At 50.1% G+C, this 66,650-nt stretch overlaps 1 protein-coding gene across 1 annotated transcript; it reads left to right on the forward strand.

Moving 5' to 3' along the window:
* Window positions 1–32,200: 32,200 nt before the first annotated feature.
* Window positions 32,201–58,195, forward strand: BDKRB2 (bradykinin receptor B2; the record flags this gene model as incomplete). Its single annotated transcript, XM_080934742.1, has 3 exons — window positions 32,201–32,305; window positions 54,126–54,229; window positions 57,088–58,195. Exons 2-3 carry the CDS (start codon window positions 54,159–54,161, stop codon window positions 58,193–58,195), a joined length of 1,179 nt encoding a protein of 392 aa, XP_080790868.1. The 5' UTR covers window positions 32,201–32,305; window positions 54,126–54,158.
* Window positions 58,196–66,650: the final 8,455 nt, after the last annotated feature.

Consider the following 66,650-nt stretch of genomic DNA (forward strand, 5'->3'; position numbering starts at 1 on the left):
TGAGTTGCTGGTAATTGTGAACTATCCATTTTGGGTGCTGGGAACTGAACACGGATTCTCTGCAAGAGCACCACGCTCTCTTAACCACTGAGCCTCCCCTGTAGCTTCCTCTGTAGTATTAGCTTTGAATGTCCTTACTGTGGGTACCGAGGGAGCCTTGTTGCTGTGACAAACACCATGGCCAAAGGCAACTTTCGGGGAATAGGGTTGATTTCTTCTCAACAGTTGCCGGTCTCAAACCAGCATCAAGGAAGTCAAGAGCTTGAAGCAGAAACCAAAAAAGAACATGGCTTATAGGCTTGCTTCCTCTGGCTTGCTCTGCTACCTTTCCTAAATAGCCCAGGTCCGTTCGCTCCCACAGTGGCCTGGGCCCCCCTGCCTCCATTAGAAACAAAAAGATGTCCCCATAGATGTGCCCACAAGCCACCTGGAAGGAGCAACTCTTCCCCTGAGAGTCCCCCTTCCAGGATGTGTCTAAGTCTGTTAATAAAAACAATCAGTACCGCAGACTCATACATGCACCCAGCACACACATGTGCATGGGTCACACGTGCGCACTCACAAAGGAGACTTGGGCCACACGTGTGCACTCACAAAGGAGACTTGACAGCAAAGACATGGATTCATAATGATCTAAGGGACGGAAATGGATGGCCAGGGACCTCTGCGTCTCTGAATGGGATGGACCCAAGAATGGTGTATATGAAAAAAAAAAAAAAAAAAAGCACAGATGCAAAGGAAGGCTAAGCTGGCCTTGGATTTCCTCACCGTGTAATGGAATGCTCAAGCAATCACAACTGATAAGCCTGGGAGCAGATTCTGATAGAGCACTCAGCCTTGGGGTGACTCCAGAAGTCAGGGGGCCCTCGCATGGTAGATAAGAGATCGTGCTATCACAATGGCTTTAAAGAATGATTAGCTTCATTTGGCTTTAATAGACATTTACAGAGTGCCTCTATAAGAGGGGTATTACGATCCGAATGTGGGGTGAACCCAAAGAAGACTGAGTGTTGAGGGCTTGGTGGTCAGCCTGTGGTACTGTCGGGTGGTGATTGGTCCAGGAGAGCGCTGCCTGCTGCCCGCTGCCCGCTGCCCACTGCCCGCTGCCCGCCGCCCGCCGCCTGCGTGAACGAGACACTCCATTAATGAATTTGCAGTTGAAGGGTTACTTGGAGGTCAGTGTGATGTTCTGCCTCAGCTTGGCCCAGAAGCAATGGAGCTGCCCAACCTTCACTGCCTGTCTTCTTTATATTTATTGTCAGTTTGACAGGATTCGGAATTACCTAGGAGGCAATCTCTGGGCCTGCCTACGAGTGATTACCTAGCCTGCATTATCTGAGGTAGGAAGAAGACCCTTACCAAACTCGGTGAGACCTGGCTGTGGGCTGATGTGCTAGACTGAAGTAAAAAGGAGAAAGGGAGCCGAGGACCCCACCCTCCGGCTCTTGCCTGTAGGCACAGAATGGCCAACTGTGCCATGACTTCCTGTCTGTAATGGACTGCGTGCTCTCCAACTGTGAGCCAAGTCAAACCTTTTCCTCCCTTAAATTGCTTTTGACACGTGTTTGTCAGAGTGATGGACACCTGTACACGTTTGGGACGTCAAACTCTGATGCGGGGGGGGGGGGCTTCCTTTTGTAATGCAAAAGAGGATACAGATAAAAATATAAACATAACCGCTCCAGTTCTAAACCAAATTAAGCAAGCACTCATGAGGTCCTGAACTCGGCAGCAGTACCGGCTTTTTGTGTGACTCTGCCCACTGGCAGGAACACAGCCAAACATTCCTCTCTAGAAATGGAGGAGACTGGCCGGGACTCGGCAGCCTGCTTGGTGTCATCATGTTTCTCCAGCACTGCTCCGTTTTGCTTGGAGAAAATGACCAGAAACCACAGGCTGACACCTCGGCCATGTGTACTGGCTGGGTGAAAACTTGGATGACAAGTGACCGTGAGAAGCTGGCCAAAACGGGCTCGGTCCAAATGTCAGCACCACTAACATTCTCAGGAACAATGGGCTTGGGGACAGCTGGGGAACTGGGGTAGCTGAGGACAGTCACTGTCCTGCATGACAACATCCCCCAGCCCTGTCCCGTGTCCTCCAGCAAGTTGTCCCCAAGGAGCCAACCTGTGGCAGGTCATAGATTTCCACACACAGGCTGAAGTCACATCGGAAGAGAGGACTGGAGACATCCTGACATGGGGCAGCCGAGACTAGAAAAGCAACAATTAAAACAAAAGCGAGATTAGCGATCGGAAGCCATCAACACCAACTCTCCGCTGCACAGACACCTTTCCTTCCTTTCAATATGAATAAGCACCGAAGAGACAAGACGAGAGGAAAAGGAAGTAAAGCCTGTGTCTGGTGAGGATCTGGAGTCCAGAATGTCTTTTCAAACACTTGGGTAACTGGATAACATAAAGACCATACAATAAAAACGTAGCAAGAGAATTTCCTCAGAGAAAGAATATAACGGGTTTTTCTGCATGGTTCGCTGGTTCTCTCTCCCTTTTGCTGTTTGTGTGTGACTTGGTTTTAGTACATACACCAGGCTGGCCTTGAATTCCCTGTCCTCTTGCCTCGGCCTCCCAAGTGTTGGGGTGATAGACAGGCCACTCTGCCCAGCTAATAATGTTTAGCATCATCTCTCATTGAGTTAACAGGAGTTAAAGCCACTGCGAGAACTGTTAGTAACACTTAAAGAGTTAAAAGCTGTAAAATTCAGACAATACCAAATGTGGGCAAGCACGAAGCATATATACATGTTCCCTCAGACCGTGACACAGCACATGCTTGTGTGTGCTAATTGACAAGGATTCTTAGAAAACTCAGCATAGATTTACCTGTAAATTAGGATCCACTGCTAGATATTTCTCCAAGAAAGCAAACACATATAAACCACACTAGCTCTGTATAAGAATCCTTACACTGTAGGAGTCTTTTACCTCCTTATGTTAGGTTCATTACTAGGCATTTTGTTTTCTGAGGCTATTAGAAAAAAATTGTGACGCTCGAGATAAAACAGATGTAACTGAAATTTTTATTTACCTTTTCCCTCATAAGTAGGCCCAAGATGTTAATTTCTTTATACATGTATCTTAGTGTGGGTCACACGGTAGAAAGGGGACCTCAAGAAGGGAAAGAGAACTTAATGGGGAGGGAAATAATAGAATATGTGTTTCATAGACACAGAGTACATCTACTATTAGGAAAAAAGTGTTCTAGGGGAAAGCAGGAAGAGTGATATCTTGAGAGAAATGGGGAAGAGATTTAACAAGAACAGAGTGTATATAAAACTACCAGACACAATATTTCATACGCTAGTTGAAAAAAATCCAAACACTTTATAAGATAGAGACTTGGCTCAGCAAGCAAAATTACTTGCCGTCAACTCTGAGGACCTGAGTTCGATCCTCGGAACCCACTGTAACTCCTAGTCCCTCAGCATGACTTCTTGCATTTGAGAAGGCAAGGCTGGCAAGATTGCTGCCTCATCCTGCACTAGACCCTCTTGGGAAGGGCAACACCATTGAGACCCCCCTTGAGTGAGCAGCAGGAAGGCACAAAGTCAGATATAACGAGGCCAGTTTCATGACCCACAGAATGTTGAACCTGGAGTAAGGGTTGTTTTTTGGCCACACCATGAACTTCGTGCAAGACAGACATTGTCATCTCTCAGGTGACTTTCTATCATCTCTGATAAATAATTTGTTCATTAGTGCAACCGGGGAAGGAGTGGGTGTGTAGTTGTCTGGCCATTGGCTTGAATTGTGTCCCTGTCCCTGTGAGGGGATATAGGTTCCAGGCCCAAGAAACATCTTTTGGATCCAACATCTCAGGGGGCCCTGAGATGGCTTCTCCCAGAAGCAGCCTTGCAGAGTTCTGATGCAGGCTCCCATTTGTTCTTTGCCCCTCTCCTGAGTATTAAAGTGTCTAACAAAGGGTCCCCCTGCAGATGAGAAAGCAGGCCTGGCTGCCAGCCTAATGCGCATTTACAGACATCCTCTGAGACCCATCTCCTGTCTGGGGACAATGGTAGTAAAAGCCTAATTACATTACCATCTGGAAGGCAGCTACAGACCCGAACCCTTGGCATGGCTAATCACTTTAGGGATTTCTGCTTACTGGATAGTTGCTGGCAGCAGCTCAGAACAAGGGGGTCAGAGAGCTTAGAGACATGTGGCAGGCTTGCTAGCCATAAAACCCACTCATTCCTACCCACCAAGTGTGAGGGCCCTGGAATCTGGAGATCAGGATAATCAGCCATCCACAGCACATGGTAATCCTACTCCCAAGGTAACACAAGTCACTCACAGTGCCTCTGAGCACAAGGGAGGACACCATAAGGAATCAGAAAGGAAGCAGGGAAATTCACTAGCTCTGCTCACTTGAATACCAGCAGCCTACAAACCGTCTTATCACTGCCCTAGTCATCTGGTCTCTCAGAGTGACAGTGGGCCTTAAACACTGCGTTATAGTTTTTATTAGTTGTGTGTGTATGTCTCTGTGTGTGTGTGTGTGTGTGTGTGTGTGTGTGTGCTACAGGGTATATGTGGAGGTCAGAGGACAGCTTACAGGAGTTGGTTCTCTCCTGCCTGCCACAATGTGACCTCATCAATAGACCGTTACCTGCTAAGTCATCTCGACAGCTTAAACATGCGTTTTCATCCAAAGTATTCTTGAGAACAATATTCAAAGGCCCAGGCCAAAGGATGAATGGTATCAGGATATTAATCCAGGAGCCTGAAAGAAGGATTCTAGGGGAGAGGGGCATAGGCTGCCTGGTAGTCTAGGAAGATAAATTTCATGTCCTTGGAGGTAAGCATGGTGTTTGACTCCAGAACTGAGCAACTCTCTGCCACCATGAGGTACAACCAAGAAGGTGGATGAGCTAAGACCAGAGTACTTCAAGAAGCTGTCATGATGCACAGGGCTGTGGCGCCAAGACAAACACATGTGATCAGTGGCCCAGAAAGAATAGAAACAGGGCAGGGTTAGAGCTCAGGACCCTGATTTTCTACAAAGGCAGAGGGCAGCCTCTTCGTGCTTCATTTGCATACATTTGCATACCGTGGTATATTTTTTGCATGCACAATGTCAAGACTGTTCTGGGGTTCCACTAGGAACCAGTACATCCTTCATTTTTGCCTCTTCACAAAAGTATGGGTATAGGAAGTGGCTGACAGTTACCAAGGAGGGAAGATCTTCAGTACTTGCCGGTGCCTGGAACTTTAGGTCTAGGTCCTGAGCTTCCAAAGTCTTCAAAGGAAGCTGAGACCTCAAACTTGCACGGGACATTTTCAGACTTCTCAAGCAGTTCATGAAGAAGGAGGGGGCCAGAGGGGCTGGCCTGGTAAGAGTGCTTGCTGTTCGAGGACCTGAGTTCCAATCCCCAGCACCCATATAAAAAGCTAGATGTGGCTGAACACACCCAGCACAGTGTGGGGGGAGATCGGACCACTACCAAAGCCTACTGGTCACCTGCCTAGCTCTAGGGTCAGTGGGAGACCCAGTCTCAAGAGACTAGGACTGCTGATGTCCTCCTCTGGTCTCCATGTGTACACAGCATGTGTCTACATGACACCTACAAGCACTCATGCACACCAAATAAGACTATTAGAAGATTTGGGTACTTTATTTTTTTATTTAATTAATTTTTATTTAATTCTTTAATTTTATAAACTTTGTATTTTAAAAAAACTTGCAAATAAAATAAGCATCGTACAGTTAAATTAACCGGACCCAACACCTGTGAATCTCAGTGACTTTTATGGTTAGAATGGCCTTTCTGTACCTGGGGAGCTTCACATTGGGGTTTACATTAGCATTATCGAATACATTTTTACGTGCTTCTCCACACCAAAAAATGATAACAAAGTTAGACCAAAGAAAGAGAGAAGGAAACAAAGGGAAAGAATGTTATACCCTTGTTGATAGCTCATGGCCAGCACCTTCATTCAGTTCCTTCTCACCTTCTGTTTGGCTTTTCTTGTTTGCTTACCTTCAGTGTATTGAACACACATGTACATGGATTTAAATGCACACACGCACTATTGGGTGGATTCCACGCATAAGGGAGAATACACGTTTTTTGTTTGTTTGTTTGTTTCTGGGACTGTATGACTTTGGTTAGTGCTACACAGTCGAAGTCCATTTTTGTAGACTTAGAAATGTGATTTTCCTCTAGAGCTGAATAGCGTGCCACTTAATACACATGCCGGATTGTTGGTGACCCTTCACCTGCCGTGGGACATCTAGGCAGATTCTAATTGCTATAGTGGATAAGGTAGCAATAAACATGACGGTGTAGATACCCGTTTCTATGGTAGGTGCCTTAGTTACCGTTCTGTTGCTGTGATGTGACACCATGAACAAGGCAAGGCTTCTAAAGGAAAACTTTCAATCAGCTGCTGGCTAACAGTTTCAGAGGGTTAGTTCATGATCGTCGTGGTGGGAAACAGACAGGCATGGCACTGGGGCACACCTCCCATGAGTTGCAGAAGGGAACACCCCAGGTAGAAACATGGGACGAGGCAGCCCCAGGACAGGAACTTTACCTTCCAGCCCCTCTGCGACAGGTTACTTGGTAGCCAAGTGGGCCCCATGTGCTGTATACACAGGGGACAGGCATGGGGGTGCCCCTGGGCCAGCTAGGGACCAGTTGTGTGGGGCTAGGGAGTCTTTGAACTTGGGGGAGCAGGCCTGGAGCAAGAGTTAGGTCAAGATGTGTCCAGACCCTAAAAATCTTGTCCTGAGATTGGCAGGAATAGAATTGCCTCCTTCCCTGCCCTTTGCCTGCATTTCTCAGACGAAGCCCACAGGAGGAGGCAATGGAGCCTCGTTGCCGTGTTGAACTTCCTCTCCCCTTATTAGATCATGTCCAAAAGCACCTGGAATTCATCATGCAAATGAGGCATCCCAGAACCCTGGCCCTTGACTAATGGTGTGATTCACTGATAGCCCCTGCTCAACCCCAAAGGTTTAAATACCTTTTGCCCCGCCCATCACCAATCAAATGACCTGTCTCACTGAAGCTGCTTCCCAAGAGTGTTTTCTGCTGTCTGGGGTCTCTTCATGACCTTCTGCCTTGTTTCCCCTCACGGGATCCACTGGTTTTGATCACTGGCCGACCTGAGAAGCGGCCAATCAGAGGAGCAGAGCCGGAACTGGACTCTCGCAAAGCTATGGGACCTGACCTATCACCTCACTCTCCTGGCCCAGGGCTGAAGCCCTGCTCACAAAGGTTGGTCACATCAGGGAGGCGCTTGTCCAGCGAGGCTAGCTGGAAACAACCCCTCGCTGTACCACGGGTGAGAGAAGCAGATAGCAGGAGACCGCAGTGGTCTTGGAATCCACAATGGTCAGGCTGGAGTCCATTTTAGATGCGTTGCTCTGTTTTGTGCTCCTTGCCGGAGCTGTCACGATGTTACATGCCCAGCTCTAGAGGCTCCCCACTTGAGACTGGATGTAAGCACTCTCCTCTTATGTCACTCTTTGTAAACTCCACTTTTAAACCATTGCATAACCCTCCACTGAGTGGATTGGTCACAGTTTACTTAAATCCTATTATTAGGAATTCGGGTTGTTTCCACATTATGATGTTATAGTGGTGACTCCTCGCACTGTCCCTAACGGGCTGTGTATGTGAGTGTACAGGCCCCACCTTCTTCTTGGAATGCCTGATATGGCCAAGCATCATGAGGCACAGATGTGGTCCATTTGACCCCAGTGCCCATCCATCTTTCTGATATTTAATTTTTTTTCTTCTTTTACAAAATGGATTTTATTCAAATAAAAAAAAAAAAAACGGATCAAAGACTTTCATTTAAAACCTAAAAAAATCCCCACACACACACATGCTGGAGTGCCTGCCAAAGGCAAGAAAAGGCACGTAAGAAAGACGGTGGAACAAACACCCCCTTGAGAATCACAGGAAGTCAGCGGCACAAGGAAACACTGGGTTGTCACTTCCCCTCCACACTGGCAGGGATCGAGGACGTGAGGCAGGCACAGCCTCTGTCCAGGAAAGGAGGGGTGCAGAATTCAAACAGCCCAAAGAAGGCTGGGACTACTTAGGTACAGAGGGGCTTCAGAGCAGGGAACCCGCTTTGCACTCTGGCCCTCTGATAATGGAAAGTGTTCACTCTGTGAGACATTTTTCTTTTGTTCTGCTGGGTCTCGGGGGACAGGCAGTGGGCGTGTGAATGTGGGCAGAAATGGCAGCCTGCTTTGGGAAGGAGCAAGGGACAGTGGAAGAGGCAAGTCAGGCAAGGCCACATAGAACTGTCAAGATCTGGACTCCAGGCCAAGAGATGCTCAGAGTGGGCACGGGGTCCCCTGGGCAAGCAGTCAAGATCACACGCCGCATCGATGTGATGGTCTCTCCCAGGCCTTCACATCCTTATGCTAGGATTCTGCCTAAGCTCCACCCCACAGTCACCTGGCACTATAAAAGGGGCTTCTGGCCCCCTCCTCACTCTCTTGCTCCTTTGCTCTTGCTTCTCTTCTCCTCTACTCCTCTTTTCTCTCCCCCCCTCCCGCCCCTACTACCCTCTTAACTTGCCTTCCCATGCCCTGAATAAATTCTATATTGTGTGGCTGGTCCCTCAGGGGAAAGGGATTCTCAACATGGGCCCGCCAAAGGCATCCCCCTTCCCCCCACACCTCACAGCACCTCCGTAGAACATATCCCTCCTCTCTTTATCTTTTTCATAACATTGGTGCCAAAACCCGGGAAATTTCTTTATCCTTTTATAAACACATCGCCCAGTGTGTGTACGGAATTTCAACTGGAATCATAGGAATGGTCCAGCTCCGTGCTGGGTGAAAGAGGGCAAGATAAGCCATAACTGGAATCCTGTGAGAGACAGTGGATTCGGGCTCTCATCCGTGAGTGCTCGCCCCACCCTTCATCTTGAGAAGATGCTTTCAGTTTTCCCAGGATGACAAAGTGGAGAGAGGGGCCTCCAGCTGTTCTTGCCCAGTCCACCACAGCCAGAGAACTCCTTTCAGACCTACACTATGAAGGCCCCTCTCTCATGCCACCGGCCTACAGAGAGACCTCCTGTGAGCCACACTTGCTCTGTCCCTAGGTTGCCAGACCTACTGTGGCTTGTTCAGCTAGCTTTTCTCTGCTTCCCCATGGAGACTGGAAACTTCGGGTCTAGGAGCCGAGTGTGTTCAACCCAGAACCTTGCAGGAGTCACAGTTAAGTCCATAGCAGAGATGGAAGAGACCAGAACAGATGTTTCTAGACTCTGCTTCTGAGGAAGTAGCCTGTTTTTGGGTTACCCATTGTCTACTGAAGGTGGGGAGACCTCCCTTCCCCCATCTGAAGGTGTAGAGCTAATGGATGAAGTTCAGATGGCTTCAGGGTCCTCCAGGAGCACACCCCTGTACTGTAGCACCCTTTACGACCCACCCCAGGCTTCCAGTTTCCAGCAGGCCATCCATGAGCAGTGGGGAGGCGTAAATAAAAGCTTAGTCACCCCGTGGAGTGGCCTAGACGTCACCTTCCTCCTTAATAACCACTATAAACACATTCCCGGTCAGCTCTGGTTGTTTACTCGTTGGAGTTTATGTCGCTGCACAGAACCAAATGTCAAAGACAAGCTCCAAACATCTGACTCCCCATATTTAGTCAGATATGGTATCTGAGCGTTCTTCACCCACCATTAACACACTTGAAGAATGTTAAGAGGCTGAGGGGGAAGCAACACCCCCCTTCAGCCCACCCTCAGAAGCCTCCATACCCCCACCCTGTACGCATCCTTTCCCCTGGCTACACACACACACACACACACACACACACACACACACACACACACACACAGACAGACTCACCATCACTCACTAGAGAAAATACTGCTCATGAGAGCGCAGGACTGGGCCATGGCAGCATTGCTTTCAAGGTTCGATGCCTGCTGGTCCCTCCGCACCTGCATGGTAAGGCTCCCCTTCCCAGGTTTCCCACAACCAAACACACCAGTTGATCACGGGGAACCCAGAGTGGGTGTCCAAGGCCTTATGACAATGGACTTGTTGGCCTCTGCTCTTCCCAGTGTACCAGGTGTTAGGTCCCATTTCACAGATTGGACACAGAGGCCGAGAAAGGCAAGAGATTTCCCCAGAGCCTCAGTCTCCTACTAGCTTTCCTGGCGATGGGTAGCAGGCTTGTTTCTTGCCATCTGCTCTCCTCCCAGTCCTCCCAGTCCTCCCAATCCTCCCAGTCAGCTAATGCTCCAGCCTCCTGGGTCTGAAGGTTCTCTAACACCTTAGAATGGACCTCAACAGCCTGTGGCAGAAATCTAACTAAGGTATGAGGCGGCACAATGCCTGGAAGTAGGAAAACATGGCTCTGGCTCTCAGATCAATGGGAATAAGAGTTTTTTTTTTGTTTTTTTTTTTTTTTTTTTTTTTTACTCTGAAGCCAAATTTGACTGAGCATAGTTAGGGAACCCAGTTTACCACAAATTCCATGCTGCAACATGGGAGAGGTCCCACAGCATTTTATAATCACAGAACAAAGAAGGTCATAAATCAAGGCATTTAAGAATCACATTGAGGGAGACATCAAAGAGGAGGGTTACAGCTGCGGGCAAGGGCTGGTCCGTCTCAGCTTCAGAAGTCAGCTTTATCCCATGGCAACCCAGGCTGGGGCTTTGCCTCTGTCTCCAATGGGCTCGCCCATGATTTTCTCCCTAGACATGATGTACTCGCTGAAAGGAACTGGAGAAACCCAAGTGTCTTTGTCTTTGTGTATATGTTTGTCTTTTTCTCTCGTCTCGCTATGATAGAACACTATGACCAAGGCAACTTATGGAGGACAGAGTTGATTTGGGCTTATGATGATAGGGCATTGGGTTTCATAATGGCAGAGATAAGACATAGAGTTTGAGTTATCAGAAGCCACATGCTAGGAGTGAGTGCCTATTCCTGTAACCAGCACGGTAGAGTGAGGTTAAGAGAGTGCTGTGGGCTCACTGGCCAGCCAATCTACCCAAAACTGCTCGTCTGAGTTCTGTGCGGTATCTTTTCTTTAAACAAACACATAAATAAATAAGATAAACAGCTGAGGGAGGGCAGCCCAAGATTGACATCTAGCCTTCACACATGCCCGCACAGGTAAGCTTTATCTGGACGCTCATGCACACACATGCACACCACACACACACTACTTGCGTTTGGCTGAAAAGCAAGGAGGGGTAGGAAAGGTGAGTCTACAAACAGCCCAAGTCATCTGTGAGTGTCTGAATTTATGTTCCCAACGTAGCCAAATATATGCTATGTGACAGCTCTCTTTTTCATAACCAATAACATAAAAACATGAATTCATTCGTCTTTATTTATAATATGGCTCCCCACCCACCTGATCCCAGCATTTGAAATTATCCCCGAGACTGGTCATACTCAACAGAGGACAAGACGGGGGGCAGGTTACTGCGCACCCCTTCTGTGTTACAGTTGTCTTCATGTGAAGAGGTGTACACATGGGAAACTAAGGCCTTCCCACTTGATGCAAGCATGCATGACAGTGTACAGCAGGTAGCACATGTGTGTACATGTTTTTGTATGTCTCACACCCACGTGTAGAAAATCAGGGAGGGGCTGTCCTATCCAGAAAGGCAGTCCATCCTGAATAGGCTCTGAGAAGTGACCATAGTTGAGCACCATGACAGGGTTACATTGCTGACATGCTATGGTCCTTATATCATCAGTCTGAGCCACTATTTGTCTGAAAGACTGTGGTGTTCCCAGAAGTCACAGCTGGGGAAGCCCCTGGACCTGAGGCACAGATGTGCAGGTGGAGTCTTGGGAGTGCTGGCTGTAAGACACAACACAAACTTCCCAGTTGCCATCTGGGGGGGGGGGGGGAATGGAGTTGTAAAAGTGAGTCCTGGATTGAACCTGGGTCAGGCTTTGCATCAGATCTTGGTCCCCAAGCTACTGGTGTGCCCTGGGCTTCTATGCCCTCAGCCTACACCTCTCAGAGCTCCACATCCTCACAGCGGGTCCCACTGGAGTGCCCTTGTGACAGCAGGAACCCCCTCCCCAAACCCCAGGACACATCACTGAGGCCCTTCGTGGTCCTAGCCTGCTGGGCATGTGTTTGCTCCGTCTGTTGTTGGATTTGTTTCTGGGTTTGTAGATTCAGTCAGCACTCAGTGCTCCTTTCTCTCTGTGCCACCCAGGGCCATGCTGGCTGACAGGCTGTTGGTCAGAGCCCCTGGAGTAAATAAATGAAGGGACGGATTCAGTCATTCAAAGAACACACTGAACATGGAAAAGAGAGGAAAGGAATCAGTATTATTGATAAGGATGCTGTCTTCACTTGCCCTGGGGGACCACATTTGAAGCCATATTCTCTCTCTCTCTCTCTGTCTCTCTCTCTCTCTCTCTGTGTGTGTGTGTGTGTGTGTGTGTGTGTGTGTGTGTGTGTGTCTGCATGTATGCATGTGCATCATGTGCATGCAGGAGCCCGGGGGTCAGAAGTATAGGATGCCCTCACCAGAGTTACAGATGGCTTGGAGCCACCATGTTGGTGCTGAGAACTGAACTCAAGTCCTCTGCAGGAACAACAAATGATCTTAACTGCTGAGCTGCCTCTCTCCAGCCCCCTCTGAGTCTGCTTGGCATGCTGTTACAGAAACAGCGCCATTCGAGAAAATGAAAGACCTCATTTTATAAAATAATGGTAGGCAGGTTTCTCTTTAGGAGATATTAAGTGTGAGGGTCTGGGAACGGCCCCATTGACAAAATGCATTGCAGTCATGAAGATATGGGTTTGATCCTACATTTAAAAAAAAAAAAAATGCGGCATGGTTCACATCTGTAACCCAGCCTCTGAGAGACTGGCAGATTCCTGGGGCTTGCTGGCCAGCCAACCTAGAATATTCGGTGAGTTTCAGACCAGTGAGAGACTCTGGGGGAAAAAAGAGAGAGAGAGATCAATGTATACAGTGACTAAAATACTCTAAAAAATGACATTCTGGGGCTAGAGCTGGAGAGATGGCCCATCAGTAACAGGGTAGGTTTACAATCAGACAAGAAAGATGATCTACTGGATTGTGGTACCCACACACATGCATGCATTTACACACATGCACATGTATGAATCCACACACAGGCATACACTAAAAAATATTTTAAAAGTAGAAAGAAAACATTAGTCATGCGTAATCCAAGTGGTCACCAGATATTTTGTGTGTTTTTGAGTGTTGTATGTATGCATGTACATTAACATGTGCAAAAGTGTGTGTGCACATGTGCATGAGTGCATGTGTGTTTGTGTGCACTCGTGCACCTATATGGGTGCATGTGCAGGGGCGCCCACACGTGCATGCTTATAAACATGTAACCAATGCAACTGGGAATGAACAGAACACTATTCTTTCTCCTGTTCTCAATTTACATTTTAACGTGAACACTTTGCTGTATGTTGCAATCTAGGCTCATATTCCACTCCACCTTCATTGTAGCCCCGTGATCTTAGACCATTCATTTCTCCTTGCTGTGGCTCCACACTCTTACTGGCAAAACAAAACAAAACAAAACCCTCCACAGTCTCCCAGGCCACTAGAATTCACCAATACCCATTTCTTTCTCTTCACTAATAACCCACGAAATCTATTTCCCAGCCTCCTTTGCAGCGAGACCACATGACCATATTCCAGCCAATCAGATAGATGTAGAAGGACGCGATACCCGCTTCCTCCGTCTCTACTTTCTAAAGTCCTTGGCGAAGAGTCCTTCTCTCTTCCGAGGCCCACATGAAGACCAAATGAACGGAGGCAATTGTAAAACAAGATAGAAAGCAGAAGAGGGGACAGACCTGGGGCTTCAGCCTGGAGCTTGAGGAAGGACATCCTTGTGATTCGAACAAGAGATAAACCTTTGCTGCCTAAGAGCAGGCTTTCCTTTTCCTGCAGCCTGGCTGAGTCTGACTGCTCTTGGCAAGCTTTACCTTTTAAATAAAATATGTGAAATCAATTGCCCATAAAAAGCACTTCAATATGAGCCTTTAAAAATTAAAGCACAATCAAGGAATGAACAAGCCGTTTGTTGAATTAGATAATAAACACTGTGGGATTTGGGGAAAGAGAGAAGTCACGAAGGACAGTGTTAGTAAAGGAGGTGCTCCGTGGAATCTGCCAGGATGGGTGTGGTTCTGGAGAGAAACCAGGAGATAATGATTCATTCAACCAACGCACTCAAGAGACAGGAAGCACAGTGGGGACCATCTATCATTCTGGAAATGGGACAGAGCCCACGCACTGATGGAGTAATGTACTTAGTTACCAGCACCGGTCGCTTTCCCATGTCACTGGGAATCTGGACTCCTCATTCAGTCTTCCCTGAACCCATCCCTGCATCTGCAAAACAGAGGGCCCCAGGTACCCTAGCGTCCTAGCATCCCAGATACCCTAGCACCCTGAGTACCCTAGCATCCCAGGTACCCTAGCATCCCAGGTACCCTAGTATCCCAGGTACCCTAGTATCCCAGGTACCCTAGCACCCCGGGTATACTAGCACTCCGGTAGGATGTCCTTCTCTATGTCTTATCCTCACTCCAGACACTCCATCCTTCCTGGGTCTACTGGTTTCTCCACTTCTCCGAGTGGCCCTGTACTCGGAGGCCACATTCTTCTCACCATAGCCATGAGGTCCCAGAAAACGCAGTTCTGATCATGTGACACATTCTACTGATGACATTCTGGTGGTTAGTGTCCTGGTTAACTTGACTCAGCTTTGGTGACCAGCTCTGTGGTGTGATATTACCCCAGATGTGTCTGTGAGCTTAGCTGGAATGAGAGTCACTTGGGAATCTGTAGACTCTGAATAGAGCACATCGCCCTCTGTAATGTGGGTGGGACTTGTCCGATCAGCTGATTGCCTCAATAGAACAAAGCACCAGGGTCCCTGGGCGAGAGAGAATGCGGTCACAGGAAGCTTTTGAACTTGAACCAGCTCTTCAGACTGGTGACCCACTTATTCTACAGATTTCAGACATGTCAGCCTTCACAATCATATAAGCCAATTCCTTTCAATAAGCATTCATATATATGAATACACACATAGTCTCTGTTTTTCTGTCTGTCTGTCTGTCTCTCTCTCTGTCTCTGTCTGTTCTCTCTCTCTCACACACACACACATACACACTTACATGCATGCATGCACACAGACAACCCTACACACACACACACACACACACACCACCCTCTGGACCTGTCAGAGCTGCCAGACCCCCTAGGACCAAGTCCAAATCCCTTTCCATGTTTTCTTGACATGATTTTTGCTGCTCCCTCACCTCGAAATCTATCCTGCCTGCTCCTCCAGTAAACCTTGCTCTAATGGCAGCAACCGAGCATCAGTTCCTCACAGTCTCTCGCCACACTTATCCCACAAGTGGCTAAACAGTCATTTGTGACTGTGAACATTTAAAGCCTGAACCTCCCAAAGCTGTTTGTCTCCTGTAAAAGAGCCAGAAACTGTGCCTGGAACTTACAGACTGAGCAGATGGTGCCTTTTGTCATTCCCGTGGGTACCTCTAATTGGGTCCAGAGGGAACCTTTCTCTCTTGGACCACACACTTTGATTGCGTGGCTAACACTAGGACCAATTTCTCCACATTGCTCAACTTTGAGTGATGATTTAAAACATGCTGTCGAAGACAGAAACCCCACCCGTGACCTTTTACCTTCATATCCGCTGCCGCCCCTCCCAGATTTTGCTTTTTCCCCACCCACCTCATTCCCAAAGCTGACAGGTCTCATCCCGGACTCCCTGTTTGCTTTCTATTGGCAGAGGTGAGTGAGATCACCAAACATTCCCTTTGTAGCCTCCGTGGCCCTGGTTCCTCCCTGGGAAGTGGGAGGCCGGGCAAAGGATGTAATCCTGACTGTGTGATGCCCACATCCACTTTCTTCTTCTGCATCTTGGCCTCGAAACAACGATGCGGACAGAGGAAGAGAGAGGCAGAAAAACTCAGACAGAGGAGCAGGAGGGAGGGAGAGAGAGACAGAGTGACAGAGGGATGGGGGAACTGAGGAAGAGAGGGGTGGAGAATATCAAAGCCTTTGCTTCTATCAGCTTACTAGGGTCTGAGTTCTATCACCGGGATGAAACTCATCTGGTCCAAGGATACCAGTGTTTTTCCAGCTCCTAGCCACATGGGAATTATCATGCCTGAGTCAGAGACAGAGTCCCCTCACACTGGCCTCTCTTCGAATGGAGAAACCAGGCTCAGGAGCAAGAACCTGCTATGGTCTAGTGACCCCTGTCCTCCTAGAGGGTTGTCCTCTAGGCAAAACCCCCCTACCCCCTACTCCCCTTATCCCCCTGCCCCCCTAGAATCATGGATAGGAGTGGCCTGATCCATTCCGTTTCTAAGATTAAGTTTGCTGGAGGGTCAAACCTGGCATCTTGAGCCTTCCAAGGGAGTCTGAACCACAGGTTAGCAGATGGGTCAGTAATGCCTCAGACAGGTGAGTGGACCCCTCCTCCTGTTTGGAAAGTGGGATATAGGATTTGGACTTAGTCTCAGAAAGAGGTCACCAGGAAACAAAAGCATGGGATGGTGACAAGAACCTGAAAGGGACTCAGCCCAGGTCCTCAGCCTCGCCTGCTCACAGCAGCCACGCTGACAGGACAGGCTCTGCTCTGCTCAGGCTTGGAGCGAGCTATGCTCTGATAATCCTCACTTCCTGCCTGAGTGTCCCAGCGACTGAAGCTCCTAGTCCTGAGGGTCATTCACAAGACACAGCAGAATCACTGTGGGGAATGGAGGCTTCAGAGATGCGAGTGCAGAAGCCATCCTCCTGAAAGTCCCCTCGCCCACATTTCTGATTTAACTCCCTGCTTAGAAGCTGTTGACAGACAGCTCCTTGCACCTCTGGCCTTGGCCAGTTCATAAGATTTTTTACACATCCTTCTCCTTGCCCTGGTATTTCTCCATGCCCCTCCCTTTTCTGTGGGTTTACTCCTAAGTAGGTGTCCTGCACACAAACCCTACCTCTCTGTCCACTTTGGAAGGCGCACAGCCTAGTACAAGTTCTCTCCTGTGGTGATTCAGTCAGATCCCTTCTGTAAAAGAGCTTCCAAATGTGGCGTCTGGTGGAGCTGGTGGCTGATCACCGCAGAGGGGTGGCCTGAATACATCTCACAGGAGACACGTGTTTGGGAGTTTCTATGTCTCAGTCTGGTGTTCACCCACTCTGTGACGGTTGATCTGGACTGTTGCCTCGATTAGAGATGTTCAGAGTGTTGGCAATGCACTCCTTGAGGCGTATCTGAGTGCTGACTGTGTTTCCAGAGACAATGAGCTCCTTAAGGCCCTGAGTTACTCAATGATCCAACCCATGAATGGGTACAAAACCTGTTGCTCTGTCCGTCCCAAGGGGGTGGAACTGTGGGAAACAGGGAGGAAGTGTCCCTGGGAGTGTGTCCTAGAAGGCTATACCACATCTTGACCCACTTTGCTTCCTGTCTAGGAGGAAAAGAGCTGCTCCACTTGGCTCTGCCCTCCCCACCATGTTGAAACCATGAACTAAAACAAGTCCATTCCTCCCCTGAGCTGTTTTGCTCTGGGGTATTGTAGGAGCAAAGTACTCCACGGGGCTGGAGAAGCTGCTGAACGGTCAGGAGCACTCGCTGTTCTCACAGGGGATCCGGGTTTGATTGCAGAACTCACACCAAGCGGCTCACAGCCACCTGTAACTGCAGTTTCAGGGGAATCTATGCCCTCTTCTGGCCTGTCTATATACACCTGCATATGCCTAGTATTCGGGTACACACACACACACACACACACACACACACTCAGAGAGAGAGAGAGAGAGTGGGGAGAAGGAAGGAAGGAAGGAAGGAAAGGAGGGAGAGGGAGTCAGATGACAGAGACACAGACAGACACACAGGGGTTGGGGGACTTCATACTTCGGCCACCCTACCTCTGACTACTAAGGTGCCTTCTATGTGCGTACTGATAATGTCATTCCAAGAACTCAGGGCAGCCCGGAAGGTGTGGATATCACCCAAGAAGCTGCCCCCAACCCCAAGCTGTAGATGCAGCAACCTCAGTCTCAAAGAAGCACAGGCACTCTTTGTCCCCACGTACTGTCCTCTGCACACACCACTGGACCACATGTCCACTGAGCCTGTCACACGTGCTGTCTTGCCATGGCATCTGCTCAGGGCCAGGAAATCAGAGGCTGGTCCTGCTGAAACAGGAATCCCAACAGGTGCACTGTAAGACCCAAAGAAGATGGCCTCTCTGCTGCGTACTTTTGTGACTTGGGGTGACTTTCTGCTCCCCTCTGAGCCTGCTTTCCCACATATGAAGTGGGATTCATGGTCTATTTTACAGAGATGTTCTGAGTGTTCAATGACAGCTATAGGAAGCCCTATGCTAAATTCTACATACTAGGGGCTATAGAACGACAGCTTAGAATCCTGTGCTGGAGAAATGGGCTGGCTCGATGGTTTTTTCCCCAGCATGCACCGACTTGGGGGCATTGCTTCTATTCCATGTGAAGGCTTCTCTAGAACGGGTGCCCAAGCCCGCGGGAATCTGTAGGAGCCTCCTACCCTCTAACCACAGAGAGTGAAAGACCTTGAGCTGGTCTGATGTTGCCCTGGAGAATAATTGAATTAAATGAACATTATAATGGGGAACTGCGGTGAGACCGCAGGGTGACCTTGAGGGTGGGGACAGGGAAAGAGCAGGGTCAGTGCTGGGAAGATCTGCCCCCTGCGTGGCCTAGCGAGCTCCATCTCTGGCCTCTGCAACACTGACTCAAGGTGTTGCGGACACAGGAAGTCCATTCCGGAAGTTTCCACTGGCACAGACGCGGGACATGTCATGATGATCCAGGATTGCAGGCACTTAGAGCATTGTGGGAACACTGCACTGTTAACTCCTCAGCCTGGGCACAGCCCTCTTGAAGTCTGCATTTTCAGAAGAGGAAATAAAAGGTTTCTGGAGACTCATGTCCCAGGCAGAGTCTGGGCCAGGTGAGCCCAGGTTTGCACTGCAGGCTGCCCAAAGCCCAGGAGACTGCCCGAAATGCAGGAGTGTTGAGTACCAGCACCCTAGGCTATGGGGGAAGGGCGGAGGATAATAAAAGGAGGTGGAATCCAGAGAGCTGTCAGGGCAGACATAACTGCTGTATGGAGGTCACATGGGTGACACCCTGGATTGGCAGCCTCAAGCCTAGATGGAGAGGCATTTCTCCTGTCTCCATAGTACTCACTCCGTATCTGGGAGGGATTCAAGAAAGTCAAGTCTCTTTGAGATTCCATTCACCGTCTTAAAGTTTTATTTCTGAATGAAGAAGAGACCTCTTGCCCTTTATAAGATAATGTAGATAAACATGCTAAGTGGGCAAAGGGTCTAGATCTACATTCATCTCTCAAAACAGCTCATGAGCGGAGGGACCCAGGCCCTAGGCCCCAGCCCTAGTCATTACCTACTATACAACAGCCATTGCTGCAGGATTTGTGTACCAGGCATAGACTTCAGGACCCATCAGAGCAAGACCAGCATGAATCTGATAGCTGGGAAGTTAAATTCTAGAACAGAGAACCCTGTGGTAGGCAAGTATGCAAAAAGATTCTCCTGGAAGAGTAGCCGGCTTGAGAGAAGACACCAGGGTGTAGAGGGGAGACATCGGGGTGTAGAGAGGAGAGGACAGGTGCAGAGGGTGGAGGACAGGTGCAGAGGGGGTGGACAGGTGCAGAGGGGGGAGGACAGGTGAAAAGGGGCAGGACAGGTTCAGAGGGGGGAGGACAGGTGCAGGGGAGGACAGGTGCAGAGGGGGGAGAACAGGTGCAGAGGGGGAGGACAGGTTCAGAGGGGGGAGGACAGGTGCAGGGGAGGACAGGTTCAGAGGGGAGGAGGACAGGTGCAGGGGAGGAAGACAGGTGCAGATGGGGAAGTTCCTCCTCTTTGGGGATATGGTTGGTGGTAGGGTGCCCATGCCCTGGGGTATACCGCCACACGCTTGTGCATATAGGCAGCACTATTTGAACTCCGTGAGAAAAACAAAAGCAGAGAATAAAGGGGGACATACAGATATGGGGAAGTATGAGGAAGTAGGAGGGGATTTGAGTTGGATACAATCAAGATACATTGTATACATATAGGTATAGAATTTCAAATAAAAATATTCTCTTTTTATGTGCATTGGTATTTTGCCTGCACATATGTCTGTGCAAGGGTATCAGATCACCTAAAACTGGAGCTGCAGATAGTTGTGAGCTGCCGTGTGGGTGCTGACAATTGAATCCCAGTCCTCTGGAAGAGAAGCCAGCGCTCTTAACCTCTGAGCCATCTCTCCAGCTCCATAAAAAATATTATTAGAATACCCTAAGGTTGTCTCATGTCCCAGGAGACTACCCCAGCAAGTGGGCATCTCCACACCAATTCCATAAACATGGGAATAGATCATTTGAGGAAAGGCTCTTGTGGAAAATACCAAGTTAAAATAAAGACCCGCTGTGACCGTGTCCTTAAATCGACATGCACAGAGTAAACATCATATGCAGAACAGAGTTCTGCTACCACAGTCCAAGAAGGCTCCAGACTCCAGAAGGCCTGGACCAGATGCATCTAGCATCTTCTGGGGCCTAAGACCCTGCCACACAGAGGTGATGCACATCTGGCCTCCAGGACGACGCAACTTACATCTCTGTGATCTTGGTACTTAGTTCATCCCAGCACTGTCGTATACACCCCGTGATCTGAGCACTAGAGCAGAGTTCCTAGGGCCTCGGTGTCTCCTGGGGTGCTGACCTGCTGTATAGCCATCAGCAGATGCCGTGAGCATCACTCCTGAAGTCAGCAAACGCATGAAGCAGCAAGGTGGGCCTTTAAGAAGGGTGAACTGGAGCCCTTATTCTGAAAATAAGAAGCTTGTGAGATTTCGAGTGCTGTGTGCCAGTGCTGGCTGGGATTCCTGGATAGGCCCCTGCACTTCTGGCTGGGGACAAACCATGAGGTCACATCCCTAGCAGCAGGTGCATGGTCTAGACAGAGACAGTGGTGGAACAGTCCAGGATAGAGGAACAGCCAGGCGCCTGCCCTGGGGACTGCTGTTTCCTGTGTGAGGTAGTAAGGAAGCAGCCAGCTTGGGTGGAGGGGAGAGGGGAGCCAGAAAGTCTGAGAGGAACCCCTGGGAGGCTCGTCAAGGCAATGAAGGCCCAGCTGGGGCTGTCTGTTCCCAGGGGACAGCAGCACTAACTACAGCACTGAGCTCTGTGACTCTCCTTGGCCGTGCCCAAGAGATGTCGAAATGATAGATCGCGATGCTTGGTCTAATGCGAATAGAAAAAAGCAACAGGGGACACAGACAGGTAGAGAAAGGCATCCAGTGAGGGTGGGGACAGAGGGGTCACAGGAGCAGCTGAACAGGCAGACGACACGTTTGTCCCTTCTTGGTTTCTGACTGTTCTCCAAACTCCTTTTGAAGAACATTGCTCCTTTGTTACTAAAGGGGCAATCATATGGCTCAGCAGGCAAAGGTGCTTGCCTCGAAAGCTTGATGACCTGAGTTCAATCCCCAGTGCTTGTGGTAGAAGAGAGCTGACTCCTAAAAAAATAAAATTTTTTGGGTATAAGTCAATGTCTTCATTAGGTTTTTTTATTGCTGTGATGAAACACTATGACCAAGGCAACTTGGAAAAGAAAGGGTTTACATTCCAAGTGACGGTTGATCCCTGAGGGAAGTCAGAGCAGGAACTCAAACAGGGCAGGAACCTGGAGGCAGAGTTGGTTCAGAGGCCATGGAGGGGTGCTGCTTACAGCTTGCTCCCCGTGGCTTGTTCAGCCTGCTTTCTTTTAGAACCCAGGACCACCAACAATGGACTGGGTCCTCCCCCATCAATCACTGATTAAGAAAATGCTTACAAGATTAAAATACTGTGCCCACTGTACAAAAAGGAGTGTTTATGAAAATGAAACACAGACACAGTTCTTACCACCACACATGTCAGGACCTGGCACTTGCTTCCTGGCCAGGACCCTGGAGGCAGAAGAGAACCAGCTTCCCCAAGTTGTCCTCTGACCTGCACAAGAGTGTCACACCATGCTTGCATACAAGCAAGCTCAGAGGAACATCTTTGCAAAGCACACCTTTCACTGATAAAGGACTTCCAGTTCTCTGTAAGTAGCTCAACTAAAAAGTAGGAAAATGATTTAAACAGATATCATTCATACACACTCACATACATATACAGTCATATGCATAGCACACAGATACATTCACATACTCATAAACACACACATACATACGCACACACTTATGTACACATATATGCACACACATACACACACTCACACACACATACATACATTCACACACACATACATACATATATTCACATACACCCTTATGTACATATATGTACATACACATACATTCAAATACACACAACATATGTACAAACACACATATACATACATACTCTCTCTCTCTCTCTCTCTCTCTCTCTCACACACACACACACACACACACACACACACAAATTATTAGAAGAAGTAGAGAGCTCCTATACCAGGCCCAGGGGCTACCACCAGGAGAGGTAGTCATGGCCCTGGGCATGAGGTGTGTGAGGGTATTGGGGACCTTTCTTGTTGGCCCTTTTCACTTCCCTGAATAAGCTTCCTGCGTCCAGATTTTGCACCCAAGGCTTGAAGAGTGGTAATGTTCTAGCCTCTGTCACATTTGGGGTGTACACAGGTGACTGGAATTTCCAGTTAATAAGGAACCATAAGCCATTAATAGAGATGGACACCCCAGGAGCTCTCCTCAAACAGTGGTACCAAGTGGACCCTGATGTCGTGCGTAGGGGCAGTGTGGTACCCGGTGCCACATCTGGGCTCCTCGGGACATAGAGGAAACAGGAACGACTACACGGGGGCAGGTCTCAGGTGGCTCTCAATAACATTTCAAACATAGGCTCCGATGCCCCTCTGGGTAGCCCAACTCCACCCCTGACGGTGAGCACTGGCTCACTGTGGAAACCCCAGAGACACAGTGGTGCCTCCCAGCGTTCCGCAGGCTCAGAGTGGAAGGGGCAGGCTGGTGACTCAATCAGAACAGCCACTGTCTGCCAGCATCGTAGCAGGAAGGCATTCACTCTTGCTTCCATTCTGGTGCTCAGAAGGTCCCTCAGTAAACCCCAGGATGAAAAGGTGACCTCAGGGGAAGGAGGAGGTCACCTTCTCTCTTTCTGAGTCATTCCGGTCTGGGAAGAGCGCCTAGCCTGGAGCCCGGAAGTGGATGTTACCACCCACCTGTCTGGTCGACTTAGGGGGCTCTGGCTATTTATGTCATCAGAGAGCCTTCTATGTGTTCCCACCTCAGCCCCCTCGGCTTTTTACAGGACATTTAGGAGGATAGTGTCTATTTATGGGGCAGGAATGACAGCCGGTGCTTGCTCAGAGTTACCCTAATTTGGGGAGCCAGGGTGCCCCTCCCCCGCCCTCTCGGAACTTCCGCCTTCATGACCGACTGATAAACATTGGAACTGACCCAGCCAGGAGGACAGGATGGGTGGCCTTGAGCGGTAATCCAGGACCCCAGGCTCTCCCCTTGGCAACCAGGTTTTCCATTTCTGAAGTGCCTTCCCACACCTCTTTGGGGGGAGGGGGAGCTCTCCCAGACCCCTTGTGCCCACACACAGGCTCAGTGAGGCTCCACGCCTTCTCCACTTCCTCCACCTCGTCTGTTCCACATAGTTGCTAAAGAGGTTTTCTTGTTTCTGAGACAGGGTCTCATGTAACCCAGGCTGGTCTTGAACTCCCTATGTACTCAAAGAAAGCCTTGAACTTCAGCAGCTGTGTGGAAGGGAGTGGAAGAGACATAGGGGCCCGTGAGAAACAAGCTCGGTCCGTGAGGACACCCCAGGCAAGAGCAGCTGAGCCCCGGCACTTGGGGGTTGGGAGAAATAAATTCAGGCCATTGACCACTGTAAGCCTCAGTTTCCTCAGTGGGACATGCGTGACAATTCCCACCTGAGAGCTGTTCCCATGGAGGCAACACTTACAGACAGGCAGGACCTGGCTGGGCCAGATGTTTTTTCCACTTAGACCTGGACAATGGGGGGTGCACTGTCCAGGGCTGGGGTGGGGGCTGGGGATCCTGTGGCTGCTTCAGAATGACTGTGGCTGAGCTACCCGTCCAGGGAACTGGTGTAGACACACTCAAAAAGCCTTTGAAGGTGAGGTGTGGGAAACTGCTCAGCCATGAAGGGCACCTGGCTACCTGAGCTCCCACCCCACCCCCCACCCTTTGAGCCTATGGGTTTTCTGACATCACCTTCTCCACAGAGGAATGCAGCCAGAATGTTGTGCATTTAGAGTACTTTGCTCCCAGGGAGGTCCAGGCCTTGAGCTAGGGATAAATCAGGATCTGCCTGAAATGGAGGGAAGAGGGGGAGACAGGTAGCCCCCATCCCGGGAAGTCCCACCAAGTCCAGAAAAGGACAGTGAAGACAGACAAACACTCTCAGAGGCAGGCAGGGCACTAGATCAGCAGGCCTGTTCCACCTCAACCACCAGTGAGCTGGGCCACCTTGGACAGATTATTTGCCCTCTCTGATTAGGAATAAGGTCGTTGCGTCTACTGTGGGAGCCACTTCAGATAGCCACAACGTTCTTAGGTGAGGATGTTGATGAAAGGGAACGCCATATCAGCTCAGTCAAAGCCTCCTTCCAGAGTCAGCAGGCCGTTCACCTACTAGTGAATGTCAGATACAAGAGTTATGTTACTGGTGGGACCAAAATGGTGCTGCCGTATGGAGAACAGGCTGGCGGCTCTTTCCAATGTTCAGCACAGAGCTGACCCGGAACCCAGGACCTGCCGGAGTGTAACACCAAAGGACTGAAGAGAGATTTGTGCAAAGCCCGCAGGGTGGATGCTCACGGTTCAGAGTGTCAGAAGAAGCAAGCAGCCCCGGAGAGTCGCACGTATGGAACGTTCGTTATTCAGACTTGAAAAGGTTGGAACGTGATAGATACTGAGATGTGAATGAATGTCATTGTCATATCTGTGCCCTGCAGCAGGTGAGGCTGGGCGTGAAGGCTTCATGTGTGAAGAAGGCTCCACCCCTGAACTGCGAGTCGCCATTTGGTTGAGTAGGTGAAGGCTCCCATGGTGGTTGGTTTCATACCCAGATCAGGTGACTCTATAGATGGAAGGTAGGTGTTGGACAGAGCCTTGGGGGGCAGAAAAGCGGGGTGCCTGATTAGTGACACAGTCTCCTTTGTGGCTGGTGGAATGTTTGGAAGCTAGTCACAAGTGACGGAGCTCAACGCCACTGAATTGGACAGAAAGACAGTTTGGTGTCTCATGAATGTCTCTTTTCTCAATGGAGGCAACAGACAGTGCTTTGAGCTCAAGCCAAAATTGAGATTTGATGCAGTGCAGCTGGTGCCTGCCCCCTGGCTGTCCCAGCAGCCCTTGATGGGCTACTCTCACTGCTCCCACTGCGACTTGCAGTCCCCAGTCCCTGCCGGTTATCAATGGCCATGCTGGACTGAGGTCAAGGCTTGCGTTGATGTTGTCTACCCCAAAGCCGCATGCCTGCCACTCTGCTGGTGGCCTCCTCTCAATTCCCTTATCTAATCTCACAACCTGCACAGCCAGTTTTCACACTATGAAAGGACAGGCTGGGCTCCTTGACGGTCTGTGACAAGTGACAGTGACAAGTGACCAGGGGGCAGGAGGACCCCAGCTCATGACAAGTCCTGGTTACCAGAGAGGGCACAGACAGGCAGAGACACAGCCCAGAGATGGTGGGGACATCGTGTTAGGACAGAACGGGTTAGGTAGGGAGTGGATGGGGGGAGGGGAATAGCAAATGCTGGGGACAAGAGAAGAGGGTTTTAGAGCCCTGGTCACCTGAGTAGTAAAGAAGTCAGCTGGCAGGACCGGTGGGTGTGGATAGATCATGGAAGACTCCTGACTGTACACCAGTGCTGGTGGCCAGGAGGATAAAGTCTGAATTTGGAACAGTAGGAAAAACAGGCAGGACGAGTTCTAAGTTCCTTCCGATACCCACCTGTCAAACATTCGAGCCAACTGCCCCTGCCTCCCCTGTTCCAGGTCCCTCGAGTCATTTGAGAAGTCCCCGTAAGGGTCCTTCTAAGCTGTCCTCCACTACTAACTTGAGGGGCTCCTCTTCCTGAGCCTCAGTCTCAGATAAAGAGAATGGGAGAGGAGGAGGGGCTGGGGAGGACTGTTGACAAGGTGGTCAGGCAGCTGGACGGAGATCCCAAGTATGAGGAGAGAGATGGGAGGAGGACCCAGGCAGATCAGCATCCTGGGACTCCCAAGCAGCATCAGGCTTAGGGGAAGGGTCAGAGGGATGCTGGGAAGTGGATTGTATACCCCGTGTAGTACTTCCCAGCTTGGAAAAGTCCCAGCCAATGCACCGGCCTCAGGAAGTGAGTAACTGCCTCTCCCTGCCTACTGGCAGCAGCACAAACCAGACAAAGTTGGGAAGTGCAGCCGCTGACTGGTACTGAGGAGGCCTTCCCAGTGATGGTTCTACCATCCTCAGAGGGACATGCCTGCATCCTCCTCCCAGGGAAGCAGAAGAAGTAGACAGAGGACAGATAGGTCTTCAACACCTGTCCCACCTTACCCCCCGCACTGGGAATTGCTAGACCCTCATTTGTTTTTAGTTTATTCATTTACAGTCTGCTTCTAAACCTTGTCAAGGGGCCCAGCGCATCTCCTCAGGGCTCAGGCAGGGGATTCCGTGGGTCTGTTTTTGCAGAGGAATCCCTAACCGTGAGGCACAATTTTTTCAGGGGCAAGAACAGACTTGTGCGCATCTCAGTCTTTCAGTATAAAAGGAATAGATGTCAGAGACGAGGTGTACCTTCCAAGCCTTGGCAATTTCACCCCTTCTCCCTGGTGTCACCTGTTAGCACCTGGTTTGTAACTTATCTTTCTGGAGGGTTCTTCCAGTTCTCAAATAGAACCTGACTCAAGAGGTTCAAAGTGAGTCTCATATTGGGGTGCCCTAACCTTGCCTATACTTCCCATCCTCTGCAGAACCTGCTTTAGATTCTGAAAGAAGATGTACCTCCTGTGAGGTCAGTGGCCAGAGACCCTGTCACAGGCCTCCTGCTCAGGTGCCTCCAGCACTGGACACTCACATATGCTCAGGGGTGGAAGAGGGACAATCCTTCTAGAGTGCCTTTTCTTCCAGGGCAGAGCACAGTACAGAGCTGGTGGAATGTTCCAGGCCTAGAAGGGAAAACAGGTGAACTTGGCCTCCATGTCACAGGAATACATATCAGGGTCCCTTGCTCAAGGAAGCCTGGCTGACGAACTGGGCGTGTCATGGTAAGGAAAACAGCAAAAGGTTGAAGGCTGTAGCTCAGTGAGTGGTAGGTCCCTTGCCTGTTGTGCATAAGGAAGAAAGAGAAGGACTAAGCAATGGGAAAGAGGGAGCTGATGAACAGGTAGGTACGGTGCTCGCCAAACAAGATCCAGATTGAGCCTCATCATGCTATTCCTCTAAATCAGCATTAAAATCAGCAGAAACAGGAGAAATTCAGTGTAAGAGAGTGTGTGTAACAGGATGAACGTATAACATGCATGTTGCATAAGAAGCCAGTTATAAAACACACACATACACATGTACACACACAGACTCACACACACTATGGCCCCCACAGTCTCAAGTGTTTGACTGGTCATAGGAAGTGACACTGTTAGGAGGTGTGGCCTTATTGTAGGAGGTGTGGCTTGTTAGGGGAAGTGTGTTGATGTGGAAGTGGGGCTTTCGGGTCTTTTTTTTTTTTTATTTGAACAACTTTATCTTTTAAAAAAACAGAAATAAATATACAGATTTTTAAAGCATTTTTGCATAAAACTATGTGAATACATTTTTGTCAGTACTTGATTTTTTTTTAAAGGTTTGATAGTATGCACTGAAATCTTACTAGTTACAATTAATTACAATAACGTGCATGTAAAACGAAATGAAATGTAACATGGAAGTAGTCAAGGCTTTGAGGTCTTAAATGCTCAAGCATGGAACACATCTGGATCCCTTCTGCTGCCATCAGATCCAGATGTAGGACTCTTGGCCTTTCCAGCACTGTGTCGGCCTGCACGCTGCCATGCTTCCCGCCGTGATGATAACAGACAACACCTCCGAACTGTAAGCCAGCCCCAGTTAAATGTATTATAACACTTTCCACGGTCATGGCATCTCTTCCCAGCAATGGGAACACTAACTAAACCACAGGGTGTTTCAGTTTTTATCTTATGGTGGAGCTCAGACAATAGAGAACTACACACATTATGCCCGCTCTCAGCTTTTCAGTGTGTAGGTGTGTGCATGCAGGTAGGCCAGAGGTCAAACATCGTTGTTATTTTCTGAAAGGCACAGTCCACCTTTTCTTTTCTTGAGACAAGTTTTCTCACTGGCCTGGACTCACCGAGTAGGTAGACTGGCTGGTCTTGGAGCCCCAGGAACCCACCTTTCTCCTCCAGCCCCCAGCACAGGGATTAAAGCACATGCTGCAACAACAGCATCCGTGTCTTTCACATGCATCCTGGGTATCAAACTCTGGTCCTTATGCTGTGGACCCACTGAGCCATCTTCCAGGCCCTGTTATCAGGTTTTACCAGCTGCACCTGAACCTGGAGACACAGGAAGAGACCGAGGGGTCTAACTACTCAGAGCATAGCTGGGATGTTCACATAGGAAAGACTCAGACAGGATAAGGAGCCTCTCTCAGCCTCCATTCCTCATCCGGCTTCCTTCACTGTGAGTAAAGATGGGGGAACTGCATAATCACATGCCTAAAGACAGCATGGTCCAGAGAGTTCCCATCCCCATTAACAACAACCAAATCGGTGTCCCATGATGCCCCAGCAGGGTTGGGTAGGAGATCCCTGTTGGGTATCTGGACCCCAAGCCCAGAGATCCAACTGTGGGGTGCTGAGTGTCTACAGGGTGGTGGTCAGACAAATCGAAAGCTTGAAACCTAAGAACTAAAGTCATGATCGACCGACACGGAGATGAAACACCCCAAAATGGGCAACAACTACTAGGCAGTCCAGATTAAAAGAGGAACGGGGGACATGGGTGGAGGAAGACCCTCTTCTTGACCGGCTTGGCCTCCCTCTTGCCCTGGGCTAACTTACCCTGGTGCTGCTGATTCCTTCAGTGCTGTCAGACTCAGAAGTTCCAGGTTTTCAGAAGTTCAGAGGCTCGTCAAAACCTGTCTGGGTTTTCAGAACCAGAACGGAACTGCTAAGGTTCCCAGTCTTAAGGACCAAACAGCTACTGGGTTCTCGGACTCTCAGGGGAAGGGGGGCAGAGAGAGAGAAGGAGGGAGAGAGGGAGGGAGGGAGGGAGGGAGAGCTGTTACTGTTTTAACATAAGCTGATTTAATAAATTCTTTCAACACATGTACATATGTAAATAGACAACTAGGTAGAAGATAGATGATAGACAGACAGACAGACAGATAATAGATACCAATGGTACCTTTCTGGTCAAAACCATGAATCTCTGGACAAAAGCACAGGCTAGTTCTTGATGCTTTGAGGGCATCTTTCTCACCCACCAACACGTAGAGAATGTTCTGTAATGTTGCAGGAGAGAGGAGGATGCTCAGGAATGTGCTGGTATTCTGTTCCATGCTGTTCTGTTTTACTTGGTCTCTCCTTCATCCAGTTATGTTGGTGGAGGAATTCTTCCTTTCTCCATTCTAGTTATGGGGTACCCACTTGGTGTGGGTGACAAGTAGTAGTAGTAAAAGATGGGGTTTCCTGTTTGTGGGTTCTTAGCTCACCAAGGAAAGCACCATGGCTGGTGCAGGACATGCAGGAGTTGGTGAGCACAGATGGAACATGGTACCTGGACAAGCATATCAGGTGTCCCAAAACAGCTTTCCAGAAAACAGGGACTACCATCCAGGGCAGAGATCATAGCCAGTGCAAAGGCCCAAAGTTAAACGTGATCCTGACATACTTGGGAGCTGAGAGTATATCCTGGGACTCGGGCACAGAGGACTGAGGTGGCTGGAAACTGTGCTAGAGAGGAGAGCGGGGCACAAAGGAACCTTTGCATCTTGTGTGAAGGGTCCTGGATGGGTGGGGAGGCCATGGGAGGTCTACAGGAACATCTGCCCTCCTCTAGTGCCCTCTCTGAAGGCTGAAGGCTGGAGTCCTGCCCAGGCTGAGCTTCCCTCTGCAGCCCCCCACCCCACCCCCCGCACAAGCACACATAGTGCTGAGGACATTAGTGGCAGCCACCTCAGAGAGCTTTCAGAAAGAGTTGATATGCTCAGAGCAAAAGCAAAGTGTGATAATCGGGCAGGGCCAGAGAGGACCAGTTTATTAGTTGGTAGGAGCACTTGGACTGCGCAGGGTGCTCTGCCATCAGGACCTAGCCTGGCATGCGCCCATGTCTTCATGTCTGCTGCCGATGAATGTCTCAGATAAACGGTGGCTAGACCACCAGTGGGCATGAGGGAGAGAGGAGAGGGTGATAAGTGAGGGAGAGGAAAGGAGAGAGAAGGAGGAGGGAGGAAAGACGGAGGGAGTGGTATCAAGATGGGGGTGGCCAGATGTATTAGTGCCAATAAACGGGGTGTAGGTGTCTATAAGACTTCTGGATTCATCTGACAGCTGGACATATAATTCCGGTTGCTACATGGAGACACAATCTTGGCGACTTATTGTATTCAACAAGAGAAGACTCCACCCAGTGCCACACTAGGGTTCATGACAGCAAGCCAGACCAGTAGGGGCAGCTTCTGTAGGGGTGACATGTAGGTGGGGCTAGCTACCCTGAGAGTTATCAACTCTGAATGTTCTCATGGTATAGGTCTCTTCAGAGCCTCTGAGTACCTGACCGCAAGGTGAAGAAGAGTCAGGTGTCTCCCATCAGAAAACTCAGTAAGGGACGCGTGTGTTCAGAACGTGAGCTGAGCCAGCCACTCCAGACAGGCCAGCACTCGGCCACGACTACAGAACAGAGACATGAGAGTGGGGGATTTGGGGGGTTTTGTTCTTGGTTTTGGGTCTGAGTCTCAATATGGAGAGCCAGGCAGACCTCTGACTGGAGACGCTGTAGCCTCGGTGTCTGTGACTTACTGCCCAGCTCCTACCTGCTCTGCAAAGCTCGTGAGGGACCCTTCCGTGCCGTGGTGCAGGTCGTGGTTTCCTCTGGTGGAGTGGGTAGGCACATGTCCACATTCAGCCTCAGCCAGATGACAGGCTCACTCACCCGAGTGGACCAGAGGCCCCAGGCCTCGGAAGCTCCTTGTGGTCAGACAGGCCAGAGGTGAAGATGGGGCAATGGGACACTCAGGTCACAAGAGCCTTGACTCACTTCAGTTAGTCTGAAGCCAAGCCGGGGCTAGATCTTGACTTGACGAATCCATAGCTTTTCTCGGATTCAAAGTCTCTACTGCCGCCCCCCCTTCCTATGCGTCAGGGTCAGGAGTTCTGTGTGTGTGCATTCTTGGATCCTTAGGCTCAGTCCTGACTGCTCTCTGATCTTCCCCCCACCCTCCACTGCTCTCTTCTGGAGAGGAAAGTGCAGTAGGTCTTTAGCAGATCTTCAAAGAAAATGAAAAGAGCCAGAGCCTGGAAGGGGAGGAAGAAACTGCTTCTAAATTCCCCAAAGGAATTCTGTGTCTGGCAGGGGCCCACACACAGCTCACCCAAGGACTTGGCCAGCAGTGTGTCCCTTCTCTGAGATGCCTCCTAGTTTCTCCCACAGCACCCTTGGGAGGTGCCCATGGCAAAAGCAAAATAAAAAACACTTTCAGAACTCCCCAGCCCAACTGGCTGCCTTCTGCGTACGCCCGCCCTCTATGTAAATGCCCACTGTTTGCACCTAAAACTCAGGAGCAAAGCAATCACTTCGGGAGACGGTGATGGTAAACAGTGTTATGTTAAACTTCTCGTGGTCCTCCTGACCGCTTGAGATGCAGGGGAAACGTTTGCCACTGAGGCTCCCCATCGGACCTCAGTCTGCACCAAGGGAGGACCACCTGTGGCCTCTGCAGCTAGGAGGTCCCAAAGCACCACAGCTAGGAGCTGCAGCGGAGCCAGGAGCTTATCTGGGCTGGAGGTGGAGTGGGAGGTGCCCAGGAGAGTGATGACATCACCGGCCGGCCCTTGAAAGATGAGCTGTTCCCCCGTGCCACTCCAGCTCCGCGCTCCTCAGGAGAGTGGGTAGAACTGTTGGGGGCAGCGGAGTGGCAGGCAGGCAGTCGCTGGACCTGGACCGAGGGAGGGACTGCCTACAACACAGAACCGGCTCGGTGAGTGTCCGGCAAGAACTAGTTCGAGGGGAGCACTAGTATCCCAGCCCGGAGAGGGCCTGGGCAGCAGCTGAGACTGAGCCCCAGGCTCCCAGAGGTTCTATGGTCCCGGGAGCTGGAGGAAGATTCCTTCCTCCCCTAAGTCTGAGGAATGGCTGGAGGAAGGCTTACAAATACAGACGGGGGTTCGCCTTGCCTGTTCCAGCTCATCCTTTCTGTGAGTGACCTGTGGTTTGAATTTCATAGGCTCCGTGTGGACAACATCGGCTAAAGCAGTGAGCGCCAGGCAGCAGGACAGGTGTCCCCGAGTCCGGCTTTTTATTCACTGGGCCACTGGTGGTGTTTTGTAACCCCCGAGAGTCTCTGTAATGTCTCCGAGTCTTGTTTTCTCTGTCTGCAAGGTGTGTTTGGCTGCTCCTTGGCGTGGAGATTAAGACAGAAAAAAGACTTTGTCCCCACTGTCTTCTGTGCCTCATCTGAGCCCATGGTGGCAGCTTTAATCCACAAATGCTTCGTGTACCCACTGCCCCCCCCCCCCCCCCCCCCCGTCCTCCATCAAGGAAGTGACTATGAGTGAGCTTTGTGGGTTGTCTTGGGTTCAAGTCCCAGCTCTGCTTTCACCCCAGTAGGTGACATACTTGGTGAAGGTTTTATAACTCGGGACCAGGGCCACGGAGAAGATTCAGTGGCTCCTTTTAATGCAGACAGAAATGTGGCCGCCCCGGGACGCGCCACATGTGCAGCTTGTGTTCCCCGGGTTGCTGGGTTGGTTAGCTCTGTGGCCTGTGTTGGGTGCAGCAGCGATGCTCCCGGGTTAGGCAGGTTAGAATGCGCCTTCCTGAGTCACAGGCTGCCTGTGATCTCTCCAACCGTCCACAGGAAGCTGGAGCTCTGCTGGGTGTGGGTGTGGTGCCAATGCCAGGCACAACTCCTGGCCCTTCTGTGTCAGAGAAGGGCTGGTAGAGGATCTGTCCCCGCCTCCCCGCGCCCTGTGACCTAACAGCAGTGTGGGTGATGGGAACACCCCACAGTTGTGAGACTCAGGAGCAGAGTTAGCTGTTTTCCTCTGCTTGGATCGGGGCAGGGACAGGCAGGAAAGGAGGGATGGAGAGAATATTTAAAAATGGAAAAGCTCCAATGCTTGCCTGGCAGTGAACCCTAGGAGTCCATGACAGCCCTACCCTGAGCTTGTACACTCACTGCAGCTTGGTGCAAAAAAAAAAAAAACAAAAAAAAAACAAACCCTGTAATCACACCCAGCAAGGCCCCCAGCGCAGATGAGGCTGAACAAGAATTTCAGGGTACCTAAGAGTGACATTAGAGCTACCCGTCTCTGCTGTTCAAGTATGGTCTGTAAGGGACCACATGGGCCAAGGGTAGAGTCCTACAGATTGCTGGGGTTGGGGGTGGGCTTCCAGAATGAAGGTGGGACCCACACCTCTATATCTGCTCATGGGACAGACAGTTGACTACTTAAGAACTGGGCCCAATGGTCACTGTCTGCTGAACAAAAGGAGTTTGCTGAATGGCTGGCCGCATTGCTCACAGGGAGAGCACTGAGAACCCACAGCTTGCTTGGGGCTAAGTTAAAGCAGCTGGCTTGGGAAGGTGACATTGTGAGCAGCCTGTGACATTCGTGAGGAAGCTAGTAATGCATATGGTAGTAAGTATAAGGTCATGAGGGACAGTGTTTTGCTTTAAGAAATCAAAGGTCATGACTTAAGGGATAGGAACCCACTGACACCAGAGACCCAAGTGATCACTTCCAACATGTATTCCTTGGCCCAGGAATCCCCAACCCATAAACGACTTTCTTAGTGTGAATGCTGGGACCAGGGTGCATCTCAGGATCAGAAAGCTGGCTGTTGCCTGTGAGCTGGTCCATCTCAGGAGGGCTCCGAGGCCAGCAATCCCCTTATCAGGTGGGGGTAACCAGCATCCCCAGAGCCACAGAGCATTTCCAGGTATTAAGGTTTATACAAGCGAGCTCTCCTTGGCTGGATAGACCTTCATCTGCCTGCTATGAAAAGGTTCACATGGCAAGCTTTCCCGGTTTTCTGGGGAAACCCAAGACACACACCCAGGGCTGCACTTCAGAGCAAACTAAAGGGCCCCTCCCCTCTCTCGTTCTGTCACCAAGATGGAATCTCTGCAACTCCGGAGACCAAAAAATTTCTTCCCTCTCCTCTCTTCTTTCCTCCTTTCTTCTGAAGCTAAGCTAGAAATGAATCCCTCCTTCCCCCACCACGTAGCCTAGGGCAAGCCATTTAGCTCTCTGAGCCTTGGTTCCCTCAGCTATAAATAGTAACTGAAGGAGAAACTACCTAAAAATTCAAATAGGAAACCCCCCTGAGAGTCTGGAGCACTCAGGGACCGCATTGGTCTTCCTCAGCAGTGACTCTGGGAGGCCATGGTCGGTCGCAAAGAAAGTAAGGAAGGGGAAGGTGTTGTACTGATGCTACTGGAGAACAGCCATGTGGCCAGAGGCTTCTGGCTTCTGCAGCACCCTACAGTGAATTATAAAACGCCAGTGGGGAACGGGATCCCGACACAGCAAGCCTTTAGCCTGAGAGGTGCATGTCCGTTGTTCTGACTATTGATCGTATATCGATATATGCCATAAAGAAACTCATATGTCAAGTTTTGTTTTGTTTATGAGCGCCAGGGCTCTACCTCAGAGCACTCACCTGGTATGAGTAAAGCCCTGGATTTCTTTCCCAGCACTTCAAAGAGTGAGGTGGTGTGCCGGTTGGTTATTTTTCAACTTGACACAAGCTAGAATTATCTGAGAAGAGGAAATGTCAATTGAGGAAATTCCTGCAGGCAAGCAGGTGGGCCATTTTTGTAATTAATAATTGATGTGGGAGCACCCAGCTGGCTGCGGTCAGTGTCCTCCCTGGGCAAGTGGTCTTGGGTTGGATAAGAAGGCAAAGTGGGGGATGGAGAGATGGCTCAGCAGTTAAGAGCACTGACTGATCTTCTAGAGATCCTGAGTTCAAATCCCAGCAACCACATGGTGGCTCACAACCATCTGTAATGGGATCTGATGCCCTGTTCTGGTGTGTCTGAAGACAGCGACAGCGTACTTAAATAAAATAAATGAATCTTTAAAGAAAGCAAGCAAAGTGAGCAAGCCAGGGGGAGCAAGGCAGTCAGCAGCTCTTTTCCATGGTTTCTGCTGCAAGTCCCTGCTGACAGTTCCTGCCTTGGACTGTGTCCCAGGATTTGTCAGCCAAATAAACCCTTCCCTCCGGGCTGCTTTTGGTCATGATCTCACAGCACAAAGCCAGCTGAGACAGGGGGTTGTTCAACGGATGCATAGAGGTAAAGACAGAATAACTGGAAGTGTCTATGTGTGTGATGTGTGTGCCCTTACGCTTGCTCATGGGCATCTGAAAAAGGATGGGATGGCAAGAGACAGCCTGGTGGCCTTCAGGGAGGGGGGTTAAGGTCACTGTGCTTCTTTCCCTAATATTTGAAACTATTGTGGCCTGCAAGTCCCCTTTCCGAAACTTAAATGAAATCTTAGGGGGAGAAAAAGCAAACAGAGATAGAAATAAGAAGACAAGTCAGGTTGGGCCTTGCACCTGGAATCCCGAAACTCAGAAAGCTGAGGCAGGAGGATTGGTCCAAGTACGAGACCAGCTTTCTGAATTCTATACGAGCAGATATAGCCTGGGTTTAGCTATATCTCAGGAGGTCTAAGGTCTGAAAAGGTGGAGTGGGGAAGTCACACACCCCTGCCTGCACCAGGTAGCCAGGCAGCAGTGGGGGCGGGGTGAGGCCAAGGCTGGGGTCTGAGGCTGGCAGAACGAACCATCCTTGGATCTTCAGTCTTGCTGGACTGTACACAGAAATGGAATCACTAAGCACCTACTATGTGGTGTTTGGCTCAGTGTTGAGCCCTGCAGCTAGAGAGGGTTTTTTGAAACCACCTCTAATACTAAGATGTATGGGGTTTCTTGAAACAGCCTCTGTTCACACAGAATCAGATTCCGAGGAGGGATTTGTCTTTCTGGGGGAAGAAAAGAAAAGAAAAAAACTTCTTGATTAAGTATTCCAGCCAAATAGAAAATTCAACATGCTAAATAATCTACTAAACGGGCAGCATTATAGAAAAGATGATTATGATTCGTGGTCCCTTCCAATTAAAGTCTAAGACATGGCCCTAAAGCTGGTTAGAACCTGACAGCGATGCTTAATAAATGCTTGGAATGGTTCCTCAGAAAAGATAAGCAGTTTGTAACTACCGGGGACCAAAATCACATGGAATTTCACCCAAAGGGGAAGATAGAAAAGAGAGGGAAGGAGGAAATGAGAGATGTACGAGGGGTTTCCACTTTGTTGTTCTCAAGTGTGGGTTGTGTGTGCACACACACACATGCACATGTGTGGAATTCATGGATGTGTTCATAAGCCCTCGACATGCAATTCCCTGTGAGACTGCAGGTCAAATCCTGAGTGTCTTCCTGCGTTACTCTTGATATTTTCAGAGTCTCCCCCTGAACTTGGAGCTTGCCAACTGGTAGGACTGGCTTGCCAGGGAGCCCTGGGAATCCTTCTGTCTCTCCCTCCTCTGTATATATGGATTACAAGGACATACCCTGATTGTATGTGTACATGCATAGGTGTGTGTGTGTGTAAAGGTCAAACTTCAACACTGAGTAGCTTATTCTGTAGTTCTTCACCTTAGTGTTGGAGACAGGGTCTCTGACTAAATCTGGGGTTCCCCATTTCAGTGACCAGCTAGCCTACGCCCTCTGAGATCATATATGCACGCCTTTGTACCTGGCTTTCCTGGGTGTTGAGGACATGAACTCAGGCCTTCATGGCTGTGTGACAAGCACTTTACCATGAAGCCATCTCTGCGGCCTCCGTTTTTATCATGTCTGGGAAAGGAATCATTACTCTTGGTGTTAGTCAGCAGATACAGACTCTCATGTCCGTCAGTAATTTAAAGACAGCTATTAGTAGGGTGTTAGAAATGGTGCCCATGACATGGCCCCCCACAGTTGCAGAAACCAACTGTGTGTTTCAGGCCTGCCAGAAAATCTCAGCAGGTATAGATTAATATTGAGAGATGCCTCATTTTGTATAAAGCTCTGGTAGGTTGTACTACAGAAGTTAACATCTGATATAAAATCTTAAAAATTCGAGAAACTATTCCTAAAACTCATTAATCGAAGCTTTGTGGTGAAATTGCAGATATCTAAGAAATGATCAGTTCTATGAAAGCAGCTCTTATTAAACTTGGGGGATGCAGCCAAGACTGTACCAGAGGACAATTCATTCCTTCAGAAATGTCAGTTATAAAACCATGAGGGTTACAAACATGAATTCGTCCAAATTCACTTAAAAATATATCTGTAGCTAAGCCAAGTTTGGTAGCACAGGTTTGTAGTCCCAGACACCCAGGGGGCTGAAGTGGGTGGATTACAAGCCTAAGACCAAAAGTCTGGTCAATATAATAAGACATTCCTACCTCAATAAAAATTGACCAGAACTGTAGCTTTGCAGGACAGTGCTTGCATAGCATTGCACAAAGCCATGAGTTTGACCCCCAGCACCACAAAACGAACTTACATAATGAGTAATAATCAGAAAGAAATAATAGAAAATAACAGCACAAAAAATGGAGGGCAAACTGGAAAGAAGAAAAATACTGACGTCAAAAAGCTTGCTGGGGGTGGTGGCGCACACCTTTAAGCCCAGTGTTTGGGAGGCAGAGGTGGGAAGGTCTGAGTTCAAGGCCAGCCTGATCTATAGAATGAGTTCCAGGACAGCCAAGACTACATGGAAGGAAAAAAGCAAAACAAAGAAGCTATTTAAGGAGAACCCAGGAACTGCTCTTTCTTTGTGGTGTGCATTACGTCGGTGCAAGGGTTTCATCACAGCATTCTCATGCACATACGTGTGTTGTTCACAGTCCAGTCAGTCCCTTCTCTTATTCGCCCGCTCAAGAGAGGGCTGGAGAAGAGAAAGGTGGGTGTGTCTGGTCTGAAAAGACAGGTCAGTTACTGGATGTTCAGGAGTAGTCTGTAGGCAAAGTTGGGGTCAGCCGTGTCCCGGCCTTTACTGAGGCTGCATAGGAGCTGCTCAGATGGGGGTCTCCACCAACTCCGGAGAAAGATCTCTTCCCACCTGGCCCCCAGGAGATCACTGGGGATTCTGTCTTGGACAGAAGGCTCCTTGACTTCAGAAAGGCATGCTGGGAAGAAAGTGCTTCCCTCTATCCAGAGCTCCTGCCTGGACGCCACACGTCTCTGGCTCAGTTTTCTACTGGAGTTTCTCTGGGCTCACAGCCGTGCTGATTATCTGACCCCTGGTATTAAAATAATGGGCCAGTGTTTAAAAATTAGGACCAATTGATCTTGTCCAGCAGTCTGAGCTTAAGCTCTGCCTGTGGGGATACTGACTTCTCTGGGCTTCTGCTTTCTCATTTGTATGGATCTGACGCAGGGAACCGGTGTCCAGCCGACAGAACAGGGGCTGTCTGATCTGTGCCCAGGATTTGAGATGTTGATCTATTCTTTATTCTCTCTCTCTCTCTCTCTCTCTCTCTCTCTCTCTCTCTCTCTCTCTCTCTCTCTTTCTCTCTCTCTCTCTCTTTTCTTTTAACTTTACATCCAGTCCCTTCCCAGCCTTCTCCCCCCCCCCAGATCAACCCCTTCCACTGTTCCCCTTTAAAAAAGAAAAAAAGAGAACAGGCCTCCTGGAGATATGTACCTAACAGGACCTAGTAAGACACAATAAGCTTTAAACCACTAGTTGAGCCTGCTCTGGAATCCCTGGATCAAACACCTCTGCTCAGAGGAACCGAAGCCTAGTGAGAGATTGTGTAGGCATCAAGTCCAAAGTCCGTACCCTGTGAAACAGAAAGTAAGGGAAAGGGCATGCTGTGGGCTGGAACCAGACAGGTAGTCATATGACACGTGCGGAAGTATGTTTGAGCCCTATCCTGGCCCCAGGGACCATCTCCACCCAAACCCTACACTGCTATTCATTCAGATAAACCTGCTCGCTGGGTGGTGTGTCTCCACCTGACACTGACAGACAGTCTGTAAAGGTGACACCATGGCTTCAGGAGCATTTGACCCTGACCTGGCTCTTATGTCAGCTGGCCTCCCCAGACAGACAACTGGTCAGCTATGAGGGCAGAGACTGGTTGAGGGTGGCAGAATCCTGAGCCCCGAGCTAGGCACTTCTGCAGCTGGAGGAATCCCAATGCCACCTAGATCTGGAGTGGCTTGTCATCCTCTCCCTCTGCAACCTAGGACTTCCCAGCAACGCACACGTGTTCAGTGTGATGATAAGTGTTAGTGGTTGAGAGGCTTCCCTCACAAGTGGCGTAGGCACTTCTTTCCCAGAATCCCTTTGGTGCCTGTGACTAACAGAATGGAAGTAGAGACATCTGAGCTCCTGACTGCCTAGAACCATCCTTAGATTAAGGGGAAAGACAAAGCAACTGTGATACCTGCAACTGTGAGGCCTGAGTCAGGCCAGGGTGTTGGCATTAATGAGTGACAGGGGTGAGCATGCCAGGGGCCCACAGTACCCTCACACCAACAGTAAAGCTCCTTAGCCTGCAGTCAGGGACTGGGGCTCAGACGTCTGGCCACAGCATAGGCAAATGGCAGGGCTAGGATTTGGATGGCAATCAATATGCCTCCATCCTGCCAATTCGCACTCAGAACCCGGTGCACCAGAGTTTGGGCAGCTTAGGGAGAGGGTGGGGGAAAGTACCCTCAAGCCTGAGGTACAGTGAGTTCCAGCTCCTCCAAGCCCTAGCAGCTGAGAAAAAGATGGAGCCTGGCGCCCCCTAGGCTGTGAGAATAGTTTAGAGAACAGAATTCTTCACAATACTCTGAACGCATTTTGCATTGCAGAGAGAAAAGATAGGTAGGTAAACGCCAGATTGGAAGCTATGCGTAGGGCCCCACTAGCTGCTTTATTCTTTGCAGAGGTTCTTATGCTGCAAGAAAAATCAAACTATGCAGGAATGAAGAACATCAGACGCCTACAGAACAGAGGCTGCATACAGGAGAGAAATAGGCTGTGATTCTGGACTCATCCAGTACCCAGCATTGTTACAAAGTACCCGAGGCTAATAACTTTGTAAATAAAGGGGTTTTGCCACCAGGTGTGGTGGGACACATCTGGAATCCCAGCACTAAGGAGACTGAGGCAGGAGGGAGAGAGAAATGGAGGCAGATGGAAGATAAGAGAGAAAAAAAAAAGAGCTTAATGAACTCAGTTTGTGTTGCTAAAAATCAATCTTTGAAACCCCCTCCCCCTTGTCTGTCAATGTTAGAGTGAATGACAGGGACAGAAATGCATCCTTCTGAGGCCACGCCTCCAATGACTTAAAAGCCTCCCTGCTAGACCCTACCTCTTAAAGGTTCCTCGCCACCACCTTCCAACACTGCCAGCTTAGGGACCAAATCTCCAACACTGGAACCTTGGCAGACAGAGTTAGGTGTGAGCACACCAGGTGAACTAAGATAAAAGGGAGACTTGCTCATGTGGGATGTGTTTAAAGTACTCACCACCATGAAAGTGACACTTAATGGTGACCCAACCCATAAAAACACTGTGGAGGCACCCGCTTCTGCCCATCTCCTCCTGGGATCTCCTTGGGCTGCCATGGCCAAACCAAGGAGTCAGGTTGGATCTCACAATCTCTGTAGGGCTTTGCGGCATGGTAGGAAGCCTGACGGCTCCTGAGTCCCATCTTTGAGGTCTTTTCAGATGACCTGGTCATCAGAAGCCCTCTGACTCACCTGTGGTAGTTAGGCGACCAGAGACCCACGGGAGAAACAGTTTACCATTTCATGTTAAACAAAAACACTATGCGTTTATTTGGCAGTTCCTACATAAGCAAGCCCTGGCTGGTTGTCTTTCTTACACAAACTAACCATAACTCACTCTCTATTTTGTTTCTTAAAGGAGAAAAATGCAAGGCTCCTTACCAAAAGTACCGTGTGCATGCCCGGGTGGAAGTCAGAAGGCAATGTTGGTGTCTTTCTTTATTGCTTCCCGACTTATTATTTGAGACAGACTCTCTTACCATACCTGTAGCTCAACTTTCAGCCAGACTGAGCAGCCAGCAGGCTCCCGGGAGCTGCCTTTCTTGCCCTTCTCCGGCGTTGAGGTTGCAGCATACACTGCCGAGGCCAGCTTTGCTGTGGCTGCTAAGGGTCTGAGGCTTCTCCCAGTCCCATAGATGCTCTTCACTTAAAAAGCAAGCTTAGGAATCTCTATAAAGAATAAAGGAAGTCCAAAGCAAACAGTGATCTCGAGGCTAAAGATGATCATCCTGTGGCTAAATGTGGTGACCCTACGGCTAAAGGCGGCGGTGCCCCAGTCCTCGGCAGCGCACGCTCCGGAACTTAGATTCTGAGTTGTGTAAACGGTTTAATGGCCTAAGTTTATAAGGCTGACAGGATTTCAGGAATAGATGCTCATCTGGGCAAGCTCTGAGGAGAGTCCTGTAGCAGTCATTGTATGGGCACAGAATAGCTTCTCGCTGGTGCCCCCTGAGGTTGAGCACTTCCTGTCCTTTCATTCCTCTCAGAAACAGCACCCCAAAAACGTAACCGCCCCTTTTAAAAGAGGGTGGAGTGGGGTTTCAATTTACTCACTAAATTATACCAAAATCCTGTTTTCTGGAGGCAGAATTCAAAGCGGTTCTGCCTCCCTCCTCCTTCCCCCTCCCCACCCCCTTCAGAAAACAATCAGAGCTGCCACCTGTTGCTGCCACCCTTGGTCTATAACCTGCCACATGCCCGCCAGGCCATTTCTACATTATCTTGGCTCTGAAGGTACCACTTCAGAGGAATGGGCAATCAAGAGTGGATCCTCGCAGATGGGCCAGCTGATGCTCCAGTAGATTAATTAAATTCTCATCAATAGCAATCCTAAAAATTAATTGAGCAGCTACTAGCTGCTCACCCCATGTAGCCCTAAGGTTTGAAGTACTTAGGACTCACCATTAATGGAGAAACAGAAGCATGACCCAGCTTCCCCGGGGCAGGCTTTGGATTGGGATGGGTTCCAGCAGGTCAAGCTGGCAATGAACTGGGCAGGGAATCTGGGCGGGTTTATCTCTGGCTCCAAAATATATGAAGTGCTGGTAAAGTCGCAAGCCTGCACACGTCAGAGCTCTGCTCAGTCCCAGCTCAGACTGGGGATTTTCCGCCCAGGCTGACACTCATACACGTTGAGGTCCCGGCTGAGGCCTCCCAGCCTTGGGACAGGTCATGAGCTTCTCCTCCGGCCAACTGAGCAACAAATCCAGCTCTCCTGATGTAGGCTGTGGGTGGGATAACAGATGTAAGTGACAAGAAGGTGGTCTGATGGGGACAGGCCTCAGCTGGAAAAGGGCTCGCTGCTCAAGCACGAGGACCTGAGTTCAATCCAGAGGTCAGCTGGAGAAGTGGCTCAGTGGTCACAAGCCCTGCCTGCTCTTCCAAAGGACCCAGGTTCAGTTCCCAGCACCCACATGGAGACTAACAACTGTTTGTAATGCCAGTTCCAGAGACCTGGTGTCCTCTTCCGGTCTACACACACACACACACACACACCTGTGCATGCATACAAAGAGAGGGGGGGGAATCCTTGAGGAATCTATAAGAGCAGATTATGTACAGATACAAGGGACCACCCCAGCCCCTCACAGCTGGGCAGCCTTCAGGATACAAATACCCCCTCTATGTACAGATGCAGGGAGCCTTCCAATTAACCAGAAGCACCCAATTAACACTCAAATTGATTCCCAGTAGTAGTGGCATTTTTCGATTCCCGCCCCAATGCTCAGGGTTCCCGAATGAGACACACACATACAGCCTTTATATTCTAATATGTCTTAAACAGCTCAATGGCTGGGCCATTTAACCTCCACATGGCTAATCCACCTCCCTCCAATATTTCCAAGTTATTATTTACTAAAATCTATGCCTTTTCTTTGCTGCCCTGGACCCAGTCAGGCAGCCCTCCTGGGGCCGCTCCTCCCCGGCTCCGGCATGGTGGCTAATGCTTGCCTCCTCTCCTGTACCTTCTCAGCTGTGGCGCTTCCTCCCTTTAGGACCAACACCATCAAAAGGAACCATGGCAGTTGAGGAAGCTGTTTATTGGTTATCTGAGATTTAAAACTACAGATGACAGCTTAAGAGACCATTCTGAGAAGTGGGGTACAGGTACAGATGGTGTGATAAGGAATTCCTAAGTAAAACATTCCAGGGTGTTTGGGGATTCTGAGCTACTCTTGAATTGAAGAAGAGGATGCTGCAGTGTGTGCTTGACCACACTAGGTTTATGGGTATGTGGTGGATTCTAGTGACCACCTAACAGTAAAGAAATTCTTTTGTAGGAGGCTATATCAGTCAGGGTTCTCTAGAGTACAGAATTTATAGAATGAATCTTTATATATAGAAAGGGAATTTATTAGAATGACTTGCAGGCTGAGTCCAGCTAATCTAACAATGGCTGCCTCTGAACAGAAAGTCCAAGAATCCAGTAGCTACTTAGTCCATGAGGCTGGATGTCTTAGCTGGTCCTCAGTGCACACTAAAATCCTAAAGAAGTAGGCTCTAGTGCCCATGAAGAAATAGTTTGCGACCCCTGGGGGGGCATAGACTCGGTATTGATTGAATATTAACGTGACAAATAATCTCTGAGCCAAATTTGAGATTGTCTTGAAGGAGATATGTGTGGAAGGATTTTAAAGGATAAAACCACATGGAAACCTTCAAAATCTATGCAAGCAGGCAAAAACTACTCTGTTCTGCCAAGCTCAGTACTTAAAGCAACTCAAAACAATCTTTGGGTATCTGCGTAAGCAAGTCACAGAAGCAAAACAAGCAGTTTGTCATGTCATAACAAGTGTTAGTTACAGCTGTACCTTTTTGAGTGGGGGCCACTGAGTCAGGGTTACTGGAAACTCATCTTTCAGGGTCTGCAGTCAGAGAAAAACAGCGTAGGGGTACCAGGATGGAGGCCGTAACACTTAAGAGTAGGCAAAGCCAGAGCAAAGAGTGAAAGCTTCCTTCTTCCATGTCTTTATACAAGATACACGCATGCACATGCACATACACATACACATGCATATATATATATATATATATACATGTATATATATATATATATATATATATATATATATATATATATGTCTTCTCACTTCAAGGTGTGTCTTCTCACTTCAAGCTCCAGATCAAAGGTGTGGATCTTCCTACTTCAGATTAAGCAGAAATTCCTTACTGGTGCGCCCTCCACTTTTGGAGCTGCTATTCATTCCTGATTGTAGTCAAGTTAACAGCCAAGAATAGCCTTCTCAGTGGTATAAAGAAAATACAGGAAAACACTCTGAGGGGCTACTTTGGGAAGTTTGCCAAGACTGAAGCCATAGGAGTTATGGAAGACAGAGAGAGAGGAGAGAAGAGAGGGTTTGCTTTTGTAACTATTGATGTTCTTGGCACGGTTGGTAAGATTGTGGTTCAGAGATACCTCACTATTCATGGGCATACGTGTGGAGAGGAAAGGACCCTTTCTGAACAAGAGGCGCGCGCAGTCTGCTGGATCACAGAGAGGTCATGGGGGTGGGTCTGGTAACTCTGTGGGCCGTGGAGGAAACTTTAGTTGAAGAGGAGGCTATGGTGGTGGGTGTGGTGACAGTGGAGGTAGCTGTGGAGGTGGCGGTGGCAGTTGCGGTGGCCCTGGTTACAGTAGGAGAGGAAGTGATGGCGGTTCTGGAATATGGAAGCCAAAGAGGAGAATGTGGTGGAGGAGGGGGATACGGTGGTTACAGTGAAGGAGGGGGCTTTGGTGGAGGTAACTATGGTTGGGAAGGACTATAATGATTGGGAAATTATAGTGAACAACCGAAATCAAAGTGTGGGCTGTGAAGGTGACAGTGTTGGTGGAAAGAGGCGGATGTTCCCTGGCGGTGGTTGTGGATCTGGTGGGGGAGGGGTGGGTGTGGCAACAGAAGGCTCCGGTTCTTAGTAGGAGGGGAGGTTGGGGGTTGTCAGCAAAGCTGCAGCTCACTCTAAGGCAGTTGTCCCCAAGCCAGAGCAACTGTCATCCACAGTCAGAAAGGCTCCTGCCGCTCAAACAGGAAAACCCTTCTTGTTTGGGACCCTCTTAGCCAGCGTTTGCAAAAGCATGGCTCCTGATCCCTGCACTGAAGCCTCAAGTCCGTGTTCCTTCCTGAAGTCTCTCATCTGTTGTAGCTTTTCCTTTTTGTTACATTGTGTATGTTGCCCTGTAAAATATGGCAGTGGTACCAGGAATAAAAAAAGAAAAGAATTAAGGAAATTTTAACTAAAAGAAAGAAAGAAAGAAAAGATCTATTTCCTAATATTTGCAGAGTAAGACAGACCAGGAGCTGGTCCAGGCGGTGACACGGTGACACGGAGAATGACAGATGCTCAGGATTTGCATACTACAGGAGGTGGGGGCAGGGAGTGGGACTGGCTGTGAGTTGTAAGCCATTAAAGTCTAGGGACAATCACAATGTGTCTTATGAAGCTGGTCTATTAGGTGCCCATTTGAAGTCGCTACAACATAGCCCAGTCAGCCTGAGTTTAAACCCCAACTCTTACCTGCTAGCTGTGCCTCAGTTTACCTATCTGTAAAACGGGGATGATAGCAATCGTATCTACATGCAGAATTTTATCTGTCACATGTTCAGAAACATGGAAAGACACATGGCCATGTGTGGTCATCAGGTTACATTTTCACCATTTCTCCCAAAACCCTGTTTAGAGAAGTCAGTCCATTTTACCAAAAAAAGTGGGATCATTTGCCCCAGGTTTTTTGGTGTGTACAGACAAAATGAAGACACTGCTCCTGTATCACCCGAATCCAGGCTAGACATGAAACAGCAGCCAGGACTCAGCCTTTTTTATGTTCTATGACTCCCCCACCCCAGCTCTATCTCTCTCTCTGTCTGTCTCTCTCTCTCTCTCTCTCTCTCTCTCTCTCTCTCTCTCTCTCTCTCTGCCCCTTGCTCTGCAGCTCAGCACTCAGAAACCAGCTTCCCTCCCACACCTTCCAGGAAATTCTGGCAGAGCCCAGAGTGCTGGAATTCTGTAGGGTTCGTCCCTCTCTTTTGAGGGGCTCCCCTTTCAGCAGACAGAGACCATGTGACCAAGGGGATAAGGGGATGCTCCAACTTTGGCAGGCCTGATTGGATAGAACCAGCCCAGAATCCTCAGAGGCTGAGGGGAGCTAGGCAGGGTGCCATCTTCTCTCTGCCATGGCCAGTGAAGGGAACTGGCCAAGATGGACTTGGCCCACCTTTGGGTGCCAATGAGAGAGAAAGTGTGCCTCTGAAAACTCAGTGGGCCAGTCCCATGGTCTCGGCTTACATGCTTCTCTGGATGGGGAGCTCACCCCAGAGTCATCTATAACCCATTTTCCAGATGAGAAAATAGAATGTTCAGGGGCACCACGCATTTACCCAAGGACACACCCGGTCCCCAGGGCTCAACTCCAGGCCAACCTCCCCCATTTTCGGCTATAATGTCCCAGGCAATGGGAGCTGACGCAGGTCCTCAGCGCAGCCTCAGAGGCTGCGGAGTTGCAGTTATCTGATAAGACCAACTGGCTCCTGAGCTCGCTCACGGCCCTGGGGAATCAATCGCTCACAGGAGTGTGTGTTCCTGTCTGGACGCACAGCAGCCTTCCTCTCTGATGTAGTTTTTTTAGTTTTGTTCTGTGGAAAAGATTCCTATCACCTCCTGTGACCAGTGATTACTTCAGTGCTTGTGACAGGAAACCGGGGGCTGTCAGAGGTGTGGGAAGACTGAGTCTTACCCTTTACCCTCACAACAAGCATGCACTAACATCTCGTGCGGGTCCACAGTAAGGGGCGCGGCGGTTTCAGACTCAAGGCTAACCAAGAGTGACCTCAGAGAATTCGTACCCTCGATGGGCTTCAAGTTCTTTTCTCGAATGCCACCTGGGAGTCCGTCCCATTCAAACACTTGAGAACCTCATGAAGTTAGAGCCTTAAATTACCATGTCACCTGAAGGAATGTTCCCAGGGGGTTCCTCCCTGGCCAAGCCCCAGAGCCCCTCTGACTGCTTCAGTTGGAGACAGGCAAAAATCTTGGCTCCAATTCCAGGCTGCTGTACCCAAGTTAGTCAGGGAAGTGAAGGGGTGGCTCTGTTTCCTCCTCTGCAAAAAAACAGGGAAGAGGGAAGGCTGGCCATTTTGCCTTTTGGCACCAGGGCTCTTCCTGAAGCCTGCTGTTAACGGGAGAAGGGTATACGGTATGCCTGGACACTTAACGTGTGCCTTGCAATTGTTAGCATCCTTGAAGCCTCCTCAAGGGGAATAGCTAGCAGCTAGAGAAACTCAGGTTGCTTTATCTACAGCTAATGATGTTGGAGCTGACCTTTGGGTTGGCTGTGGGTCTCAGTGATGAAATCCTGCGATGGGTCTGGTTCCTGGCCCTGCTTTGTCATGTGTCTGAGCATATGTAATAGTAACTGGGAGGCTCAGAATACACTGGGCATTCTCACAGAACATATCTAGTCACTGGAACATGGGCACACATGAGCATGCATGCATACACACATACATGTGCACACACGCATACTCTATGTACATACACACAACTATGTATACATATACAAACACTATGTACACATATACTCACATTCTGTGTGCCCACACTATATACAGACACAAATACACATACTATATGCACTATTCCTATGCACACTGTGCACATGTGTAGCACACAGCAGTCATTCTTCTTAGCTTCCTTGTTGTCTTAGTCAGGGTTTTACTGCTGTGCACAGACACCATGACCAAGGCAACTCTTATAAGGACAGCATTTAATTGGGGCTGGCTCATAGGTTCAGAGGTTCAGTCCATGATCAAGGTGGGACCATGGCAGCATCCAGGCAGGCGTGGTGCAGGAGCTGAGAGTCCTACATCTTCATCTGAAGGCTGCTAGCAGAATACTGACTTTCCGGCAGCTCAGATGAGGGTCTTAAAGCCCACGCCCACAATAACACACCTACTCCAGCAGGATCACACCTAAAAGTACCACTCCTTGGGCTGAGCATATACAAGCCATCACACTTGTCAAACTCTGTTCAAACCCCATTTTAAAGAAATGGCCGGTGTGGCTCCCAGTGAGGGGCAGAGCTGGGGATGGCGTCCACGGTGGCTCAGCGGCTGGCCTGGGTATCAGTATGACCTGGGACTCTCTGGAGTGGGCCGAGGGGGAGGAGAAGTGGTGATGTCTACACCGTACCGACCAGCTCAGGTCTCGGTCAGGCACTGTCGAGATCAGTCATCGTCACTCGCAGCGGCGCCATTTTGCCCAAGCCGGTGAAAATGTCCTTTGGTCTTCTCCGTGCGTTCTCCATTGTGATCCCCTTTCTCCATGTTGGGACACTCATTAGCAAGAACTTTGCTGCTCTGCTTGAGGAGCATGACATTTTTGTCCCAGAGGATGACGACGATGATGATTAACAGGGCACAGGGAGTCCAGGAGAAAGTACTAATGAAGTGGTGGCATGCTCAGCTCCTCGGCAGCAGAAGGAAAGCCCTCAGCGTCCTCACGGTTTGTGACAACAGACCAGAATCCTGTGCTTTGGGCGGTTCCCTCACAGCTCTCCACAGAGCACTGGAAATAACAGGCAAATCAAATTATGAGTATATAATAAACGAGTCATGTATAATGAAAAAAAAAATAGCCAGCAAAACAGAGGCAAGGGTCTTTCTTCATGTGAACCCATGATGGCCAGTCATCACAGTGGTCAGATATCAGAAGGGCCACTGTTCTTCTTTCCTGCTGTGAAGATCTTCTAGGAGCCCCCATCGGAGCCCGAGCGTGAGTGGATAGAGGGTCAGAGAGGCCCTGGGCAGTCAGAGGGTCAGAGAGGCCTGTACAACGCATCTTCCCCGTGGAGAAGGAAGGCACAGCCACCCCCTCAAGCAGTTAGGCTGTGAGCTCACCCACCTCAGCTCTTCCTTGGGAGGCATCCTGCATGAGGAGATGGATAGGAGGCTCTCCCGTGCCAGAGAAAGATTTAGCATTCAACCTTGTGCAGCCCTGAGTTTGAGGCCTGCCTCTGATTGGGTGTGGGCTTGGACCACGTGGAGCAGCTCCGTGCCTCTGCGGTTTTTGTCTGGGGTGTCTCAGCCTCCAAGAGTGTGAGGACGGAGCAGAGGTGCAAAGTTGTTGCTTTTTGCCTCTATTGCGCAAAGATATCTGCTTTGGAGCTGAGGAGGAGTGGACATCACCTGCCCACCATCGTCAGCTGGCCCACGATGATAGAGCACCTGCACGGCCAGACGCTTGACAGAGAAAGCAAAAGGAGCCACGTGGCAATTACAATAAATGTCTGCGGCAGGAGAGACAGACCGCACCACCCGAGCAGCGGGAAATCACAACAGTCCCGGGCCGGAGTTTGGGTTGAGTAACGGAGCCAGCTGGAGATTTAGATCATAGGATTTATTGCCAGAAGTTGGCTGACAGACCTGGGGGCAGTGTCTGGGTTCCCTGAAGAAGGCCTTTTGGGAAGGGTCAGCCCTGTGCTGGATTTGGACTGAAGCTGCCAGCCCTAAGGAGTGTTTCTTCTTCAGTGAAACTGGGGTCTGGTCTGAATTTCCTCCAGTCGGTGACCTAAGGCAAAGGCTTACCCTTCAACACTGTGACACATCGCCATAATCAACAAATGCATTGTGTCACATCCTGAGATATGCGAGGCACAGAAGCCATATGTTAGACATGCCTACTGGATGTCTTCCTTGTAGAAAATCAGCGGCCATAGATTTTACCTAAAGCCACCTCTGTAATACATAGGTCATCATTGGGGGACATAACAGGGAACAGTGGCCTAGTCAGGTTGTCACACAGGGATGATCATGGCAAAGCACTTGAAGAAGATCCGTGGGAGGTAGGGGCAGCAGCTGGGCAGCTGGCCAAGGTGTGTGGCTTCAGGCAATGATAGTAGGATAGAAAATGTCTGGGGAAGCCAGAGCTAAATTAGGATGTCTGCGGCACTAGAACACATTCAACAAAAGGGAACTGAGACAAAGGGACGGGTTTAAAAGCACTAAGCTTGTTTCAAGGTCATTATGACGCCTTTGAACAGCTCAGGGGCACAGTCCCTTGAGAGGGCTAATGGCGCAGACAGGACTTTTACTTCAAGGGATATGAGTGGTAAGATTCCATTGCAAATCTGTCCGTGAAGTTCAGTGTGGGAAGGCAAAGTAACATTCTAAACAGGATCAGCCAGCCAGTCACGGCGAACAAGAAAGGACAAAGAATTAAGTCAGCTCCCCTCCCAGGGTCCAAGGCGGGCAGTCAGGCAAGCTCTCCTTGCCTCCTGCCTCCACTGCAGAAAGCGAAGATGGGAAAAGTCTCCCTCTGTCCTTAGGTAATATTTCCAGAATGATCCAGAACCAGAAAGTGTTTAGATGCTGGGAGGGCGCGCGCGCGCACGCGCGCACACACACACACACACACACACACACACACACACACACACGTCTAGTTTGGATCTGGTTTTTTTGATCTGATTCTTTAAGAGTTCTGAGACACCTGCTGTCCACCTCAACCCCCAACCCACCCCTGTAGGTGGCTCTGACCTTCCTCCTTTAAGGGTGCAGTTTCCCTGGAAACCCATACTCAGGGCTGTGCTTTGCTGCAGGAGCTGCTGCAGGTTGTGAGGTCACCTCCCCCCCCAACCCCCCTGCCAGCCCCATCTGTGCTTTGGCTGGAGGTTTACCTAGCAATTTAGGGAAATTTTATATTCTGAGAGAAGTCAGGAGAGGGATTTAGGAAGCCTGATCCTTTCTGGCTCTGTCCTGGTGGTGTGAAGAGGTTTGATTACTGATTCGCTCTTCTTATTCAAGGGGCAGAGGCATGATGGGCAAAGAGTGGGAAATCCAGGAGATGGGGCCCTCCCATGAGAAAAGTGTGTGGTCTGGGGTGAGCATACATGTATACTTTGCATACATGGAAAGATGCGCACAGGTACACATGCACACACGTGTGCACATACGCTTTTTGTTGAGATGCTGAAATACAGGAGAACTGACCCTCGGAACACAGACAGAACATGGTCTCAGTGGTTCCCCGGGATCATCCGGCTGCCCACTTTGTGTTCGTGCAGGTAGGAAGTCGGGATCAAACATGAGCTGTGAACAGGCAGGAAGCAGGCTGAGCGGAAGGGCCTCTCCCTCAATCCTGACCTATCCTGTTCCTGTGGCTGAAGCAGGGCGCCCCCTGGTGGTGCATCGAGAGCAGATTACTGGCCAAGAGCTAGCACTTAACTGCTGGTGACATTGGAAAGAAAGGCTGTCCTGCTGACTTTCATGATAATAGCCACACAGATTTTATCTGTATTGATCAGGAACGAAACAGACAGAATTAATGTATATATTAAAAGGCGGTTTCTTAGAGTGCTTATGTAATATGGTCTCGGTAGCCCAACGATGCCTGTTTCTTCATTCTGAAGGAGTTGAGAACCTCAAGATCAGTTCCCCAGCAGTCCCAATCTGGTACTAGAGGATTGGAGAATTCCCAGAGAGCCTCTGGCTCTCAGTCCATGTCGGATACCCCCAAAAAGTTGGGTAGTGCTATCAGTGACAGCCTGCAGCAGCAGTAGGGTAGATGAACTTACCAACGAGAATGAATGAAGTGAGCAGGCAAAAAGCAAAGCTTTCCTCTTCCACTCCCCACTCCTCCATCCCCCTGCTTTATCTGGGCTGCCTCCCAAGCTGCTGCCCATGCTGAGCGTGCGAGAGAATTGGAGTGTTAGATGCCCTGGCTCCCAACATCTGCAGGAGTCAACTCAGACCCGTCCCATCCCTGAGAATCAACATCTGTAGAGCTCCCCTCCTGCTTTCACTCCCCGCCCCCAGCACGTGCAGCACAAGCTTTTCCTCCTCGTTCTTTTTAAACATTCTTCTCGTATCTGAACTTGCTCTCCAAAACTGTATTTCTCAGGACCCCAGTGGGAGCCAGAAGGCACATTTGGGCTGGGTGGCATCAGAGAGGTTGGCAAACTGGTCCACTTTGGAGTGTAGAAAGTGTGTGGGGAGGACACAATTGGTTGCCCTGAGATGGCATAACCTACACTCCCTGTCCTTTCCCTTTAGACAGTGGGCTCTCGGTGAGAGCTGGAACCACTGGACCCCTGGCCAGACTCACTGGGAAGCCAAATGGCAGAATCCCAGGAGTGATCCCAAAGGGTGCTGCCGCCAAGCCCAAGGCAGTGGAGAACAGGGGGTGGTCTGGAGCCCAGGAGAAGCCACACTGGAGCCAGGCGGTTTCCAGATATACAGAAGCAGAGGGTAGCCTGCAGTCGCCAGCTCCCCTGAGCAGTAAAGTTCCCGTTGCCTACTTGTTGGGCAAGAGAGAACACACATTTTGCTTTTATCTTGAAAGCAGGGGCTGGTTGGGCCATACCGGTCACTGGAGGCATTGGACACCTTTTCAGGGCTACCAAGATCAAGGGCCTAAGGTCTCCAGGAGCTGTCACTGTCCAGATGAACCATGCCTAGCCACAGACTAGCCAGTCTCAGGACAGAAGACGCATCTCTGCCTTTCTCCTGGATAACTAGCAAGTGACTAACAGACACCCCACACCCCATAGTAATTCTTAACATATGCTAGACCCAGTGCCTCAAATTCACAGTCTCAGACACCCAGGTGGATTTCCCCCTAAAGAGTCTGGAAGGGTAGCTGTGGAGGATTCTCTTTCCCAATCTTCTCAATTTTGAGAAGCAGAAAGACTCTCCTGAGTTCCTAGACCTGGCCTTGGCTTTGGAAGGTTCCAGTAAACCTTACCCAGTGTCATCTGGGAGCCTTCCAATACATTGTATTCCCCCAATACTGTCTGCACTGATCTACGAGAGCGCGCGCGCGCGCGCACACACACACACACACACACACACACACAGGCACGCATGACGCACACACTCATGCACACACACTGAACTGAACAAAGTGTGAAGGCCAAGATAGGCTGAAACACCTGACAGAAACAGCTGAGCAGAGGCAAGTTTGGGCGGACTCAGCTTCAACGTTTTTGGTCTACTAGGGAAGGCTTAGCAGAGGTCATGTAGTGAGAGCCTCTCGTTGTAGGAGACAGGAAGAGAGAGTCACTCGGAACCAGGGGTGTGTATGACCTTCCAGAGGCCTGCCCCTAGTGACCCACCTCTGCTAGACAATCCCCACCCCCTAAAGGTTCATGACGTGTGAAAATAGCTCCACCCCTTGGGACCACGTGTTCAAGACATGAGCCTGTAGAGGACAGTTCAGACTAAACGTGTATAGCGCCTTTCATAAGAACCAGGAACTCTCACGAGCCCCCAGAGGACACAGCCAAGTCTTTGGCCTTGTATTTGACATTGGTTGGACAAGCCTTAGTGACTATTTGATGGCATATCCTCCTTCTCTGTGGCCTGCAAGCTTCCTGCACATAGACAGTGTACCTGCGTTCACCGTGAGAGCCTGCACCCCTCATGGGTTAAGCATTTGTAAGTCCAGAGAAGGCCCAAGACCCTGTCTTTCATCCTCATGGAGGATAGATTTTCCTTTCAATTATTTTTTTTTTACTGTGTGTATCTATATACCATCTGTGTGGGTGTGGTGTCTTGGAGGCAAGAAGAGGATGTCAGATCTCCTGGAACTGGAGTTACAGTCAGTTGTGAGCTCCCATGTGGGTGCTGGGATTCGAACCCAGGTCCTCTGTAAGAGCAGTCAGTGCTCTTAACCACTCTCAAGCCCAGATACGTGTGTTTTGACTGTCACAGCTAATGACGTTTCCTTCTCTCCTTCCCCAGGAGGATCCTCACTCGTCTTTGTCCTGAGCACAAATGTCCTGCTCTTGGAAGCGAGCCATGCTTCTGTCTGTGCATGAGCCCATGCCGACCACGGTCTCTTTCGGGTGAGTCAAGGGATCTTCAGCTCACTATTGGTCACTCTGGGTCTCCAGGACCGACAGCATCCTGTTTTGGATCACGGTTAAAGGAGCATTTCATATTAGGCCCAAAGACTAAAAAGCTTTAACATCAGTCCCCACGGCCCTGTCAGGAGCAGTGGGAGAGGGCTTTTGTGGGACGAGGGAAAGGCATGGGGACACTTCATTGCATGCGAGCTGTCCAAGTCATTGTGAAGACAGAGTCACCAAGGCATTGACCATCTGCTGGAAGACTAAGGGAAGCCTTGGGGAAACTGAGTCAGGGTAGAGCCAGGAGACAGGGCCTCCATCCCGAGGAAACAAAGCTGGCAGAACAGCGGAGGATCCTAACCGATCCTCGACATCCCGTGGCAGGTGCGGCAGACGTCTCCACCCTGCCAGGCCACTGGGAACTGTCCCGATAGCCCCATTGTTCACTGGCACTCCTGGGTTTCCTCAGAGCGAAGATGGCTCTGATGGTATGCACGAGTCTCCAGTGAGCAAATAGCTCCCCCAAGCTGCTGTTAGGAACATGGGCCAGGGGCTGGAATGAGGACATCTGGAAGATCCCAAAGAAGTCTATTCCATAGGTCACCGCGTAGGACAGCCTGCAGGTGGCGCGTCTCTGCTGCGTGATGAGTTGAAGAGACTGAGCCAGGGGAGCAGAAGCAGCACAGGCTGCTTTGGGGCTGTGACTCCCCTTACTCCCTGGGGTGTCTGGCTTCCCATAGCCCACTCTGTGAGGCCAGGAAGACATGCAATGCATTTAATGACCCCACCTCAGAAGTCAAGTGTCGCCATTGCCACTGTGGGTCAGGAGCAGTTCGCCAAGTCCAGTCACGTCCATGAGAAGAAGAATTAGACCAGAAGGAACTGGGTTAGAGAATTATTTTTGTAGCAAGGCATTTTTCCAGAGTGTACATCTTACCCCCTGGCCCCTCCGTATCATCCTCAGGACAACAGTGGAGACTTCTCTTCTTCCTTTGTTCAGACTCATCTCTCGTATCTCCCGCCACATACTTCCCTGCCATATCTGGTACCACCTTCCAAACTTGAATCTCACTTCCTGACCCCAAATTAGACTTGAGATGGGTCATTGCTCCAGCCTTGCCTGCTTTGTTCTCCCCCATCTGGAGGCTTTTTAAAATATTGTTTGGGACCAGCTCCAGGATTCCTGATGGTGGTGATGGCGATGGAGGTGATGATGGAGGTGATGATGGTGATCATGATGGAGGTGATGATGTTAATGGTGATTGTGATGGTGGTGATGGTGATGGTGGTGATGATGGAGGTGATGATGGTGATTGTGATGATGGTGATGGTGGTTGTGATAATTCTGGTGATGGTGGTGACGGTGGTGGTAGTGGTGATGATGGAGGTGATGATAGTGATCATGATGGAGGTGATGATGTTAATGGTGATTGTGATGGTGGTGATGGTGATGGTGGTGGTGATGGTGAGGGAGAAGGGGATGGTGAGGGAGAAGGGATGCTGGGTCTGTGCCCTCCTGAAATCACCACCTACCCAGGACTCATCACAAAGTTGTCTATGGCTATTAGGAGCAAAACAAACTCCTTATCTACAAGGAAGCTACAGGGGCTCCAGATACCTCAGGATCCAGAGTCACCCATGAGTCACAGGCCCCAGCCTGGTTCTTGGTTAGCACCAGCCCAGAAGACATCCTGGGACTCTTCCTGAAACACCTCAGGATGATGACCAGAGCCTTCTCACGTATAGTCTAGTGTCTCCTCTCACCTGCCCTGCAGTGAAAGGGTCCTCCCATCCCCCAATCCACAAGTGTGTCTCCATCCCCCACTCCACAGGTGTGTCTCCATCCCCCACTCCACAGGTGTGTCTCCATCCCCCCACTCCACAGGTGTGTCTCCATCCCCCCACTCCACAGGTGTGCCTCCATCCCCCACTCCACAGGTGTGTCTCCATCCCCCACTCCACAGGTGTGCCTCCATCCCCCACTCCACAGGTGTGTCTCCATCCCCCACTCCACAGGTGTGTCTCCATCCCCCACTCCACAGGTGTGCCTCCATCCCCCACTTCACAGGTGTGCCTCCATCCCGCACTCCACAGGTGTCTCCATCCCCCACTATACAGGTGTGTCTCCATCCCCCACTCGACAGGTGTGCCTCCATCCCCCACTACACAGGTGTGTGCTTTAGGCTTTGCAATGCATCTTCATAATCATGTTTTGATATTATTATTGGTTTGGCAGTTCAGAAACATTAAGCCATTGTCCAAGGTCATACCGTGACCAGGACTTGACCCCAGGAGGACTGGTCCAAAGCCTCGCCATTTCTCCAACCTCTGCTCACTTTCTGTGCTTTGCTGCTGGTGGGCACAGGCACAGGTTCTCCCTCTGCTGAAAGACAAAGACTGTCGTGGAAGTGGCCGTGCTCTTGGCAGAAGAACATCACTGATCTGGTCTAGTTCATAGCTTACCCATGACGCTCCCCTCTGGGGAGCTGACAGGTCACAGCCCCATAGGGAAGAGGCATGAGAAGGCAGTGGGCACATCTTCTCGTAATGGAGGCTTCGTGGGAATCAGGACCCAGACCAAGAAATACTATGTTCCTTTGGTCCCAACAGCAAAGGACCTCTCAAAGGGCTGGAGAGTCCAGTGTCTCCTAGTGCTATGCACAGAGAAATTGCAGTCCCACCACGTCCCACACCGCCACTACCCCAGGGAGCCATTAGTTGAGCAATAGACTTTCTGGTCTACCTCTCCTTCTGTGCTCCTCCCTGCCCCTCCTCCTTCCCCTATCCCGTCTGCTCCTCCCCTCCCCCTCCTTGTGGCCCAGAGATACAACAGTCTCTTCTCTACTGTTTTTCAGCATTGAGATGGTCAACGCCACCACACAAGTCCTCGGGTCTGCTCTTAACAGGACCCTCTCAGAGATGAACTGCCCAGACACCAATTGGTGGAGCTGGCTCAATGCCATCCAGGCCCCCTTCCTCTGGGTCCTCTTCCTGCTGGCCGCGCTGGAGAACATCTTTGTCCTCAGCGTGTTCTGTCTGCACAAGAACAGCTGCACCGTGGCAGAGATCTACCTGGGCAACCTGGCAGCCGCGGACCTCATCCTGGCCTGCGGATTACCCTTCTGGGCCATCACCATCGCCAATAACTTCGACTGGCTGTTTGGAGAGGTGCTGTGCCGTGTGGTGAACACCATGATCTACATGAACCTCTACAGCAGCATCTGCTTCCTGATGCTTGTGAGCATTGACCGCTACCTGGCGCTCGTGAAGACCATGTCCATGGGCCGGATGCGCGGGGTGCGCTGGGCCAAACTCTACAGCCTGGTGATCTGGGTCTGTACGCTGCTCCTGAGTTCACCCATGTTGGTGTTCAGGACCATGAGGGACTACAGCGAGGAGGGCTACAATGTCACCGCCTGTGTCATCGTCTACCCGTCCCGCTCCTGGGAGGTCTTCACCAACATGCTGCTGAACCTGGTGGGTTTCCTCCTGCCCCTGAGCATCATCACCTTCTGCACGGTGCGGATCCTGCAGGTGCTGAGGAACAACGAGATGAAGAAGTTCAAGGAGGTGCAGACGGAGAGGAAGGCCACTGTGCTGGTGTTGGCTGTCCTGGGGCTCTTCGTGCTGTGTTGGGTGCCTTTCCAGATCAGCACCTTCCTGGACACGCTGCTGCGTCTCGGCGTGCTGTCGGGATGCTGGGACGAGCACATCGTGGATGTCATCACCCAGATCAGTTCCTACGTGGCCTACAGCAACAGCTGCCTCAACCCGCTGGTGTATGTGATCGTAGGCAAACGCTTCCGGAAGAAGTCCCGAGAGGTGTACCGGGCGATGTGCCGCAAAGGGGGCTGCATGGGAGAGGCCAACCAGATGGAGAACTCCATGGGGACCCTGAGGACCTCTATCTCAGTGGAACGACAAATCCACAAGCTGCAGGACTGGGCAGGGAACAAACAGTGAACAAAAGCCACCGGGCAGGACGACTGCCAAGCGTGTGAGGACGGTGGAAGCTGAGCTCCGCAGCCTGGGTCCAGGAAGGAGCTTGAAGCATCCTGAGGAATCAGGCAGGTGATTCCAGCCCTGTCCCGTGGCATAAGATGCTGTGGGGGATGGGTACTCTGGAGCACAGTGGGATTATTCTTACTGGCTGGCACTCTTAATTTCCCATGAGTGGAGGTGTCATGGGGTAAGGATGGGAGTGACAGAGCTCCCTTCCCTCTGGGGGAAGGACAGATCTCTTCTTGCTGGTTTCAGCCCTGTGGCTACATGCGCAGTAGGCATGGCTGCCTCATTTCCCAGTCTCAAGGGTTTCAAATGTATTGGTTACATTCTAAGGAGTCTCCGGTAAGAGCCCAGAGCTTGGGATTCTGTGGCTCCTCTAACCCGCAGACAAGGTGGACAGCACGAAAGAAGAACCCCAGAGCATTTATGGAGCACTTGCTGAATACACGGCATTGAACACGGTGGGCAAGAGGGAAGAAATGCATGGTGCAACGTCTTATAGGAGCCGTGGCATTGGTGGAGAAAGCCGAGGAACTGCAGTCTCTAGAAAGCTGCTGCTGCTGTGTCAAAGCCAGGAACTGAAGGGGTGGGGGGAGCACAGGGCCTAGGCCAGCCAGTAACTCTGAACACTCCTGCCTCTGCTTCTTCTACTGTAATGTGAGGGTGTCCTGTGCTTTGAAAGGTGGGGTGTTGTATGACGGTGAGGCATCAGAACACACATCACACGCAGACACATCAGATCACACATCACACAGAGACGCTTGGCACAGAGAAAGGCACTCAGGCTTAAGAGCTAACTACTCCATGGGGACACTCAGTGTTGGAGGGACCAGGACCTGCCTGCAGGTATCTGAGGCCCTCACTTCCTTCTCTCTTTCCCTCCTAGTGTCCCACCCCTATGTGCACACAGCAAAGAATTTGGTACTGTGGGAAGGGCCGGAGAGAGCGTGTTTGTTTTGTGGTGAGACACAAAGAATTCCGAAGGAACCTGCCTGGAGAACCCATACCTCACAGCATGGCTGCCGATTGGTAACTGACTGAAAGAGTCTAAGCTGCTTCACAGGGTCCCTGTCTCAGTGATGTAAGGGATGCAAATTAGTGGCTTATTTGAGAATGACTCACAAAGCAGGGGACACGAGCAAAGAGCAGCTGGTCCATCTAAGGTCACATAACCCAAGGTGTTAATTGCAGGCCCAACTCCCTACATGGTTGCAGAGTGGGTGATGTTTGGAGTGGGTGGAGCTGCCTGGGCCCAGGGAACTCTGACATGAGAACCTTGTGGGGGACAGCACACCTGCATAGTGAGCAGGTCTTCCACCAGAGATACCAGGATAGCCTGCTGGAGGCTTCAGGGCCAGTGAGCTCCCCATTAGAACCTATTCCAGGGGCCTTGGGTGAGCTCAGGTATCAGTGGAGGCAGTTGCCCCAGCAACCCTGCCAGAGACTGGGGTGACAGACACCATACACATCTTACATGGACATTTATTTTTCCACGTGTCCATATCTGTTACTTTTCTCAGACCAGTGACAAACTTCGTGACAGAGGCCACTTAAGGGAAAGAGAAGGGTTATTTTTGTCCTCGGTGTCAAAAAAGGCTTCCGTCGAGAGTGGCAGGGATTGTACGGTAAGCTGAGCACCAGACAGAAGCATCATACTTTAGAGGGGACCAGTAAAATGACCTTCAAATGTCTGCCCCTAGTGACCTTTCACCTACTAGGTCCTACATCCTAGAGGTTCCCTCGCCTTCCAAAATAGGGCCAGCAGTCAGGAATGAAGGGAGGCGTATTTCAGACTCAACTATAATAATTTTGCTACAGACTGGCTGGTCCCTGAGGCCAAACACTACATCAAACCCCTCAGAACATGTGAAAAGCATATCAAACAGCCTCCAACACCAACCCACTCAGGAGTGGACCACTCAATAGCCAGAGGCTACAGAGACTCCGGAAATCAACAGAGTTTCTGGTGTTTCTGGCCAGGCTGGAGCCAAGGGAGAGGCTACATGGCAAAAAAACCCATCTGACTTGGAATTTCCTAATAGAGAAGAACCCAGGAAATTCTTTTTCCTCCTCATCCTTGCGGACCCTACTCCAACAAGCACACAGAACATGTAGCCAAAAGAAGGAAGCATGGCATAAGCTGAGAATGCTAGGATTCAGGGCTAGAATGGACCCAACCACACCCATTCTGTGAAGGCGAAGCAGGGCCCCATCCTCAGGAGAGGAGTTGGTGGGCTGTGGGTGTGAGGAACTTGGCTGGCCACAGCCTGGGCCCCTCAGGGTGGCTGAAAGGTCTGGAACTGGGTCTCTGTGGGGAAGGAGGGAAGGGGAGAAGCCCCCTTGTGCCATGTGTCGACACCGTGATGGGAAATGTCCAGTGAACGGCGCAGAGAGCTCTGTGCCATGCAGAGGAAGTGGCCAGAGTAGCAACGAGGGAGGAGCGCTCTGTGTGAGGGCACACACCTCTTCCGTGCACTGGAATAAACAGACGGATTTTGCATAGTGTTTCCCTGTGTCCAACTTCCTGGACCTCTGAGCTCTCAACTCTGGGACACTGGCTTTGGTCGCTGAAAGCCTTGAGAGATGAGGGACACATTCAGTTCCCAAGGCTTCTGTCATAGTCTCTAAGCTTTTGAAACTGAGTGTCCCTTATGAGTTAGATGGTGTTGGCGGGGTGGGGGACTGGGTGGGCAACATACAACAGGGCACTCAGTTTGTATACTTAGTAATATGCATTGAAATATGCGTGAATATGTTTAACAAATAGCATTAGGACTTTTCGGAAATGCATCTTGGGTATTTCCTCCCATGCTACGTTACTCCGTGACAGCTCTTTACCAAGCCTCTTTCAGATGTTCATATCATAGTGTGAGCGATGGCCCAAGTCCGGTGGCTCAGGGCTATAAACACTTCCACTTGACCTTCACCACAAATCAAGAGCATTCTGTACAACATGGAGATGAAAACCCAGTGTTTGTGTCTTCTCTGTGCTTCCCATTCGGGGCCCATGTCCGTTCTCCATGTTCCCATTCATCCATCACACAAGACTTCATTCTGTGACTCCTCTGTGAACAGCACTGCTTAGTCACACACTCACCTGACCATCCCAGAAACCCGGGGCACATTGCTCACTGAACGCCATATTCATCCCTGAGTGGGAAAGCATCCCTTTCAGATTCTGCCCCTTACTGTTGCCTGAGTCTTTATGACCGACCATCCTGGCTTTCTGCCTCTCACTCCACGGTTAAATCTTCACTCTAGGCAACAGCATCTTTCAAGACTACAGTCCCAGGAGGTTGCGGTCATAGGGAGCAGCTCTCGGGAGCTCAGGTTTCAGAGTCAGGGTGACGAGAGTCCCATTCTGGTTCTGCCCTGGGCTCCCACTGAATTCTTATCTGTGTTGTACCAGCTTTTAATGGGGTCATTTTATTGGGGTCATTTTAATGGGGTCAGCAATGGCAGTGATCAAGTCAGAAAACTGACAGCAGGGCTCATGTAGGAGACTGTTCGGGACAGTGTCTGGTACACACTTGAAACCAGTCTGTGAGATAAGTATCTGTAATGGTGGGTGTCATCCGTGATGCTGTATGTCATCTGTGACGGTGTATGTCATCCGTGATGCTGTATGTCATCTGTGATGATGATCGTTAAGTCATCTATGATGGTGTGTGTCATCCATGATGGTGTACGTCATGGCATCTATGATGGTGTGTGTCATTCATGATGGTGATGCTGTATGTCATCTGTGACAGTGTATGTCATCCGTGATGCTGTATGTCATCTGTGATGATGATAGTTAAGTCATCTATGATGGTGTGTGTCATCCATGATGGTGTATGTCATGGCATCTATGATGGTGTGTGTCATCCATGATGGTGTATGTCATCTGTGATGATGATAGTTAAGTCATCTATGATGGTGTGTGTCATCCGTGATGCTGTATGTCATCTGTGATGATGATCGTTAAGTCATCTATGATGGTGTGTGTCATCCATGATGGTGTATGTCATGGCATCTATGATGGTGTGTGTCATCCGTGATGGCGTTTGTCATCTGTGATGGTGGTGGTGTATGTCATCTGTGATGATGATGGTATTCATAATGGTTGATGATGGTGGCAATGGCAGTGATGGCAGGAATGATGCTGATGGTTGGTTGGTGCAGAAGCTGGCGTGTGTGAACCCTGGTGATCTAGCCCCACCCACCCTGCTGGCTCCACCCCTTCTACCCCACTCCTCTACCCTCCAGCTACACTGGGCTCAAAATGCCAGGACAGATCTCAGGAGACATCCCACTTCTCAGGTACCCCTTCTCCTCCTATCAACCTCCACCCCACACTCAGCACCCCATGTCTGAAGTACCCAAAGGACATTCCAGCTCCAGGGGATAGAGATCTGGGCAGGACAAACCATTCTTTTAGGGCACCATACGTGTATGATTCTGAGAGGAGCCATGGACTGGGGCTAGAATCACTGGATGCTGGACTCCCCACCTTACCCCCACCACAGAATCCTTTCTTTGGGCTTCAGGAAGTCAGAGCCATGAGGAGAGCTTCTGGTAGGCCTCAGGAAGCCAATCAAGAGCAGGAATTATGCTCTGGCCAGGGTAGTCAAGGTCAAATGTAGAGATATCACCTGAAGGCCAGGAGGTCCTGTAGGAGCTCGTGTGAGGCCCAGATAAAAGCTCTCTGACTGAGGAAGCCACTAAGGCTTTATGGTTCAGAAGGTAAAGCCTCTGCTTCCTAAAACTCAGCAGTGCATATCTCTGTGTCTCTGCTACCCAATCTCTGATCTCATCACCAAACCTCGCATAGCCCTGATCCCTTGTCTAGGGTCAAGGAGGATGTGGAGGTCACGGATGAGCAACCATGGCCAGGAGTTGGCAGTAACAGTGGCTGAAAGCTCAAGTCTCTGGGCTTTGGCTGAGACTAGGTCTAAGTCAGCCAGGCCCCAGGGAGCTAAGAACCACCCCAGAGCTCACACCTTCCCACGGAGGCTGGCTTAAGGGGATATTAGGGAGCCCCAATGACGGGTGTACAGGCCTTAACCAACAAAAAAACAAAAAAATCACAATCTAACACAGACAGGACCTACAGGAAGCTCATACCACAGTAAACAGTGTCTTCAAGTCCTCACAAGTACAGAGGTCCCCTATTTACAATCGTTCTACCGGGACAGTTTCAACTTTATGATGGCACCGGGCTTTGACCATCTAGTCAGACTCTTTTCCCAGGATATCGATATGTCTGAGTCTCTCTCTGCAGTGGGCAGAGACACCACAGCTCAGGGGCAGCTCCAGAAGAGCAGTCAGAGCACCTACCACACACTAGAAGCTGTGACACTTAGGCTGAGACTTTCACGGACATAGAATTGTAACGCGCATTTCCCATTCATACGGCCTTTGGTGTAGAATAGGTTTATTGGGATGAAGCCCCACTGTGAGCGGAGAAGCACGGGACCTTACACTGACATGCGCATGTAAATTGTGTTGAGATGGAATCCATATGCCCCACACATCCCCCGTTTCAGTTTTTAGTGATTCACAGAGTTGCACAACCATCATCACTATTTCATTCCAGAACATCCTCATCATCCCAAAGTGAAATCCCTGACACATTAGCTGTTGCTCCAGATTCCTCCCATCCCACGGCTCCCCTCCGCTAGCCACTCATCTCTGTCTCTCCCTCCGCCTCTCAGACATTTCAGGCTGGCACACTCACGCATGAATACTGACGGCGTCTGGCTTCCCTCACCTGCTTTCTACCGACACGTGATACTTGTGAGAGACATCCCCGCATGACCCGGGCTAGCGACCCGGGTTATCGAGTCTACCCCTCTTCTCTCCCCTGGCTTTGGCCTCGGTTTCTCTATCTGTAACGTGGAAAGTTAATTCTCTAAGTGAGAACATCTCCAGCATGTGACTCTGGGAAGGGGCCTTAGAAAACCACAGAAGTTGGTACCAGTAAGACAGAAGCTGCTGGCAGTGGGGCTAGGCTCCTGACTCACACCTCAGTTTACCCACTTCATAGCTGGAAGAAGTTAGCTCCCTACTGTGCTTCTCCTCTACAAAATAAGGATCCAGGTGTCGTGACAACCGAGTGAGGTAAAGTTGGTATGGGGTGGGGGGGGGGGGGGAGTGTCACACTACATCTCCCAGAAAAAACAAAAAAACCAAAAACACATTTATTTGGAAGTCCACAGTGTGGCCCAGTTGGGGATCGTGTCTTAGCCCAAGTAACGTCTTAAAGTGAGGTTATACTGGAATAGAATGGGCCCCCAAACAGCTGTCACCATTGCAAAAGAGAGGCACAACCAGAGTCAAGTAGGAGGAGGGACATATACTAGAGTGACAGGCCTGAGCCCAAGAGAGCAAAGGGTGATAGACAGCCACAAGGATCTGAAGGAGCAAGAGTTGTCCCCTCAGGGCCTCCAGCTAGCTGTCTGTCTTGACATCTGTTCCCAAGCATGAAGGAAGCATCCTAAGAAAGAGCATTCCAGCCTTCTGAACTGTACAGATTCCACCAAACAAAAGAGACTGGGGGCTTTCCCAAGGTCACACAGCTCGCCAGAGCCAGGAGCACAGGCCTGGTACTGCTGGGTGTGTTTACCCATGTCCAACAGACCCAGAACTTGGACTACCACACTTATTTGCTTCCCCGACCCCCAAGGGCAGGTTCTTGAACTGGGTTAAAGAGAAGCTGAAAGTCCAGTCTCTAGCCTCATGGCTCCTGTAGCCCCCAAGGCCCTAGGGAAGTCTGTTGTTTTGTAGATGGGTAGATGAGGACAGAGTTGGGGTTCTGAGCCTCCTGAGGAAGCTGCGTCTCCACTGTGTCACCTGTGTGGCCTCTACAATGGGACAGAAACAACAACCGCTCTTCTAGGACTGGCCTGGGTGGGTGTTCTGGATGGTTTGATGTCAACTTGACACTAACTAAGGTCATTTGAGAGGAAGGAGCCTCCTTAAAGATGGGGCTGTAGACAAGCCTGTAAGGCATTTTCTTAATTAGTGATTCATGTGGAAGGACCCAGCCCATTGTGGGTGGGGACACCCCTGGGCTGGTGGTCCCAGATTCTGTAAGAAAACAGCCTTGGCGAGCAAGCCAATAAACAGCTTCCTTCCGTGGCCACTGCTTCAGCTCCAGATTCCTGCCCTGTTTGAATCCCTACCCTGGCTTCCTTCAGTGATGAACAGAGACGTGGAAGTGTATGCCGAATAAACCTCTCCCCTCCCCAACTTGCTTCTGGCCAGGGTGTTTCACCATAGCAATAATAGGAAGCCTAACCAAGACAGCGGAGGGCAGCCGTGTAGCCCTCCCGAGCTGACAGGACCAGGGTCATGCGCACCAGAACAGTGATAAAAACTGAAACAGCCCCGCTGGGGCCTCCCAGCCCATCCGCCTTCCTGTGCCATGGCTCCAAGTTCTGACCACAGAGCAGTTTGCTCTGCAGCTGAAGGCCCAAGCTCCTGAAGGCAGCATGATAAACAAGCCGGGTCGCCCCACTTGGCTTGATCCCTGCTTGGTTTGAGGTCCCGGGAAGAGATTCCATATCTAATACCTACTACCCTGATGTTCAGTAGGGGCCCCCCAAAACCACAGTCTTGCCTTGAGGTCAGAAAAATTTGTCACCTGGAGAAGGCAAATTCCTGGAGATCAGAAACACTTGGCTGTACACTGGGGATGTGTGGAATGGCCTGGGCTTTTCTCCTGTTTTCCACAGGAAGATGGCAAGTCTCATTCTGAGAAGGGAGACCAGGAGAGGGCTGAGTGACCTCTGTATCCCTCATGTGCACACTGTATCTGGCACAAGTGGTTCAGGACATGCTTACTGACATACGAGAAATATTGCTGTTACTAGGTATAAATAGTTTCTGAATTCTCTCAACAAATCCCGAGCATCCCACAAGCCACCCTGGTAGCTGCTGATGAAACTGTGACCGTACATGGGGAGAGACTAAACCCACTTACTTGCTGGGAGACCTCACTCAGGGGGCGGAAGCTAACGTGTGTGTAGAACACGTGGAAAGTGGCAGGCAGAATGAAGAGCCGGGAAGCCAGGGAGGAGGAGGAGACGGCTCCAAAAAATGGCTCGTCTTTAGACAGACAGGAACAGGAAGACCTGAAGAGGTGAGTGTGTGGCTTCCTGGGTAGGCAATCCAAAGGTTCTGTGCTGAGAGATGTGTGGGTTCTGACACTGTTAAGAAGGTCTGGAGGGCCTGTGAGAGCTGGGGGGGGGGGGCTGGTTTGGGTGGCCTTGAAGACCACTGTCCTGCTTTTGTTCCTACTGCAGACAGAGTGTCAATGTTTCAAGGGTAGAAATGACTTAGATTCCAGAACATAAAGAAGTAGAGTTGATCATCCAGGTTTGGGCCTTGGAGAAGTTTCCTCTTGAGAACAGGAACCAGGCCTGAGACT

This window comes from Micromys minutus, assembly GCF_963924665.1.
Source record: "Micromys minutus genome assembly, chromosome: 1".
NCBI lineage: Eukaryota > Metazoa > Chordata > Mammalia > Rodentia > Muridae > Micromys > Micromys minutus.